General features: G+C 39.3%; 3 protein-coding genes across 3 annotated transcripts; 1 reads left to right on the forward strand and 2 right to left on the reverse strand.

The window, feature by feature from the left end:
* Window positions 1-18,164: 18,164 nt before the first annotated feature.
* Window positions 18,165-21,213, reverse strand: LOC125179258. The gene is made up of 4 exons (XM_047884787.1): window positions 21,023-21,213; window positions 20,526-20,659; window positions 19,744-19,807; window positions 18,165-19,239 (listed from the first exon to the last, which is right to left on the reverse strand). The coding sequence occupies exons 1-4, from the start codon at window positions 21,176-21,178 to the stop codon at window positions 18,979-18,981; spliced, it is 615 nt and encodes a 204-aa protein (XP_047740743.1). The 5' UTR covers window positions 21,179-21,213; the 3' UTR covers window positions 18,165-18,978.
* Window positions 21,214-35,566: 14,353 nt separating this feature from the next.
* Window positions 35,567-46,593, reverse strand: LOC108680688. The gene is made up of 6 exons (XM_018169569.2): window positions 46,460-46,593; window positions 40,677-40,770; window positions 39,479-39,692; window positions 38,102-38,235; window positions 36,696-36,759; window positions 35,567-35,935 (listed from the first exon to the last, which is right to left on the reverse strand). Exons 3-6 carry the CDS (start codon window positions 39,635-39,637, stop codon window positions 35,675-35,677), a joined length of 618 nt encoding a protein of 205 aa, XP_018025058.1. The 5' UTR covers window positions 39,638-39,692; window positions 40,677-40,770; window positions 46,460-46,593; the 3' UTR covers window positions 35,567-35,674.
* Window positions 46,594-49,530: 2,937 nt separating this feature from the next.
* Window positions 49,531-60,503, forward strand: LOC108680673 (NACHT, LRR and PYD domains-containing protein 3). The gene is made up of 8 exons (XM_018169555.2): window positions 49,531-49,571; window positions 51,880-53,716; window positions 54,905-55,122; window positions 55,405-55,642; window positions 56,247-56,395; window positions 56,943-57,114; window positions 58,020-58,151; window positions 59,533-60,503. The coding sequence occupies exons 2-8, from the start codon at window positions 51,894-51,896 to the stop codon at window positions 59,627-59,629; spliced, it is 2,829 nt and encodes a 942-aa protein (XP_018025044.1). The 5' UTR covers window positions 49,531-49,571; window positions 51,880-51,893; the 3' UTR covers window positions 59,630-60,503.
* Window positions 60,504-61,839: the final 1,336 nt, after the last annotated feature.

The following is a 61,839-nucleotide window of genomic DNA, read 5'->3' on the forward strand; positions in this document are numbered from 1 at the left end:
ACATCAGGTCTCCTCAAATGTGAGAGAAAAGCGTTGGCATCCTCTGAAATATCTGTTGGAAAGTCATTTAAGAGACAGAATCCGTAAGGATATAGAAATAACACGTGGATTTCTGGGATGCAGGGACAATGTTGTACGAGTGAAAAATGATCAAGTCGCTATAGTGCGAGACATAGTTCTTTCTAACACAACTGTGAAACTGGTAGTTCAAATATTTAAACCTTATAGAGCATTTTTTTGAAAAGCCACTGGACTCTAAAATACTTGGGACGTACGCGGTAAAAAAGTTCCAAGAGTGTCAAGTTTTGTCAGCCACTGAAATAAAATGCAAAATGATGTTGTTACCATATAAGAAATCTTTTGTGGCTATTACTTTAAATCATTCTATGATAGTATAGCGGTAAGTTGGTTCAACACCGCTATAAGCTAAGTCAAACGCGATGAGGGATTTAGAAGAAAACTAATCTAGAGAGACGTGTGTTTGGAGAGTGTATTTAAGTGTATGTATTCGTGAGTTGCACCCCAAACGTTGGAGGACAAGGCAGTAGCGCGGTTACAGTTAACGGAACTTACCAAGAAAGAAAAAGTCAATTTAGAAGTAGTTCGGATGTTTACGAAAGGATTGATTTTATTAGAAAATTTGAAGATTTTACTAAAAACTAAGATTAACATTGGATGTCCCTACAATAGTATAATTTCCTGATTCTTAGGGAACCCAACTTTACGGTCAAGTCAATTCCTGCCTATATTTGCTTAAAATCGCTGGGCCACTGCCTATAATTGCTTAATATCACTCGGCCCTTCTCCGCAACTTTGCAGAAGATTTCATATTAAAATCTAAACTAAAGTCATAATTACCTATTTTTCATACCTTCTGCTAATATCAATGAAAAATGAAGGCTTTCATTGGAGTGATATTTGAAGATAACACTAATGCTGTTATCCCAAAAATTTGGTTAACTCCAGGTAGCTCTTTTTCTGAGAAAAAATCTTGTTTATGGCCAGCAAAGGGTGCTCACCAAAAAGCGAAGGCCGAAATTGAGGCGAACTCATTATGGCCCACATACAACTGCAAAATTTTGACTGAAGCATGTGAGTAATAATACCTATTTGTTAACTGATTAAAAGCTGTTAGATTTTTCAACTTGCTTCTTAAAATTTCTTCTGGCATATGTGGGAATTATAAAAAAAACATATTCCTTCGAGTGATCACGACATATAATTTTTTCATAACCATAGTAGGTTTAAAATGGATAGTAACCAGTGTACACATAAAAGTCAAACCTAGAATTTTCCTAAACTGTGATTTTTTATTACAGCTACTTTTGCAAGATGTGAGAAGAAGATGTATCACGGAGGGTTCAACCTCTGCTGACAACGAAGCTGCTCAGCCAATAATCCCGCCTGTACCTGTCATAACTTTCACCCCTGCATCTGCACCAAGGACGTGCCCTGTTCAATAGTAAGTTAATCTCTAATTTGAAGAAACTTGCAAACAATATCATAATCACGACATTGCTAAAAATCTTTATGACCAATTGAGAGTGTGTTTACCGTTAATTCATGTTGGTAAAAATTTTTTGAAGCTTTTTATTGGTAAAGTCTAATTCTTTCATCGACTTTTAAATTATTGGGGATGTTATTGATGTTTCCCTAGTCCTGGTCACGCCAGGAAACCCGCGTTACGCAGGAAATCATCCAACCGAGCCAGCTCCAGGCACTCAAGCAGAAGATGCTTGACCGTGTGGGGCAGTGAATGACAATGAGGGCATTGATCTGAGTGTATGCGCGCAACCATCGCGCACATTCACGAATGTGCGTCCAGGCAGTGTTTGTAGGAGTAAAGTGAGGGATGGTGACCACAGCAAAGTCTGCTGAGGTGCACCCTGTCTGAGGTGCACCCAAGACAACAATGTAAATGTTGTGACTTGCTTATTGAATTATATTGAATATGAATTTTATAATGTAATTTGTTTACATTTAAAATTAAAAGTATTTATTCTTTCATTTCTCTGTTGGTGTCGTCAAATGTCAATTGTTATCCACTATCCAGTGAAATTTCCACCTGAAATGTGGTAAAACAGGTAGAAATGTAAACTTAGACTAGGAGTTAAGATTTAGGACTTAGGAGTAAGTCTGCCTGTCTGAGTCTCCCAGTACTTTTTTGCTGTGATCTAATATGCTAATGCATATTTATCATATATATAAAGATATAAGTGGAAATTGCAATTTGCAATCATGATTCACATTTCATGAATAGTAATTTGTATAAATAAAATTAAAAACGCTAGGAATTTTTCTGTTAATAACTTTATTATAATACAATAGATTTTCAAAATTGACAAATTTTTGGCACTTTTTCCAGATGTTTTGAAAAAAATATCACTTGTAGGTAACTAGGATCCTGGGTCTAGGTAACTAGCTTTCCTATGACTATGACATAGCCATTATCAATGCTTTTTTTATTAATAGAAATTAGAAAGCTTATGTTGTAGACTATCTATTCCAAATTTCCAATCCAAATAAATAAAAGATTTCGGACTTTTGGTTGATACTTTACAAATGGTTGATAAATAATAAAATGACAATAATTAAAATATTCAAATTATAAATGATAACTAATTTAATATTACGTTTTTCTAAATTGGCTGTTCTTCCCTTATAATATACTAACATTTATGTCAATGTGTGTACTTTTCTTCTATGTCATCTCTGTGACTCTGTTCTTCCAAAGCTGTCCATCCCCATCGTCATCATGTCTTCAACTCATCCTATATGGTAATTAAGTTAGGATTTTCAAATGCTACCAATGTATCTGGAGTAGATGGTTCATTTCAAGCAAAATGCAAATTTTGCACGTTTGGTGGGGAATTGGTCAAATTTGTTAGGACTAGCTATGCAAATTTGTCAAGACACCTCAAACGTCACCACCCAAATGCCTATAGAATATATTGTCAACAGACTGCAACGAGCTCTTCTTTGGATGCTAAAGGTGAAAGGATGATGAAAATTACTTACTTCAGGGGATTAAAAGCCCCTGAAGTAAGAGAAATTAGTTCGAGCGTGAACACATCTGCAGTCCATCAGGAGCTACCTGTTCCCTATCCCAACACCAGTGACTATTTGCCAGAACCTAAATTGAAAGTTGTGCCATTGCAGAGTACCTCTCTTCCATCAAATTCTTTAGATCAAATTTTCAATAGGGAAAATAAAGAACCTGTGCAAGATAAGCAGAACTTTAATATTGCAAAACATGCCACTAAAACTAAAAAGAAGAAAATCTATTGCTTGTGTCACAATAGGAATGATGGAAGAAATAAAGCTAAAACTTTCAAAGATGAAGAGATGTGGATAGGCTGTACTAATTCAGAAAAATGTCTTTCTTACATTGAACGCTTGGCTGAGGAAGGTGTCGAAGGTGGTGACTGGTTCCATCTTGAGTGCCTGAAAATGAAGGAAATTCCACCTGAAGATTGGTTCTGTCAAAAGTGCAGTGACAAAATAAAGTGCAGTGACAAAATAAAGTGCAGTGACAAAATAAAGTGCACCTTGAGCCAAAAATTGGAGAGATTTAAATGTGTATCTACAATGAAACAGGAAAATACCAGACAAGACATTACTCTGCAAAATTTGAAGCAACACATAATGGATGAAAACAGGAAAATAAAAAAAATAACTGGAGATGGGAACTGCCTTTACAGATGCTTTGCTCACTAATTGTTCGGAGAACAAAAACTATTCCTGGATATGAAGAGGCTTCTAGCTGGCAAACTGACTTCTTTGATCGAGGATAATCAATGGAAAGATAAATGGACAATTGACAGTTGGAAAACTCCAGAGAGCCAAGAAATGCTAGTCAACAATAGTGATGCAATGTTGGTCCACTCCCTAGTAAAGTTTTATGGCCCCGAACTCACTGAAACTACCAGTAATATCATTGAGGGCATAAAAATTCGTGCTAACAAAATTAAAGACCCAAACCCAAATAATGTACTGGATAAGTATGCAGGATCTTTGGAACTTCTTATATTTGCCTGCATGTTCCACAAAAATGTCTACACTCTTCAAAAAATAACCTCACCTCCTTCATGCAAGTGGCAATTAATACAAACATACCAACAACCAGCTATTCCATCTGGTCCTAATAATCACATTGCTCTTCTATACCACTCATTCCCCAATAATCCTTCTCTTAACCATTATGATATAATAGTTCCAAACAATAGTAGGACTTGTAGTACTCAGATCACCTACACGACGACGAAGGTCATGTAAAGGCTGAAAATAACAACCAAGTAATTCAAATTGAGTGAAAGTTGTTCCCATCAATCGTCACTCAATTTGAATTTTGGGCTGTGTCTTCGTCGCATTAAAATGTACAACATTTCCACAACATAATCAATTGAGTGACAGTTTATCTCATCACTCTCAATTAACCAAACCCTCATGCTATATTATAATTATGCTAAATGCTTATATTTGGGTATTGCTCTTAGAGTTGATTTTCTTATTTCCCTATCTTGTCTTCTTTAAAGCTTTGTAATAACTGTTTGTATAAATCTTCATTTGCCTAGCTTGCATGAAAATGTGCCATATCACTTGTAAACATGTAGTGCTGTATTTGTTGATTACTTTTGTAATTGTAGGTATTTGAAATAATATCAAACTTTAATATATGTAAAAGTATGAAATTTCATGTATACAATGTTGATGTGATAATTTTGAAATACATAGGTAATATTTGCCAATAAAGTGAAATAAGATATGTATAAAGGAGTATATTTTCATCATGCAAGTTAAAAGAAATTAACAGAGCTCTTTGTTTACAGGTTTGAAGAGGTGAATCATGGCTTATTTAACCCTGGGGTCCGGGGCACGGTCGTTTGAGCTGGTGGGAGATTCGATGCTGAAACGCCTATACAGATTCTACAAAGGAGGTAACATTATGTGCAATTTAAAATGCTAAACTTTTTCCAGAATGTTCTATGTTATGTACCACTAAAACTCTAAGAATTTTTCAGGTATGCAAAAAACTGTTCAGTTAAGAATTGGGTTCCAGATGATAATAACAAGAACATCGGCTTCTGCAGAGGCGGCCAAACAATGTCCCAGCTAGTCAACAGACTGGCTGGGCGCTCTGTGAAACAGGATGTCATCCTGCAGATTGGGACTAATGATCTTCTGCTTGTAAGTTCTTCATGTTGTATCACTTGTCTGGTATAATTTTATTATTTAAAATTTCAGTGATTAAAGTCAAATAATCTATCGTAAAAGACTAACTGAAATTTAAATTAATCGATTATTTGCACCAATACGAGGAGTTGGAGTTAGAGGACCTGAAAACTAAAATGCTGGAAGTGATATCTGCCCTGCAATATTGCGGTGCAGTGCACATCACAATTCTAACCTTGCCCTCTATTCCCACGTTTGGGTACTGTAATGGTGTATTGAAAATGTGGAAGGCATTCAACAAGTGGATCATTGCGGAACTACCTAGTTAGTGTATCTTGGCTTCCGTAATTTATATAAATTTATATATTGCTTAACTTTAATGTTTAAGCAAAATGAAATATCTTGTTTGCAATCTGCAAAATGAAATATCCTGTTAAACATATGTACTTTAAAGACATTTATGGTAATCTATGTACCCATATTTTTCCCTTTCAGCATCAAACATTTCGGTTCTCAACACTGGACGGTTATTCTATGACTTTAAACGAAATAAATTTAGGAAGGAACTATTCCTGGAAGACCTTGTGCACTGGAATGCAGATGGCATGTCCATGGTTATTGGTATGATCGAGGAATCAGTGTAGCAAGAGTAGCACTATAGCTGTATCGTTTTTGTATTCTGATAAAGGTTGTCACAGTATATGCAATAAATCAAATGAAAAATATTTTATTATATTGTATTGAGATTGAGGAAATACATGGATTTTCTATGTCATATTTTTTATTTTTCATTATTGTACTTCTTTATAATTTTATATAATATTATATAATTTTATATTCATTCGTATGAATTTAATTTAATATCTTGCATAGGCTAATGTGAATATAGGCCTGATGACTCTTACTAAGCATTCGGCAACTGGCGCTGAAATGAATCAAATAATCTCAAGTCCACTTTGCAAATAATAAGAGTAATATTAATAATTTTTTAAATAGCGTTGTTATAACGTCATTTGCTTAGTTATTGGTCAGAGGGGAAATCACTAAACGAGGAAGCTTCAGAAGTGGATGTTCAGAAGAGGATGGGTGCCCCGGTCGCCGTTGCCATTTTCTTGTATATCACTTGCTGGATCAACCGGCGATCCACTTAGTCCTGCTTTCCTACAATCCGTCGTTTTAATGTCCGATATTGAGGGCGCTGCCGCTGCAGCCGAAGTCGAACTGCCTAGTCCCTCAGCAAGTGAACTCTACCAGAAAAAGTGTTCATCCATTGTTAATGCAAATGTGGTGTATGACTCCAGTCACAATTAAGAAATGTGTCAGGTTTTTTCGTGTGTAATTATTAAATTATATACTTACCCACGTCATGTGGGCAAGTCTTTCCAGTGTTAGCCACTTACTGGGCGAGAACTTCAACAACTTGTCCCACGCATGTGCTACGCTGAGCTCAGGTCTTCTCATGCTATTATGTATGATAGTGATAGTTTTGCTTGTGGCTCGAGCGGCATTTCTCATTATTTCTAATTCGAAAGGAAAATTTGTTTGAGTTATCTGTTGATGGGCCTTGATTTCATGTTTCATCTTACGGATTTTTTCCATTCAAATGGATTTTATTAGGTTAGATATAGGAAATCTTTTTAAACGAGACTAAATTTAACCTAGGTAGGAATTGAAATGTATTCTCCTTATGGTGTATTACTTGCTCAATTGTCGACTAACCTGTCGAAAATAAAGCAATAGAAAATCCCCGGCGTTGTATTTGTTAATACTCGTTTTTACGGGTGCCTGGGATAGAATCGCACGAAGTGTTGAGAAAATTGATACAAAATATTAATTTAGTATGATTGGGGCCAAGTTTACAATATGTATAATTTTTTCTCATGGAAACACTTATTGTTAACGTTCAAAAATAACTTTTGACTCGTGCAATTGTACAACAAAAATGTCATTTATTTAGGATTCCGCATATATGTATGATAATTCATCATTGATTATACCAGATTCTGCGAAGATTCAGCATCGATCAATGAAAATACGTCATCGATTACTGCACATTAGGTATAGACTACTATAAATTCGACATCGTTCGACGCAAATTATTCGACTCAATCGACTTATTCGATGCGGCAGCGTTCTTCATAGCAGAGAATACACAATACTGATATTGTTTGCTTACACAACGCTGATATTCTTACCATTGGTTGAATATCGATAACGTTTTGCATCATTTCTTCGGATGTGGAAGAAATATGTTATTTTCCACATTATTACCCACGATTCAGAATTTTCTTAGTATGCTCTTTGTATGCAGCGAGTTACAGAAACAGGTATTGATAGTTAATCACGTATAAATTCACTTGCCCCTCCCTTCCTCTCGATCACTGCAGAGGAAGGAGGGCGATTTTTTTACTCACGTAGTCAGACTCGGCCAGAGCTTCCCCGGATACGGGGATGACCCTAATATGAACCGCTCAACGGCCGCCAGAGTAAGGACCAGGCTCTCGTAGCTGTCTGACTTGGGATTGGATTGTAGACCAAAAAGCGGACTTAGAGAAGCTGATTTACTATGCTCCCCGAGTCCTAAGAGTTCCTTAATTCAGAGCCGCCCTCGGCTCTAAATTTTGTTGGGGGAAATGAAAGTTTCTTTTAATAGATCCTAACGTTCAAATATTCACTAGAGTCCGCCCAGCTTGCCGCACGAGACTCTTGTGCCCTATGTATATTTCATCTCTAATAATTCCCTAAAATATTACAGTTCAGAGATTCCCTACGACACTGTTTTGTAAGTTGTATTTTCAAATGCGCTCTCCTCCATCTTTGATGCACAATGGCAAAAACAGAATAAGATTAAATCGGTATATGTTCCAGCTTTAAAAATTTGCTTCATCATCGTAATCTCGACGGAAATTGTGTCCGATTTTAAGTGGAAGGGCTTGGCATGCAACAAGGGCTCAGGCTGTATAACTGTGAGCTTCGTCCCGATGAAGTGAACCAACTGCTGGACTCGCTGCAGGTGAAGAAAGTCAGGACACTCAGTGGGCAATACACGCGCGTCATAGACCTTAAACCGCAAAATATGCCTACACGTCACCGAAACCAGCAGGACAAACAGCAGTTGGATCCGCAAAAGCATATAATTCTATGCAATCAAGTGACACTTATCAGCCTTGACTGCCCAACATTCAACGACAATAGTGCTAACCTCGATTCATCGCTTGATAGTGCCAAGAGATCGACATTAGTGCTAATAGATCCCCCCAAGTGTAGCACTATCTGAGCGACTGAAATTGTGAGCAAGTTTCCACCCTTCATTCCCTCCCACCCCTATCTCTCTCTCTTGCTCAGCTATAGTGCCGGAGTCGGAATTTTCAACGGAACTTTAACTTACTCAACTCAATTCAATGTAAACCTGTGTTTTTCTCCGTGTTTTGAACGATGGTTAGACAAAGGGAATATGTAGTCGAAAGCCCTCGAGTTCCATTAGACAAAAAGCCAAAATAAAATCAGCTCAGTTAGAGATGAAAGTTTGTAAGCACTGCAATGAGATCACAGTGAACGAGGTTGATCAGACGGTCCCTGTGAACGTTGCGAAGTTTTCATTTGTATCAAATGTTTTAATGTTGAGCCCTGCATGAGGAGTACAAATTTCTCCAGAAAACTACATCAATCATTGGTCTACTCACTCAGCCGCCATGCGGATTGTAAGCCTGGCAACTAGACACGAAAATCGTCGAACATTTCTGAAGGCTAATCTGAATCGAAAGTCCATCGCGTCTTAAGGCCCGTTCACACTAGGGGCAACACACGAGAATCAAGTGCCTCAAAGCGCATGCAGAGGTGCTTTGCAGCCTCTGCATGCGCTTCTTGACCGATTGACGAGCTAGCGATTGACAGGGGCCATGCCTCATGCAACACAAGCGCGGCGCTTAGTAGATACGTAGCTATTAAATAAAAGAATTGATATCACTTGTATGCTTAAATCGCAAATTAACTAAGAATTTAAATTAAATTAAATTTTTAATTCAAATTAAAAATCTAAATTGATTAATTAAAGAAATTGAATTCGTTCTATGGTTTCAATGTATTAATTTGTGACTTCTGATTTGTGATTCTAGATTCCACGAACTGACGATGGAGCTGGTCTCCGAAACGTTTTCTATAAAGATATGAATTTTTGTGGACTATTCTTTGCTTTTAAATTCTTAGTTAGTAGATAGCTGTCTGTGGTCTAGTAAGGTTGATTGCGTGCGTTGGTCCGGTACACCAAATGTCGACTATTTAACACCACTCTCGTTTGAAGTCACTCTAGTAGATCGCCTAATTGATCTTTATAGAGAACACGAATGCCTATGGACTGTTCGGTCAAAGGAGTACAAAAATCGAAATGCAAATGATGTAAGTTATTTTTACATGACGTGTTTAGTTTATGTGATTTAAGCAACTCCTGACAATTTATGCATTACCGTTTAGCGATTTTAAAGGATGATATAATATCGGTACGAATATTGGAACTTTTTATTTAAGAATAGACTATATTTTTATAAACTGTATCTTTTTGAATGTGCTAGTTCTCTAATTATGATGCCTATGCTAAATTCTCGTTTACAACTGACATAGTGCGAAGAATGGCGGACCGCAGCACACCCGATAACAATGGCCCACACCCCACAGCTCAAATTCGGTTACATCCATCCTCATTGACGTCTAGGTGGCAACTAGTGTTCAAAGCGCGCGGTCTCGAGCTATCGCTTACAAACGTAGTGTGAACGGTTGTGCGCGGTGAGGCACTGCAGCAAACGACTCAAAGCGCATGTCGTTGCCACTAGTGTAAACGGGCCTTTATGTGGCTGCCATTCAGGGGTGATTCTTGATTAGTGTTGGCAGGGATAATGGTCGCCAGTTGTCAGCGGTTCGATTATTATTGTATCGGTGACACCAACAGAAGGGTAGCTAGAAGATTCTATTTGGCTACTCACTGTAAAAAAGGCTGACTGAGACCGTGATACCACGGTCATCAATGGACAGTTGTTCTACGATTCGTTGTAAAACAATCCCTGTGGCCTGCCCGTCTGCTTGCTGTTTCCTGGACTTCGGTCTGCATTGCATCGGCTCGGGTGAGCTAGCAACGTGCATGAATATAAATCAGTAGCTTCAGAGCTAAACAAAGCGCCAAAGCGTATTTGCTGAATAAAATTTGAATGAATTTTGAGTGTATAGTTTGCTATATCGATTAACTTGACTCCCTTATCTTACTGCTGAATCAATAGTTTCATTCGACTACGAGATCTCAGCAGCAAGAAGTACGCCTTAGTACGGCAGTATATCCCCCTGCAGCAGCAGGCGAGACAGCTGAATGCTGCCGTCTGTGGGCGGGCGGCATAGCGCTGAAACGACTGCTGGATACAGCGCCACGGGCACGGCTGTTCCTCGCGTTAAGGCCGGCTAGCGCTATAAGAAGGTAATAATCAATGTAAAGCCGGCTTATAAATGCTACACTTAATTCAGCAACAAAGATATAGATTGTAGGTGTTGCAACATCTCGAGCTTTGAATGTGGCAGGCTAGAAATTATTTTATCAAATAGCTCGGTGCAAATTCCACTTTGTGTTCAATGATGAATGCACCGATATTTCCATTTTTTATTTTGTAACTACATGTTCGTAATTCCATGACATCAGGGCTACTCACGGGGTTAAATTCATACTATGCTAGATTGGATGATCAGAACACCAAAATACCTGAAACAATGGAGCCCTCGGTGCCTAGGAATGCACTGGGAGGTCCCAGGCAGCCACCTTTTCGTTGAATACTCTAAGGAAATTTGCATGAAAAACAGCAGGCTCCGCTCATGCTCTCGGATAAAAGTTTCATCCGTATACGAGCACCTAAAATATTAGTCTCCACCGATACTCCAATGCACGTTTATGCCGGAGCAAAAAGGGTTCTAGAAACGTAACTGTTTCCATCTTTTTCCAGGCTCCTTTTCCATTGTGGTCTTATGGACAAATCTCCAACATATATGGACGAGTCCTCAACGCAAAGATTTGTCTCAAGCTAGTGAAATAAATTCAAATCTTTGTATCCTGTCACTGTGTCCAGACAGGCGTAAGTCTCGAATAAAAGCTCAGGAAAGCGTGATTAAGAGTGGATAAATGAATAGTGAGATGCGTTGATTAGTTAGTGTCCGAGTTCCAAAAGACTGCTTGCATCACATAAGATCAGAAAGGTGAATAGGTTTTCGATATTTATAGGCAGAGTAGGCTTTGACGACTGTGGTAAAAAAAGTGCACGCACAAATTCTGATAAATAACAACTTGTTATTGCAGCTCTTCCAAATTTGATGGAAGTTGGTGAAGTTCCACACCTTCCTACCGTACTTGGGCTGGACTGTCCAAGTAAAACCGATACAGTAATGCTAAGGTAACTAAGTCATTGCAGCAATAATGATGTTTCGCGGAGCATTCCGTCACAAAAACGCTCGGACAGGGTTTCAAATTCATCAAGAGATTTGCAATCACACCTGAGGACGCTACTGATTTTCAAGAGCTTGTCGGAGCATCAAAAGGTTTCACTTATGCGGGTAGACATTCATCCCGTTATTTTTATTAGACGAAGCAATGGTGAGTCAAACTCGGAAAATCAACAAATAACTTTGAAGTTCGTAACTCATTCAGCCATTCGCTAGCGGCTTTTCAAAATAAAGTCACGAAAAATGGACGCTACGCGTACTTGAGCAAGCATTAATTGATAGTACGACCAACTGTGACCGTTCATACATTCACATACACACAATTTCCTTATGAGAAAATTTGATTTTTTCTTGATCTTTGTCCGGTTCGATTAGCCGATTAAAAACTATTACGGCTAAACATTTCTGCTTTGTATACAACTCTCACGTAAAGTGTTATTGGAACTATTCTGAATTTCAGATGTGTCTGGTTAGCAAATTGTTATTCAAATTGTAATGCCGAATAAAATTTGCTAACTCCGCATTCCTTCAGCTTTAAATTACCGTAATATACCAATTGGGTAACCGTGCATGAATGCCGATTTCATGTAATCGGGCAATTCACAAACGCCGCGGAGAACGCTTGCTCTGAGGCTAGTATAATGGTCAGTATATTCATATCGTTGGTAAGCTTGTATTCCATTCTAATTTCACACTCAAACTTATCGTTAATTTTTCACAATCAAACTTATCGTCAGTCTTGCATGTCATGCAAAAAAAAAAAATTGAGAGACAACACGGAAGACTGACGAGCGTTCACACTATTCAAACTTTCCCTCAGTTTGGTGCGCTCTCTGCAGTGGAGCTAGTGCTGCTCGCTGCAGTAATCGCAGTTTGTGCCACCAAAATTAGGTTGAAGCGATGCAAGCGTACGTGGTGGTCAAGAAAATGGCTGAAAAATACCACAATGAGGGTTGATAGCATCCTGGTTACCAGCACCAGACCGCATTGACGACTTCATTTTGGCACATTCTTTGTGCCAGTCTCGATACAATTTATTTTGTGAGTTTACCGAATTATATCGTAGTCTCCCGTCTTCAAAATAAAAAGCTACAGTGACAAGAACAAGAGAGCACTGACCTGTGTGGCATTGATTGCGAAGTGCAAATAAGTTGATCTTACAGCACACAAAGTCCACCACGACTTTGTGCGCTGTAAGATCAACTTATTTGCACTTCGCAATCAATGCCACACAGGTCAGTGCTCTCTTGTTCTTGTCACTGTAGCTTTTTATTTTGAAGACGGGAGACTACGATATAATTCGGTAAACTCACAAAATAAATCGTATCGAGACCAGTGTCGGATATCTTGAGATATGAAAAACTAGAGCTAGCAAAGAACAATGGCACAGCTCTCAACATCAATACAGACTGAGATAGAGTAACTTTTTGGTCAATAAGTCGGTTGCGCGTCCACACACGGAAACTTATCGTCAGTCTTGCATGAAACCACGGGTCTCGCCCGTCCGTCTTCTCCACGTTTGTTAAACCTCAAACTCCGCCCACCCGTCATGCAAGACGTCAAACTTTGAGCGTCCACTCGGTCAAACCTGGCATGACATGCAAGGCTGACGATAAGCTTCAGTGTGTGAACGGGGCTTAACGTTTGTTGGAATTCTAGCAACTCTTCCGCGAGATTTAGCCTACAGAGCACCAGGCTTCACGTCCCGAATGGTCTCCAGAAGAGACTAGAAGTGAAGCCGAAATAATTCCACTGTAGTTCAGCCGCTCCGAACCACATCCGGCTTTCGTTTTGAACTGGTGTAGGAAATTTCTAGACAATCGTCCGATCTGAAGCAGATTTAGTTGTTGCGATCAAAATCGATATGTGATGCGAGCTCCTGGTAGGATTTGGACCGAAAGATTAATTATTTCCTATAGACTTTGCAGCATATGATGCATGACGCCCACCTCAACTTCAGAATCTCGGTCCCTTGATGGAATGAATCGTGCTTTGTGGCTAAAATCCTGTTTAGTTTCGATAGGTCGTAGTTTATTGAATCCTAGGTATACATTCATATGAAAAATTTGGATACTTCAAATATTTGCATTGGCTGTATTAGCTTCGAAACTAACTTGTCTGTTTCAGTTCCTGCTTTCATGTCATCTGAAGCTAGCTCTTCGTAGTGTTGCGGGAGAGGGGGCAACACATATGGGCTACCCCAACGGGATAGTTAGAAAGAATGAACAAACTATATAAATGAAAGCATGAACTATATATTTAGTGAATAATGTATAAAAATGAACAAGCGAATCCATGAGAAGTACATCAGTAATAATCTTAGGTAGCTATCAGACGGTAAACCAATAGTTAAACATTGAAGAACACTAAATCTGGCTGGGTCCATCCGCAAGGTCATCTGTGCTGTCGCCGAGAGGAAGTCAGTTCAGCGAAAATAGACAAGTCAAATCCAATCAAAGTGTGGGAATCTAGCGGAGGAGCGCAGTGCTTGCCGAGATTACAACGGGGCTCTTGTCCAACGTTGCCAACAAGTTGCAGCTTCCTGCTACGCTGTTCGACGAGTGGGAGAGAAATGTTCAAATCACCGACCAAGTCCTGGCGACGTACAGTGCCGGAAGCGTTAGTCTTGAGACTGGCACTTTAGCTCCGATTGCTTGCAGCCGCACCCGTCCATGGCCGACGAATGAAGTAACCAAAATATAAGAACTGCTCCCGTCCAGGCAGGCGGCTCCATCGCGAGTGAGCCAACCCCGGCTCAGGTCCAATTTCAGCTCTGAGTAATGCGTCGGAAAGAAAGAAAGAAGAGCGCGAACGACAAAGTCGGACCGCTACATTCCTCCCCCCCAAGACGACGCACTTACTCGGCACATAAAGAAAATCGCATGTGAAAAATTCAATGTCAGTGAAGGTTGTAGGCCCCCAGCTGACAAAAACTATACAATCAAAATTGAACATTATGACCGGGCAGTACCGGTACTAAATCTAAATACAAGATTCGAAAGATTCACAGGAGACTAATCGCTCTCGTTACAAGAAAATCGATAACACGTCAACAAAACATGGACATAAGTAAGTCGCAACTTCCAATTTTACACAAGTCAGATTATACAGTTTCAAGAAATGTTACAGGTCACGTTAAATCGAGCTGTCACCAGAACAATGCAATTAGGAATGGCATATGCCAGGATCAGAATCATTGAACTACTCATAAAGTTACTTTTACAGCTTGCTTCGGAAAATGACGGGAATCGCATCTGTCAACAACCCCGGCAGAATAGCGTGGATCTAGCAATTCGCAAGTCACACGAGCTATAACGGTGGAAAATTTAACAGAGATTTACGAGCAATACACGCAATATTACAAATTCACACAAACCATAGTAGTCCGCTCCAAACGAGACTAAGGCATAATGCCTACGACAAATCATCAAGGGTTCACAGAGGCAAAAATTTCGTTAAATTACATTAAACCTCAGGTCAAGGAATTCACAGTAAATAAGGTTATCACATCATGACATTCTTCAGAATAGAGGCTCATTTACAAATTAATCATCGTAGATATTGAACATTAGGCATGGCCATAAAAGTGGCCTGGAAGATCAGAGGTCGTCTCCCGGGACCGAACACCAAACATGTTGCGGGAGAATTAACCACACGTTAACTGGATAGCTTAATCTTTCCAAGCCGTACAACCAATCTAACTGACTTTCAACGGAACACAAACTATCCGAAATAAGATTTTACCACTAACAGAAATCTATCTGCCAACTAGCTATACCATAATTAATATGAATCTCTCCCTAGTTCCCCATACTGGCCACCAAAAATATATGTTGCGGGATAGGGGGCAACACATATGGGCTACCCCAACGGGATAGTTAGATAGAATGAACAGACTATAAATGCAAGCATGAACTATATATTTAACGATCAATATGTATAAATAAACAGGCAATTTCATGAGAATTACACCAATAATCATATGTAGCCATCAGACCGGAAATGTCAAATTGAACTAAGGTAAAATTGAACATTTAATTTGGCTGGGCCTATCCATAGTCACCGGTGTTGTAGCAGAAAGGAAGTCACAGTTCAGCGAAATTAGCTTCAGTCAAATCTATTCAAGGTGTTGGATTCTAGCGGAGGAGCGCTGCGCTTGCCGAGATTACAACTTGACTTCTGTCCAACGTTGCCAACAAGTTGCAGCTTCCTTCTACGCTGTTCGACGAGTGTGAGAAATGTTCAAACCATCGACCAAGTCCTGGCGACGACCAGTGCCGGAAGCGTTACCGTCTTGAGACTGGCACTTAAGCTCCGATTGCCTGCAGCCGCACCCGTCCATGGCCGACGGTTGAAGTAACCAAAATACAATAACTTGGTTTTGAATGAATGGTTGACCATATACTGGATCCTGCCACGCCCGTCCAGGCAGGCGGCTCCATCGAGAGTGAGCCGACCCCGGCTCATGCCCAATTTCAGCTCCGAGTAATGCGTCGGAAAGAGAGAAAGAAGAAGAGCGCAAACGACAGAAAGTCGGACCGCTACATTAGTTCGGTTCAAGTTCATGGGTGCCCTAATCGCGACATATAGTCAAACGTACGATCATGGCACGATGAAACCGCTGCTGTCGCTCTGTCATAGTGAAGCTAACTCAAGTCCCTGGCCTCATTCCATTGACAGGATGACATCTGATGTCACGTCACCTCTATATAACGGCAGAGAGTAAATAAAAGAAGAAGGTGATGGGATTGTGGTGGGTAATGCTGCTCAAGATCGTCATTACTAAGTTCGCTGGAAACCGACTTTGCTATTGAATATCAAAATCTTACTGCATGAACGGCATTGCTCTCTAATACACCTACGTATCTTGAATAATCAAATCAAACCTACACATTTTAATTATTGAATCAAACTAATAATAATCAAAGAGTCTTAATTATAGATCTGCACGATCTGCTGAAGAACGAGACGCTCCTAGAGACTTGACGCGTGCATCCGATCACAGGTGGAACAATACTGAGTGCCAACCGCTGAGCTACTGGAGCTCAGCTACCGCGTTGTCGTCGATTTGGTTAGCAGTACAGCCGGCAACAAAAATGCGGGAATAACTAGGGGAAAAAAATAACTCCCGATCTAGGAGTAAGCGACTTTGACGCTCGTGATGTCGATTGCAATGCACAGCAGAGATCAACCCTTTTGTACAGTAACCATAATTCCCAACTACCTTACTCTTAGTGACCATTAGCATTGATGAGGATTAACCTATCTGATCGCAGAGGGTTAGACATGAGTCGGCATCTACGTGACGTATGACTACGCATTACGAAAAAGAATGCGTGGACGAATTTTCTGCAGTCCTTGCTATCAATATTTCACTTAATTGAAAATTTCATTAGTATTTCCATTCGGCGGCAAACGGCTGCTTGTTGGGCATGTGTCGGCACTGCACTGTAAGCTAAGAAATAGCTCTCTTCCGATTAGAAATACTTGTATAACGTTGAACGTGGTTCTTGAGGTATTCCCGCGAAGGTCTACAAATCTCATTCTGTAGCCAATCAAGTTGGAGCCCAACCGACTGAGCTTACTTTATGCACAGCTTGTGGCTATATGCGACTTGACTTCTATTTAGATTATAGTTTAGCTCTACTGATAGGAGGCATATGGCGTTTGATCATTGGTATTCAAGTTAAACATTAATGAGAATGTAAATTCGTACTAAATGAGCTTAGAAGTTAGAAGAATATACAGATACTCATTTGGATACTTCACACCCGTTTATGAAATCATCACATCTAGAACCTGGTAACGATATATACGTTGTGCAGACGATGTGTTAAGATCTCAATCGAGAAAGTACATTACAAGTGGATTATACGTGATTGATATTTCAAGGTCAATTAAAATTCGTGAGTGGCACAAGTGAAACATTGAAACATCACATTATTTAGAATTGATAACCTCTAATTAACTTGTATTATTTAGAATATTAAAAATTTTATGAAAAATGTCTTTAATGGATTCGATATCAAAGCACAACGATGCGTAGAAAAGATTCTTCAGATACTGTCAAGCATTAAACCAATAAAACACAAATAAAGTTCGTGCAAACTGTTATTCACCATCTATATTCGATTCTGAGCCGTCTTCATTCATAGTCAAAATCAGCCGGCCGTTAGCTGATCACGTGACCATCTACCGGTTGCCACAAGCCAATAACCCCTAAATTACCAGTGCACCTCTTCACGAGGCTACTACCCCGATAATTAGTGGCGGTTAGTACTAGTCAGGTTAAGTGGCTGCACAACTGGCAGGTGCCAAGCAACTGCTTGCTTGGCACTTAATAACTTATCAAGCATTTTGCCGCAGCAGTTACTCTGAGCTGAGGCGTCATTCGTTCTGGATATACTTGTGTCATTTGATGAAATTAGAACTTACAATCTTTCAATTATGTCTTCTGAAATGCCTTGTGCTATAACACTTCAAACGGATTATACAAATATAGAATAATATCTTATATATAGTATATATAATAACATAATAGAAATAATATATGGAATAACGATAATCGAAGTAATGGTCCTGCTGGCTCTTGCTTGGGCGCTCAGCCTTCGGGAGCGCCGGCCTCTTCTTCGGCCCTTATGCGTCGGCCTCGTCGGAGAATGTAGACGGGCTTTCTCCTTTCAGATATGCCTATACATTCGCATATGCATGATGGACATTAGGGATATCATTTTACGTAGTGAAGTACTTGAAATATTGAAGACTGACGAAATGACAAAATGTCTGGCAAAATTCAGTAACTAAACATCAAAATTAAATGGTAATTCTCGTTTTGTGCCTATAGTTCTCGTTCAAAATGATGTTCATTCCGAGAAAGTTTATTATTTTTTTCCGAGACGCCCCGTCAGGATTTTCCAGTATTATACTAGAATTTGAAAATTGTGCCGATTTTTTCCGCTAATCAGGAAAAACTTTTCGTCTAGTAACTTTTCGGATAGAAAGAAGTACCAAACGCATTTATTAACAGTAATCACTTAGAAATATCTGGAAAAGAACCTAGGTGCGAAGTTTAGAACTAAAAATTGAATAAAAAATACAGTCCACATACAAATCTACAAGCGCGGTCATTGCAAAACAAAAGCTGAATCGTGTAACAACGATCAATCGTTCGAAAATGAGCGAACAATCGACTGAAGCGAAATACAGAGAAAAGTCCATGTAAAAATTTCACGCAAATATAACTTTTTAATTTATATAGTCAATCTAATGATGTCATAAATTCTAGCAAACCTTAAGCAAAGACAGCTTTGCCCGACTTATTCAAACAAAATGCGTGTTTTAATGCAATGCACTGTAGACGCAAATGACCCCTGCGTAGATATCTTTATAACTGCAGAGACAGTCGAAGTACAAGGAAAGATAGCCGCCAATTGCCATGCATTGCTGGCCGGCGCCATTAGGTTCGCCAGCCAGCCAGCCGAAGATGGCCGTGTCAGGCACCACAACTCCGGAGCTCCGAGTCACGTACGAGCCGTTGCTGGCACGTATCATGTCTACGTAGAAGCCTGCCGTCAGGCGGATGGACAAACTCGCCCTGTCCTGAAATTGGCAAAAATTTAATCAGGTTTACGACATTTGTACTGTGATTGGTACCGCATGAAGTCGACCTTAACGTATTTGGCTTACTAAATCAACAAGGAAATTAAAGGTCTTTTCTTCATTAACGAAACATATGAGAAATTTCTTCTCAATTTTGAATTATTAAATCAACGAGGAAGTTCTAAGTCTTTTCTTCATTAACGAAAAACCTGAGAAATTTCTTTTCAATTTGATGAGTTGAAAACTTCATCAAATGCCTCCTCAAACTTGTCACTACCGCTACGTTCCATATTCCACCATATACGTATTCCACCACTCCTTCGACAGCTTCCTGCGACGCACTGGCCCTTGCGGACTGTTTTCCAAATACTCTCCTCGTGTATAGGTTTTCGGCCTGCTAAAGTGGGAGTGTGAAAACTCGCAGCTTATAATAGCCCCGTGTACAAGCACCTATACCCACGACACCAAAATTGTTTTGACACAGGGATTGACTTAGTGACTCACTTTTGGGGTGACGGGGTTTGGTACCAGATCCATGCTGTTGTTCCGACAGGTTTCAAACGCGACCCTAGAAAAGAAGTTAATCAATAATGAATTCTGCAAATTAAAACTTAAACCTTTGGCTCGTGTGTACGGTCTTTAACATTATCACGGAAATAATTTCCTCAGGATGACCGTCTCTTTTTCTTTTGTCGATGCTTCTCAGAGCTCGAAGATCAGCCGTATCGCCTCATGGCAAAATTAAGAGGTAGTTCAACTGGGCAGAATGGCGGACGAAAATCTCGGTGTTACGCCAAAGAGATCGCCTCCAAAGAAGTAGCAGTACAACTTTGTTAAGTGAACAGTGAAATTTCCGGATGACCGGAAGTGGAGCCTAAAATGACATGTGCTACATGTTTGCATTACCATTTGAAATTTCGAACGAGAATGAGCTCTCGCGGATGCAATGAATTTCCATCCCCTAAATATAAGGTCAAGAAGATTTATCGTGAAATTCTGCAAATTTAATCAAGATTTGATTTTCGGGTCCGTTTCTCCTTCAATCTTAATAAGGGATACAGGTTTTTTCGAGACTCTAATAAGAAGTATAGGCAATCGAGCATCAGAAGGATAAATCTTCATAGGAAATTACAAATAAACCTCGATAGCTTGGTATGGATGAGGAGGATCAATGAAAGGGTCAAGATAGGCAGTAGCAACTGCTCAGGTATAACGCAAATTCAGGCAAAATTTTTTTCGTAGCTTATAATAAAAAAGTATACCATATTAATATCAGGTACACTCACGTTGGACTGATGCCACCTGGCGGAGGAGGTAATTCGTACAGGATGTAGTTCGTCTTGTACGAGTTGAGTCTGAACACGTTCGTCATCGGGCCCTTCACGGCGCCAGGCACCGAAGAGTCCACCACCAGGAAACACTGCGGTAAGAATGGGGAAGAAATTGGTGAGCGCCATTCTGATTTATGGTTCGTGATCAATACAAAGGATTCGTGTTAACTCGGAATTATTTGTTTTGAGCCTGATAAACTTACGATCTCAACGATTGAAATGTGCGATTTCATCACGTATACCACATCTGAACCGACTTGATTACCAAGAAAGTGGTTTCGAAGGGGTTTTCTAGAAAAATAAACGATAAGCTAAATGAAATACTGTCGTCCAGCAATCATAACTTGCGCCACGGCGACTCAGCATCACTCGGGAAACGGCCACAAATATTGACCAAACAGCATACGTGATTAACTCATGCTGTCAACAGCAAGAAATATCTTATGTCTCACTGAAGAAGAGTTCCACTGGAATCCTCCACAGGCATCGTGTTGACTGCAACGAGCCGCACACGCCACCTGCGACGCCACACCCGCCTCTTGCACACTCCAGACGTCATAAAATGCTTTGACCACCAGACCGAAGACGACAAGTCCACCGGTAGACATCCTGATCTCTTCCGTGTAATGGGGTATCCTCTGAGTTCTTCTCACGGAGTATCTGGGGGTATCACGATTTTTTTCATGTTTATGGGCAGACTTTCAATTGCTTGTTCAAAGTATTAGTCTAAAATCTAAATGATTTGAAACTTATTCCACTCCTCTGGAGGCGTTTACTCATTTTACAAGGAAAATTTTTAAACTATAATTATAATTGAAAATTTAACTATAATTGGGCCCTTATTGAAAGCAGTGCAGAGCGACGTTTTCGCGACCATCGTGTAAAATCCTTGATCTGCCCGAAGCTCGGCCATGTCGCTACCCTCGAGCTTGTACTCTTTGTACGTAATATGATATCCTAGCCAGCCCCTTTCTCGCGGAAACTGGTCGCTTTCAGATGGCCGAGGAATGGCCAACGGTCGGTTATAACTTATAACTAATTGGACTAGACCGACAACTGGCCATGTACTATTCTTTGTCCCTCATTGAGTTCGCTATCACCATGCCGCCCGTCGTGAACTGACAGTTGAGTAACTTACGACGTCTCTTTCTCCTCAAACTTTCCATAACGCCTCCATTTGAGCAGCTAGTATGCGGGATATTCCCTCCGCGTATCAACAGGCTCGATCATAACTATTTTTTGAGAAAGAATATTTACAACAAGGAGGCTGATCAAGGAATGTCGAGTATACCATTCAATGTAAAATAAGAATTACAACCCTTTTACATCTCGAAAAAGGTAATAAAGTCGCAGACTTGATGAAAAATAATATTCAAAGTTTCTTGAAATTTCCTCTCATTAAAACTTTTAATACAAAGTTTACATATTTTTTTGTTACTGGTCGCCGCTTATAAATAAATAGCTGGGTAAGCATGGAAAATGGAAAAATCCATATCGCCATCTCATTTACGAGTGGAGTAAAGTCTATTCTAATTTGTGAAGAAACGCTTAGGGAAGAGCCAAGCCTGTTAGAAGCATCGCGACCTTCAACCAGGGCCTTAAGACGCAATTGTAGCCTTTAAAACTAGCTTCTACATCTTGACAAGATGCCGTCATGAGACGAGGGCTTTAGTTTATTGATCAGATTCCTAGGGTCGTCAGTTAGTGAAATGGCATGACCACCTAAACATGTTTCAACAATCAACATTTAAAATAAACGGAGAGCCATTAGCAAAAGCGTCTTGAAAATCATGTTGAAGTTGCGTTTACACGAGGCAAATTGAAGCAGCTTGTTATTACCGGCTGCAACTAGCCGCTTACAATTTTACAGGCAAGTAAGCCCTTATTCACGAGGCAAGTATTGACTGCCAGTATTTTCTCATTCGTAGCTGCCAATTTATTTCTGGAGGCCACAAAAAGACTAGTTAGAGGACAATTTCAATCTGTCACTACTGGTTGGGCGATTATGATTCATTACTATAATAATAATTATTAAATAATGATTATTATTATAATTATTATTAATCTTTTTAATTATATATTCTATGAAAGTACTCGCTCAAGCCCTAAGTTTTCGGTTAAAGAGTGTATGGTCGACCGTGGGTAAACGATCGTTTACAAAATTTGGATGGACAAGAATCGGGGAAAAATTGAAAGGAAATTATCGGGTTTCTGATCGGAAGGCAGTTCTCATATTTTTTATTGCCAAGATTCGAAATAAAATTGTAGGTAAATGACCAGGTTTTATTCGGGTAAATTGGTCAATTTTGATGGTCAAGATTCGATGCAAGATTTTAAGTGAATGATCGGGTAACCCATGATTTAAGCTGTTTATGCAGATTGTGACCATCCGCTCACTTTCTATACTGCTATAATTTCACTAAATCGAAATTTGGAATTTCCAAAGAAAAGTAAAATCTTAAAACTTAATAATTTTCCGATCCTAATATTAGCTGAATCCACTAGCCCAGTGATTCCCAAAGTGGGCGATATCGCTCCCTTGAGGGCGGTAGGCAGATCTGGGGGCAGTAGAAAAGGGGAAGAAAGGGGCAGTACTCGCGGGCGGCAGTCCGCGAAGTCGAAGTCAGAAGTTCGTATACGTTTGTTTGACGACTTGTACACAACACATGCAGAACATGACTCCAACTAGAATAAATTTTCACGAGCTAAAAATCACCGTTTGGTAGTTAGGAATTTATAACAAAAATTTCGTTCGAATCTGTTCAGCAGTTTGGAAGAAATTCTTTGAGCACTGCAGATTTCGGCCCGTATCGCCATATAAGAGTATCGCCATATATATATCGCCGTATCGCATACCCAAGATTACGCTTGGAGGAGTCAAAAAGTCCCAGTGGATGACCAGTGCAGTTAAGACTCAGCTAAAGACCAAGAAAGAAGCCTACAAGCGTTATTTACGAACTCGCAGTGCTGTCTCTTATACACATCTAGATGTGTATAAGAGACAGTTCAAGAACAGACTAGATAAAGCTATGGAAAAATATATGTTCAGATTTGAAATGCCTAGCTCCTTATCGAACCCGGTGGAAGTCTAGTAGCTTCTTCAAACTATCGCCAGTCATGAAAAGATCCGGTCAAATGACACGAGTTTAGATCTATGAACAAGGCACGAAATGGAAAAGAATCGGCGACAGGCCACATCAGGCCTACACTTCAGAGCCGACATCACTATGTTATGTTATGTTATAACTCCCGAATGAAGGTGAAATTTAAAACTTTCATGATCTAAACATCGTCGTTATGTCCTAATTATTACGTGTTCCAAGTTTTATCGAGCTGCGTTGATTAGTTTGGGAGATATTCCTTGGTCACTGAATTTGGAGATTGGCCGTAAGACCGGATGCGAGACCGGCCACGAGTCCGGCCGTAAATTTGTCCGAGCCGTTTTGAATTTCTAGTGCTGAAACAGTTAAAACCGTAGAAAATATATTGGTTTACTTAAAAGGGGTTCTATTTGTGAAATACACATTTATTTTTAACCTTTCTCTTTTAAAATTGCAGCATACTAAATATTCAAAAAAGGCGTTTGTTTTTATATGTGTCTGTCGGGGGGAGGCGCTAGAGATTCATTGGGAGCCAAAGGGGGCGCCAGACTGAAAAAGTTATAGAGAACCAGTGCACTAGCCGATCTAATCCATAGCTTGCTCCGTGTGCAGGTACCATTAATCTCGTTACTGACAGCGGCCGTCAGTATTGCTATGACGGTCGTTAATGTATCTATTGATTCAGTAGTTTGGTAGTCTTAATAATTTTGTGGTTTCCAATTATTTTGCAATTGCCAGATTGGTTTTTTACATCTTGTGTTGTGTAGCTGCTGTCTCGTGTGTTGTGTTCACCAAAACTTCAGTACTGAAGGCCATTTAAAAACGTACTAATATCTCTGCGCATTACTATCGAAAATAGTTAACAATTCGTAATGAACTTTAAGTGAGAAAAACCGAACATCACATTTCTGATCGCGTCACATACTTTATAGACAGTGAGGTCCTTCTGGACGTAAATCCCGATAAATGTACCACCTTGGAAACACGAAAGTTATACACTTGTTAGCGTCTGTACGCGAATCGCTGTTTTTTTTATCTGTCGAATGTTGTTTTATACTTAAATTTGTTCGTAATTTCCTCAAGCATTTATAAACTGATCGAGATGTGTCAATTGATCTCTATAGTTGAATATAGAAATCACAAAACTGTGCACAAAAAACCTCCAGTACATGTTATGATTTTTTTCTCAGCCTTCGTTAACGAATAGCTCCTGTATCCTGCTCACCTGAGCCTATACTTTCAAAAAAAGTTAAGAGATCGTAAGTTCATCGCCAATCAATGCAATACAAAGCTCTCCGTCCAATAATGGCATGCACTTAGTCTACTAAAATCAAGAATTTTTCAATTTATGAGCACTAAACCTCCGGCCCAGGTTGGAGTGTTATTCATCTCTATATATTGGTCAACCTCGATGTAGCTAAAAATCAGCATATATTGGAAACGAAATAAAATATAATTACTCTGCCTGCATTCCTTCGTTTCAATTATTGTCGGCCTGCAATTTCAAAATAGGCTCCGAAAATTGTTTGTTCTTCGTAGTACCGAAACCGTTCTATCATGGTCACGTACTTACATATATAAAAAAACATGCGTGCGTATATCACCGAGAGGAATAAATCTTCTGTGTGCTGAACGTTCTGTGAGATTTCGTTAGGTTACTTTTTGGAGTTGCAAGATTGGTTTTTGAGTTAGATATTTCAGTCGTTTTATTATCTATTACAAAACTGCAAATTTGGTTGTCCCATGCGTTGTCATGGAAAGTATACAGCCAGAGAGCGCTTCTTAGGAGTAATAATAAATTTTCGCGATGGCAAAATTTACATATATGATAATGATAATAAATTTAATGGTCAACTATTGGGGTGCTTGAGAAACTGAATTGAATAATATATACGGTTAAAAATTACTTCTTAAAGACAACACTTCTAAAGAATCCAGTGTCTCCGATGTTACAAATGTGCTATGAATTCCTAATTTTATTTTCCAACGTTAAAAAAATTCAATTCAAAGTTTTTGTTAATATATAAGAAAATTTAATTTTCAAAATTATTTATTCTGTCGATTGATTCATGCATTGTCAAAATTTCAGATCGATTGGACAGGTAGAAGTGTGTTAAATTTCGATTACAAGATTTGTAGCAGACAGACAGACAGACAAACAAACAGACAATTAAGAAGTGAAGTTAAAGAGAAGTGTTGTAAAAAGGAAATAAGTTATGCAAATCAGTCGTGTATCCTTGACGACTGGCAAATTATTATATTGAGATCTTTTGGAGTCAGATCACACAAAAAAATTTAATTCTAATTTGCGAACACCGGGATTGAGAACTGAGATCCGGTAGACCCTGCATAACAGCCCAAAATTTAGCATATCCCTTAATACTCATTATATTGTTTATTACGCAGACCAAGAAGAGCTACGCTTGAAATGCAAGCTCAGAAAGCAAAGCAAATCGCAGTAAAGTAGCCATGCGTGCAGTACTGGAGACTTAGTTCTAACATGACCAATGTTCTGTTGTGATGTGATCGTGAAGTTATAGAAAAGTGAAGAGAAACTTATAATTATATTATTATAACCTATAGATTATTTTCAGGCACTACGTACAAAGAAAACGAGTCCATGTAAGTCAGGCTCAAACGTGGTGCTCATGAATACTTATTATAAATGATTACTCAGGAATCAGAAGCAGTGATGGGTAAGCTATGTAATTCCTGGCATTTCATCTATGTACCCTCATTAAAATAAATGCAGTGCTGCTACAAAGATAAACATCAACCTTCACACATCGAGATTCATGACCAAACAGAGATTATAGCTAACAGAAATTTTTCTAATGTTTATGTATAAAAAACAAATTCGCTAATTTGTTATTCTCATTTCTTGACGAAAGCGCATGTTTAGCATCTTCAAAAATCTAGTAGGGCACAACATTGGTTTGGCTTTAGTTTTTGTTTATATGAGAAATATCAATAATAATGTGAAATTTTAGAACCAGTGCACTAGCCGATCTAATCCATAGCTTGCTCCGTGTGCAGGTACCATATATCTCGTTATGGCAGCGGCCGTCAGTTTGCTATGACGGTCGTTAATGTATCTATTGATTCAGTATGTTGTTAGTCCTAATAATTTTGTTGTCTCCAATTATTTTGCAATTGCTAGATTGGTTTTTTACTTCTTGTGTTGTGTAGCTGCTGTCTCGTGTGTTGTGTTCACCAAAACTTCAGTACTGAAGGCCATTTAAAAACGTACTTATATCTCTGCGCATTACTATCGGAAATAGTTAACAATTCGTAATGAACTTTAAGTGAGAAAAATCGAATATCACATTTCTGATCGCGTCACATATTTTATAGACTGTGAGCTCCTTTTGGACGTGAATCCCGATAAATGTACCACTTTTCAAAAGCGAAAGTTATACACTTGATAGCGTCTGCAAGCGAATCGGTGTTTTTTCATCTATCGGATGTTGTTTTATACTTAAAATTTTTCGCAATTTCCTTAAGCATTTATAAACTGATCGGGATGTCTCAATTGATCTCTATAGTTAGATATAGAAATCGCTAAACTGTGCACAGTAAACCTCCGGTATACATGGTTATGAATTTCTTTCTCAGCCTTCGTCAACGAATAGCTCCTGTATCCTACTCACCTGTAGGGCCTATACTTAAAAAAAATGTTGAGAGATCGTAAGTTCATCAGCCAATCATTGACGGCCTTTCAAGCGAAATCCACCAATCATAAACAAAAAAAATAGAGCGTAAGTACTTACATACGTTCACTAAGCGATTTTTGAAAGTATGGCCTCTGACCCCTGCCACGGCCCACAAGTACGAACTGCTTGTCGACGATCTGGCCAAGCTACTGACTGAAGCGTGCCTCACCAGCCGCCAGAAGCTGACGTGCGCCCCACTAGTTGTCACAACAAAAGACGGGGCTCGTTGCCGTTGTCATAGCTAGGGATCATCGAAACTCGTGCGTTGAAACCTCCATGGAGGTAGCGCCGTCCAGGGTCTATCATTAATAAAGTAGTTTTTATCGCATTTTCTAATTTATGGAAAAAAAGGCTCTATTGTGCTCGCCATGTCCGTCCGTCTGTCTGTCCGTGACTTCACGTTTTTGTCGACGAGAAAATGCGCTCTCTGTCACTCACTGCAGTGAGTACTGAGTTATATTTTTTTTATTTCAGAAATTATTCATTCTGAATTCATACTTAAATAAAAGCAAATTTGATGTTATCACATGTATGAATAAGGGAACGAAATAGCCGACCTCAACGCGGAATTATTTTCAATTAATAATTTCAAAAACGTCATAAAACAAGATTAGATAGCTAAAAAATTGGATGGTCTAATTGGGGTTGAATGGTCTAATGCCCATCCAACCCCAAACTCTGATTAAACATTTTAATAAAAATATGATGAAGATATTAATAATATATAAAGAAAAATTAATTATGATAAATAAGAAACAATAAATTGTAAGGATTTACGCAGTCGAATTTTAATTTACCAGTTTATTTTTTTAACGAACTCGGAACAAGAAAAATTAACAGGAAGCAGCAACTGCGCGTCCAAAAATATCTTGTATGCTTCGTAAGGTTCCATTTATTGAGAAATTCCGTTGAAAACGCTGTAAACTGCCCTCTTCTGGTGGCAGTAGCGCTGAAGTAAAATTTGTTCACAATAAGGTTGGCTTGTTCCGAACGAGGCTGAATTTAAGGTCTCCAGATCTGGCTGAATTAAGACCTTAATTTAAGAATTCAGCCAGGTCTGGCTGAACGAGGCTGAATTAAGGTCTGGTCTCTTTAGCTTTGTGTCGCAGTCTTGAAGCAAGTATAACTTCCATCTGGCTCTTGAAATCGTTCTCTTGATTAAATCGATAACTAATTCACAGCTTGACCTAAGTTCAGGACAACTTTGCCACTACTTCCAATAAGGCTTGGTTCAAGATACCCATAATTATAGACACTATAATTGGGTATCTAATCCATGGAGGGACTGAACTTCTAACCAAGTACATATTTCAGTTGCGTGACTGAACTTAGAACCTTGAAACAATCCGAGAAATCAGAACTTGATTTTTACGCTTCAGAACTTCATATGCAGTCACGTCAGGGAATAATTTTCAAAGTCGTGGCTCAGAACTTCATGAGCAGAGTCGTAGCTCAGAACTTCATGAGCAGAGTCGTGGCTCAGAACTTCATGAGTAGAGTCGCGACTCAGAACTTCACGAGCAGAGTCGTGGCTCAGAATTTCATGAACAGAGTCGTGGCTCAGAACTTCATGAGCAGAGATTTCGGCTCAGAACTTCACGAGCAGAGCCGCGGCTCAGAACTTCACAATCAGTGTCGCTGCTCAAAACTTCTTACGGCCACCTAAGCCCTGTCTCTTATACACATCTAGATGTGTATAAGAGACAGGTACAAGGAGACACCGAAAAAGTTCCAGCGCAGACGCCTGCTGAGGCAAGAATAAACATCGCCGGGACGCTGGCTTGCTAAGAGATTTAAGTTGGGGAGTCAACAAGCCTTCCTCTGTGGCCTAGCCGCGCATAGAAACGATCCTAGCGCCAGCGGCAGCTCGTGGAACTTATTTTACGGACACGCCTCGTACATGGTAAACCCATGTTTTTGACGCGTGGGCCCTCGATAGAAACCAGCTGGGACCAGCATGCAGCTGTCATGTGGAAGCAACCCAAAATGGAGATGGTTATGACGTAAGATGGATATATAGGCCCATGAATAAAACCATGTTGGGCCAATTAAAGACAACCATGTAGCCAATATGTGGCTGGCACATGGTTTTGTCATGTGGGAGCTATGTTGGCTCCTGTCTCTTATACACATCTAGATGTGTATAAGAGACAGGATCTCTATAGTTGAATATAGAAATCACAAAACTGTGCACAAAAAACCTCCAGTACATGTTATGATTTTTTTCTCAGCCTTCGTTAACGAATAGCTCCTGTATCCTGCTCACCTGAGCCTATACTTTCAAAAAAAGTTAAGAGATCGTAAGTTCACAGCCAATCATTGACGGCCTTTCAAGCAAAATCCACCAATCATAGACAAGAAAATATAACGTAAGTACTTACATACGTTCACTTAGCGAGTTTTGAAATTATGGCCTCTGACCCCTGCAACGGCCCAAAAGTACGAACTGCTTGTCGACGATCTGGACAAGCTACTGACTGAAGCGTGCGATCCAGTCAAGCTGCTATAACTACGATCTGGTCAAGCTGCTAACGACGATCTGGTCAAGCTGCTAACTACCATCTGGTCAAGCTGCTAACTACGCCACCTACTCAACTGACCCCTGCCACGGCCCACGAGTACGAACTGCTTGTCGACAGCAAAAAATGGAAAAGTGAAACACTACTCAACATTTTTCGAATAACAATGAATATTGATGAGGATTTAATATCAAGGATGTAATTTTTGATAATTTGATTAGAATTAAGAGTTAAAAATGCCTTCACTGACCGTAAGCAATTCTCATCATCTCGATTATTTGAAAAGTTTAAAGTACATTCTGACCCCAACGTTCATGGACGACCAGAGCGAGATACAGCTAGGCACTTCCTAGCTGTATTGTATAGCTAGCTTCCTTTTAAGCTATCCTGACTAGAAACAAATTGACTTGCAAAATATTCAAATATTTCGAATTTCCTCTAATTTACATTATATATTAATATTGCAACTAAATATTGTCAGATTCCAACATTATATATTAATATTACAATTAAATAATGGTCACACACTTTTGTTTCTGCTGAACCAGATTCTAAGCCTACAGTTCAAGCGGTGACGGCAGTGGATCATCTACGGAAAAAAGGAGAACATTAGATCGTCACGTCTCATCACAAATTCACAAAGTAATGAAAAAAACAATAAAGAAGGAACATGAGTATCATCGCCTCTCGCATGCATGCATTATTGCATTATACCCAGCTAGAGACCATAAATGACCACATGGATGAAAACGTGATTGGTTCCGGCTACGACACTTTTCTCAGTCAGCTAATTAACAGGAACGACAATTTTGGCAGGATAAGTGAGAACCCTCTTCAAAATTAGAAGGATTCTTCGTAAGTTATCCTTCCTCTTGACGCAGAACGAGACGCTTACGGCTGTGTTAACTGGAAACCTAAGTTAACCAATGAAGAAAGGCTGGCTGCAGCTGCAACGAGAGACGCATTCATCGACGGTTCAAATCTGGCCGAGTTTATGTCGACAATTTTGTAGCTCCAAAGAGACTATTTTAGCTCCGAAACAGCTCCAGCTGTTCTGAGTGATTGGCCGATGCTGAAAAATGGTTCGGAAAATTTGTTTCACTTTGAAAAATTAACCAGGGTTTCCCTTAATGCGACTATCAAAGCCAAAATCATAGCGTTCAGTGGCCGCCTTATAAATTTTGCTACGAGCGAAGATTCCCAAAAAAGTCTTGCCATTTATAAAGAAATGCTAGGCACCAAGAACATTACAAGATGTTACGATGGATCATACCTTGGAGGTATTAAGGGGACCCGCTACCCTAAAATTTTCAGTTATGGCGTTTTCCGGTTTTTGTGCTCATCTTAAAGCTTACTTTTTGACGCATCCAACGGTACCAGAATCATCCCTCTACGTCGAAAAATGATTTACATATATAACTCTCACTTCTTCATTTACCCGCATGAATATTTAAGGATCACTAAGGTTTTGTAACTTATATTTAGAGAGCTGACAAATACATTTTTTTCTGCCATAACCAACGAATTCCTCTCTGCAGGAGCTGATTCTTCCATGAGGGTCATTGCAAGAGACCACACGACCTATGCTCTATGTTTTTGGTGAGATGTCTTACTTTGAATAGTTCAAATAATTTTTCTATTTTTATACATGGTTAATTGCAAGATATTCCGCAAAATTGTCGTATTTGTTCCCTCAAAATAAGTCGACCTATGAGAGAAATTAAGATTTGATAATTTCTGTAGTATTCCGTACTTTGAATTGAATTATTTACGATGATCTCATTTTCCTTCATCAAGGCCATCACCAGTGCAAGCTCGCAGAGCCGTGCTTGCTTTCAATCAGCAAGTCGTGTGCAAAGTGCCGTCCCTCCTTGACAGTCTGACGACGCTCTTCGCGTCCTACTACGTTTTCAACTATGCATACCCGCGTGCAGCCTGCGCTACTCGGGAATTCCTGCAGAGGTTCGTGATTCCTCTACATACCTTGACAGTTTATCACTTTACATTTACAGCTTCGCCTAAAAATGCAGGTCGAATATTTTCTTGACCCAATTTATGGTATGACCCAATATTATCATTTAGATTTTAAAGTAAATTTTACGATTTCTGATTTTTACCAAAATTTAATAAAATATTTAAAAACCCATCAAGCGTTTGGTTTCATCGCGCAGAAGTACTTCTCATGCATAGGTATGCTCATTAACTCTATTCGAACGTCGGTGCAGTGCCATGCCCGCACTTACCCTTTATGATGGGAGAGTTGTTGAAAGGGGCTGATGATTTACATTGAGGCTTCAGCTATTCCTTACATTGAGGCCTCAGCTATTCCTTACATTGAGGCCTCAGCTATTCCTTACATTGAGCCCTCAGCTATTCCTTACATTGAGGCCTCAGCTATTCATGCCCTAAAGTTGATTATTAGCCTTTATTTGCGACTGAGGTATCTATCAGCTATTATCACTATGGTGATTGTGGACTCATGTAAGTACTTTTTGCAGGTACTTTGCGGGCTTGAATCCGAAGCCCACTGCGCAAAGACGTCATAGCGCCGTGTATCCGAAGGTGCTGAAGTTTACAGCGGCTGTTTCCGACCACGAGTGGAGAGCTGGGATTGAAGACTGAAGATCCGTGTTCCACAGCTAATTTCACGCGCTGTATTCTTCTTGTATAATTCTATTCTTCTTGTAGAATTCGGCTTTACATAACCGCTTTCGAGGGATAATAAATGCACGCGATGTCAATTTTGTCTCTAAAACTTATATTTCGAGATATCTAACCTCTAATGTAGAATTTGGGTTGGGATTATCAGTGCAATGAAAATAAAGTTCAACAAAGTACGTGCATGCACCTTTATTCAGAGTTATGACAAAATTACTAGGATTCTGTTGCATGACAAATGAGTATCACACATCTGATTTAGCTTAAACTTGAGAAAAAGGGTGGTTGAGTGATTCTCAGCCGATTTATTTTAGGCATTCCACCATTTTCTTATCGGATTCTTCACCCTCGCTCGTCGAAAGACACGTTCTTATATAACGGAATTTTTCATGTGCGTCCAATCCAAAGCTGCCTATACATGACTGTGGTTCTCAGATGCGGCCAGGGCTAAGGTTTTATTTAGGGAGAACTACTTGCGTTCTATTTCTTGTTTCCTTTCATGATGGACGTTGGTCCTAAAACGACAACGCATTAGCTACTTGATTTCTTTTTGTCATATCGGTAATTTTTCTTTCCATGAAATACGCTTGTGATGATTGACCTTTATAATTTTGTTGTGATGTATTATACGACTCTAATTGCTGCTTAGCTAAGCAACCTGGAAGGCAACCTTCCAATATTCGCTAAGCAACCTTCCAATATTCTGGATTAAACTGTAGGAAACCGTATAAGTACAAGAACAAGCGTACCGTTTTCGTGCGGAAAACATTCCATCGTTTGATTTTACGGTAAGTAACTGGTTACTGTAACGCCACTGGGAACGTTTTTTACGGGTATTTTTCGAACAGTTTATATTAATACATGAACAGGCAAACCGTTTTCTCCCTGGAAACGTTCCCAGCGTTTAATTTAACGGTAAGTTACTGGCCACTGTAACGCCGGTGGGAACGTTTTTTCGGTGGTTTTTCTAACAGTGCAGTGTGTACGGAGAAACGATTCTTGAACCCGATTACTACCAGGTTCAAAAACATCCTCCGTCTTCCTTGCCCCGTCTTCCAGGGGGGTTATAAAAACTTGAGTTTACTTGCGGTTCAATTAAACTCAAATACGTTGCCACAATTCTGTGGCTTGGAACTCTTTTCCTTCCCCACTTCGAACTAAAGGAATTTTTCACTCTCCTCCTGTCACTAAGGCGCCGTCAGTAATATTGATCAATAATATTTCAATATAATTGTACTCACATCGATTTCCTGGATGTGTTCACATGTTTTTAAAACCAAAAGTTGCACATGGTTCGAAAAGCGTAAATAAAAATTCTAGTGAGTCTTCCTCTCACTTAAGTAGACAATATTTCGGTTTACTTCGACATCTTTCAGGAGAATAAAACCAATGTATTGCACACTGATTTAATGACTGCTTGTTGTTGAACCCGAAATTTAATGAATGACCTGCCACAAAGTAAAGCTGCAACAAAGTAGAGCTGCCACAATTTAAAGCTGCCACAAAATAAAGCTGCCACAAAGTGCCACAAAGTAGAGCTGCCAAAAAGTGCCATAAAGTAGAGCTGCCACAATGTATACCTGATTGCGAACACCGGGATTGAGAACTGAGATCCGGTAGACCCTGCATAACAGCCCAAAATTTAGCATATCCCTTAATACTCATTATATTGTTTATTACGCAGACCAAGAAGAGCTACGCTTGAAATGCAAGCTCAGAAAGCAAAGCAAATCGCAGTAAAGTAGCCATGCGTGCAGTACTGGAGACTTAGTTCTAACATGACCAATGTTCTGTTGTGATGTGATCGTGAAGTTATAGAAAAGTGAAGAGAAACTTATAATTATATTATTATAACCTATAGATTATTTTCAGGCACTACGTACAAAGAAAACGAGTCCATGTAAGTCAGGCTCAAACGTGGTGCTCATGAATACTTATTATAAATGATTACTCAGGAATCAGAAGCAGTGATGGGTAAGCTATGTAATTCCTGGCATTTCATCTATGTACCCTCATTAAAATAAATGCAGTGCTGCTACAAAGATAAACATCAACCTTCACACATCGAGATTCATGACCAAACAGAGATTATAGCTAACAGAAATTTTTCTAATGTTTATGTATAAAAAACAAATTCGCTAATTTGTTATTCTCATTTCTTGACGAAAGCGCATGTTTAGCATCTTCAAAAATCTAGTAGGGAACAACATAGGTTTGGCTTTAGTTTTTGTTTATCATGAGAAATGTCAATAATAATGTGAAGTTTTCTCACCGAAAATGATGTGTGTGCACATAAAAAGGGTCGACGTAAATACGAATTAATGTAAAATTAATAATAATGTAATATCACTCAAAATAGTCGCCGACTTTTGTTTTGGATGAAACACGGAACCATATTACAGAGATTTTTAGCTGGAAAAGTTACCGGAGCAAAGTAATAAACTAAAAAAATATTAAAAACACATGTCCAATACACACACATAATATGTAAAAGCATATTCACTGCTGACACAAACTCTGAATTTAGTGCCAATAGAGGCTAATAACGATTGGCGTATAATATGAAGAAAAATAAATGCAAATAGTCCACACAAAGAACACTATTTCCAGTCAATATTGTGACGTAATAGTTCTGACGAAATTTAATCACAGACAACTTTCCTCGAGTCAGTTCAGCCATGGTTGAGTAGTACTGTATTATAATGGCTAAAGTAGTTTGGCTGAAGTAGGATTAATTGCAGGATTATTGTTGTGTAATTAATTGTATTGATTGTGCTGATCATCCGCTGTTTTTTTACTGACTGACACTGACTGGCTGACACCGACTGATACTGAATTATGGTTAAACTAGTATAAGGTTGACCCATGAGAAGCTCATTTTTGCGGATATAATTAGTTGTTCGCTCCTGTGACGTCACTGACCTCAGTGACGTCACAGGCATTAACCAATCACCGAAATGCAATCAAACCAGTCAACCAATCGGTCATGGGAATAACGAGATTGTTTATGTTTCTTGATCTCAGTGACGTAACAAGAAAGCTGAACTCAGAGACGGAATTTCTCGTGGGTTAACCTTACATAATTCAACCATCAGTTCAACATAGTACGCTGATTACTGTAATGCACGGTACACGCACATGACTCCAGTGATGGGAGAGGTGTTACTGCAGTCGAAGTCGAAGTACACGAATTCAGGGCGGCCAAGTCCAATGCACAGATTGCTGCCGTAGGCAGGATTGTTAGGCCCCCACTCGAAGATGGCCGAGTTGGGCACCGGATCTCCGGAGCTCAAGGTTACGTACTTGCCGCTTGGGGCTCGTTTCATGTCTACGTAGAAGCGCTCCGTCTGCCGGATGGACAAACTTGCCCTGTCCTGAAATTGGTAAGAATTTAATTAGATTTACGTCATTTTTACTGTGAATGGGACCGCTCTAAATCGACGTCCATTCGTTCTAGAAAGCGAGTTGACTACTAAAACGGTTGACTCCCAAATATATCGCTTAAAGGTGCACAAAGTCGTGTAAGATACGCAAAGAAGCAGCTGTTACTGAAACCATGTGTCGTCTAACTGAATAACTGAATGTCGCTCATTCACGACGGTGAATGAGCGGGACGGAGTGGCGCTATTCAACAAAAAGGTGCATTTATCAGGTTGGTTTATGAGTTACGATTTCGCCGAAAAATTTTAAAGGACTCGACGTTTTGCACCGTCGAGTTGCAAAACGTCGACTTCCTTGGTTCTAATGAGCCAGAATTTATATTTATGTCTGCATATGGTTATACAGTTCGTTGGGATATATTACGGCATATTTTTATAGGCATTGAGGGTAAAATATCAGTTCATGAATTTCTTTATCCCAAATACAACCCGTTATTAAAAAAATTTCGTTAATCGTGTGAATCCATGGAATGGATATCCTCCGAGAAGACCCAGTTGAAGCCAGGCAGCCCTTTTACTATGCGCAGGTTTCTATACTTCGGAAACAGTTGTTGATTGATCCTTGATATTATTGTGAATAATGTCCATTTCCCGCGCATTTTTCAATTCTGGTTATTAGGTAGAGCATCCATGACTTCAAACACCCGAGACATCAGATTATTATTGGTACACAAAGCCTGACTTAGGGACTCACTTTCAAGGTGGCGGGGTATGGCAACAGATCCATGCCTTTGTTCTGACATTTGTTCAGTGCATCTCTGCAAATTAAATTTATTGTTAATAAATGGTACAAATTATTATTCTTAACCTTGAATAATGATTAATGGTCTTTGACCACCATCACGAGAAAAATTTCAAGATCCTTCCTAGCAATTGATTGACTCCTACCTGAGTAGAAGTTTATAATAAACTTCTATAGTTTATTATTATGTATAGAAGAAGTAGAAGTCTTATCTGAGTAGAAGCTGACGTCAAGTCAACCTTGACGTCAGCTTACGTGATAACATCGAACAAACAAGTATGCGTAGATAACTTTTTGCTTAAATTTTGTTTAGTGTCCTTCCTGAAATACCACAACGAAGCATCGCCAGACAGACAAGAAATTTTTTAAGTTAAAGGTCTTCGAGATTGAATCGTTTTAGTTAAATTTCGAGAAATTTTTAATTTATCACTTACCGTAATTGTTGAAGGTCTATGAAATGTATCCGCTTAAGTTATTTTGAAAGCCTATTTGAAATGTATCCACTTACCTTAGGTAATAAAGGTCTTTGAAATGTATCCTCTAACGTTTGATCTTGGTCTTTGAAATGTATCCACTTACCATAGATGTTGAAGGCCTTTGAAATGTATCCACTTACTATAGGTAATAAAGGTCTTTTAAATATATCCACATACCTTAGATGACGAAGGTCTTTGAAATGTATGCACTTAGATTTGATGTTGAAGGTCTTTGAAATTTATGCACTTACGTTTGATGTTGAAGGTCTGAAATGTATGCACTTACGTTTGGTGTTGAAAGTCCTAAAATGTATGCGCTTACGTTTGATGTTGAAGGTCTTTACAATGCATTTCTCTTCAGTTTGCCCATTTCTTCCTCGCTGAATCGTGTCAATTTGTTGATAAAATTAGTACGCAAGGACACAGGGCATCGTAATAATTTGTTCAAGAAATCAATGACTTTGTCAATGAGCCCAAGAAAGAGTCGCCGTTTAAGTGAAGACATGGCTACCATCATGTTGGGGATTCTGGCCCATTACGCATCCACGTAACTATATACCGGCGCCCCGCTCTCGATTGTTTGGTTGGGCATTCGATTACTCGATTTTTCGATTCGCTTTTTATGCAAACTGAACATACAGTGCATGTCTTTTGCTGCAAGGGGGGTTGAAGAATTACATTCTTAAGTATAAATGTGTAAAATGAAAGCTCTTGCGGAATAAAAAATGAACAAAAGACTCTATTTGCGTATTAATAGCCTTGTGTTATTAATTCACTCGATTAGTGGTAGCTAAAAAATCGTCCAAATATACTTACATTTTGCTCATATGTACAATTCTGTTGTAGCTTATATTAAAAAAGTCTACAATCAGCTGAACTCACGGGGGACCGACGGCCCCTGACGGAGGAGGTAATTCGTTCAGGATGTAGTTCGTCCTGTACGAGTTGAGTCTGAACACGCTCGGCAACGTGCGCTGCACGGCACCAGGCACTGAAAGGTGCACCACCAGGCGGCACTGCGGTAGCAATGGGGAAGCATTTGACGAGCACCATTTTGATTCGTGGTCGCAAAGATTCGTAATAAATGCAAAGAAGATTCGTGATAGTACTCTCGCTTTAAGCCTACAGAAAAAGTAACCTCTCAGAAGCCAGAGAATTTTACCAGGAAGGTATAACTTATCCTTGTCTGTGCCTCTGCTTCCGACATTCGTTTGTATATACGACTGCACTACAACCAGATTATCTGTGTTTTCTCTTCCTCTCCTCCATCTGTCCCCATGCCCTTCCCTCTCACGCCCGAAACCTACGGGCATATTCCCACAGGGCTAAGGAACTAACCCTTCTTCACGACCTCGTCTACCTTCATCCTCACAGTCATCTCCAGCCAGCATCAGCCCTCAAACCACCCCAACTAAGACAACCTGACCGCTCAAGACCTCAGACGCATAGAGTTTAACCACAGAAAATCGACCCAATACGATCCGCAATATTTCTAAACGTGACCCCAGTGCTCCATTTATTAGACTTGCCAACAAGTATGTTTTTTACAATTGGTATGTTGATGACACTTGCCCAATCTTCATGCATTCCTATCATGCAGGTTCAATTATCTCGGATCTTGTTAAGAATAAGCACCCAGTATGACCTTGTTAAGAAAACGTACCCTAGTATATCCTTGTTATTAAAACGTACCCCAGTATAAAACCTTTGAAGAATAACATTGTCAATCCTCCCTTCCAAGAATGGCTCATAACGTAATTCAAGAAGTTATTCTTCCCCTTCTGAACAAGAATTCAGCTAGAGTAATACCTAATTACCTAATTAGGTAGTATTTTAGGTTATTAGGTAATTACACAATTAATACCTACCTAATTTGTTTGTATCATTCATTCCATTAAGCTTGTTACGAATACGCACCCCAGTAACATCTGGGGTGCTTATTCTTAACAAGATCCATTATCTCAAATTGAGACACTCATCGACGAAATTTACTGTGGTGAAATCGATGACATTTACTATGATTGAAACCAACAATAGTTTGTCATTTCCCGATTGTAAAGTAACTAAATCTGACGGTCGCTTTCTGACTTCTGTGGATCACAAATCGATTTTTACCTGATTGTGCTCGAGCTTCATGAAGAAAATTACTCACTGTCGTCCAGCAGTTCCAATTTGCGCCTCTAAATGGCCGCAAGTTTAGAGCGTACGTTGATAAACTTATTCTGTCAACAGCTAGAAAAATTATCTCAAATTACTCACTGAAGTAGAGTTCCATTTGAATCCTCCACAGGCATAGTGTTGATGGCAACGAGCCGCACACGCCACCTGCGACGCCACACCCGCCCCATCTTGCACAATCCAGATTGGAAAAGTCAAGTTGGTTACCAGTCCGTAGAGGATCAGTTCGCCGACGGCCATCCTGAACTTCTCCGTACACTGGACCCAGCTGTTCGTCTCAAGATGTATCTGGAACCTATATTAAAACACAACAAATTTTTGGTTCATTTACACCGATATAAATTTAATTACTTGATATTAGTACCTGGCATAAAGTTGAATGAAATGGAACTAATTACACACGTCTTGGTTTGAAGAAATATTCTCAATATAAGGTTAGTACATCGTTTCATCAGGTTAGTACATCAATTTACATCAAGGTTAGTGCGAAAGTACATCGTTTTGCCTCGAACGCGAAGCAAAATTGGGTCGGTAGTAATTTCCGGGCTACTTGCCTCGTGTAGTGGGACACTCATCGCTTCATCAGCGAGTAGCGAACAGCGGCAAATAAGGACAAACATTTCTGTTTTCACAACAGAAACGCATATAAACATATATCTTTGTTTCATGGCGCCGGTGAGGGGCGAGTAGCTGCATGGGCACGTGAACAACGGTGGGCTTACTTAGCCGAGAATGAAGGTCACTAAAAAATATTATTAAGTAACAGTTTGCACATAACCAAGTTTGTGTTAATTTTTATGACTGACCAATTAAGTATTTGATAAGTTTTGAATTTTGGTGAATCTTTTTTTGCCTCGACGTTCTTTGGGAAAACATTCATCATAGACGGTTGTACAAGTTTTTACTTCTTTCTAAATATTACTTACTACATATTGTGATGGAAAATTCTATTGTGAATGTGGCTACATATTTGTGATTGAAAATTCAATTGTGAACGTGAAAGACTTCACATTCAGCAGAATTTATTAGTAATGAGTTTCTAACTTCTACTGTCATCTGACTATAATACTGTCAACTGATAACACTCGTTTTGAAGCTAGTTTTTTCGATCCAGTAGTGATCTTCGGTAATGAAATTAGGGTGTATGCTATGCGAAATAATATTGACGGAGCCTAAAATTACCCGTAAACTTATTTTTGCAATCTCTAAAGACACTCGATCAGGCAGCGGCAGATGAGAAAATAGCGACAGCTAATACCTGCCTCGTTCCTAAACTTACTTGCCTTTTAAACGATGAGTGGCTGGTTGTGTCCGTTAATACTAGCTGCCACAACCTGACCAGATGCTGTCAGTAGATGTAGGATTCAGATTATCTGTAAATAAATGCAAATAAAACATTTACGTTGATAATATTTCTAAGATTGACAGTTGATAAAATGGGAATAAAACCTAAGTATGCTTGAGAAGAAAGGTTGAGCCATAATTTCAAAAATCAAAAATAAAGGTAGAGCCATAGGCTCTACCTTAGTACCATAGAAAGGTAGAGCCAACATTTATGGTGGTAGCATTGGGGTTATCTCATAATAACCAGCACGTTTTTTATTCTTTCCGATCGTAATTTCATACGAAAATGAAGAATTTTTTCAATGATATATATCGCTTGGGTCATATACAGAAGCAATATTCTCGAAATATTCAATTGCTCTGTTTTCTTTTTCGTATTATAGGATAATTTTCAATATAATTATCACCATTACTAATAGTTTTCGTAAGAAAACCATTGATTTTAAATTTCTTATTTCCTCTAACGAATTCGTTCTTCGACAACTTATGTATTAAAGTTGATGGGTTGACATGGTATAAAGAAAATATATGGTAAAATCAAAAAGGTCTCCGCAAACAACTTCAGTAGTAACGATGTTTTTTCACAGTTCGATTTCCTAATTACGAGATACCTCAAATTTGCAGATGGAAATGCAAAATGATTCCTCTGTTTGTTTTCTTTATCGTCCCTCGCCTTTAGCAGCATTTAAAAAGAAATTTATTCTGCAATTACTTTCCAATGTTTCGTTTTAAAATATTTACTTGAATTATTAGCTGATTCATTTCAATGGAGAGATGGTGAATATCATGATAGATTTTATTAAGAATTATTATTTCATGAATATAATAAGGTTGCCCATCTGTTATTAGGTCTTCATTGTTGTAAGAAATTTTATCACGCATGTATTTTCTTCACAAGACGCCTCGATACAAGAATTAATAATTGATACAAATTTTTGCATTGTGCATTAATCAGTTGTCACACATATTTAGCATTCAACAACTGCAATAATTACGTCACTAATATATGACTTTTATCATCGTCGCCAAACAGTGTAATCTTACTTATCTCTTTTGTATACAATTCATGGCTATTACTTTGGATATTATACATTGTTTTATATATAGTCCCCTTATTCAATGCTCTTTCAAAATTCAATATTCGGCCATGGCTGTTTTCCTTTCAATGACATTTCTCTTTATATTCTCATGATATTGGCAAACCGGTAGTTTAATCTTTCATTTTACTTTTTTGGTTTTCAGCTGAATATAGGAAATGATCTTTTGATAATTCAATGTGTCAAACAAGTCTCGATTATTTCTAGTATCTTGAAAGTAATTAGATACGAAAAAATTATTTTAATTATATGTGGCTTGCAAGTATCTCCTTACCAATTGAGAAAAATGATGCTGCAAATAAAAATTATGTGGACGAAAAAGTTGTATTTGTTTCAGGTTTTAATGGATATAGAGCTTTTAGAGAGCATGATATTTTCCGTAGTACTGTCCCTATCAAAATTTGGATGCCTGTCAGCCGCTGGCTCAGGGTCGCCCCAAATTCTTTTTGCGGTGTAAATTAGAAGCTCTATGTCCGCTTTAGGTTCCGGTTGCCGGAGCGAAATTAGCGCCGAAAGAGAATCTTACTTATCTCTTTTGTATACAATTCATGGCTATTACTTTAGATATTATACATTGTTTTATATATAGTCTCCTTATTCAATGCTCTTTCAAAATTCAATATTCGGCCATGGCTGTTTTCCTTTCAATGACATTTCTCCTTTTCTTTTCATGACATTGGCAAACCTCTAGTTTCATCTTTCATTTTACTTTTTTAGTTTTCAGCTGAATATAGGAAATGATCTTTTGATAATTCAGTGTGTCAAACAAGTCTCGGTTATTTCTTATATCATTAAAAAAATTATTTGAATAATTTATGACCTGCAAATATCTCCTACCCAATCGAGAAAAATTATGCTGCAGTTAAAAATTATGTGAATTAAAAAGTTGTATTTGTTTCAGGTGTTAAGGGATAGAGCTTGTAGAGAGCATGATATTTTCCGTAGTACTGTATAGTAGTATTTTGTATAGTAGCATAGACAAAAGCCAAAGAAAGAAACAAGTCTGACGATGTACTGAGGAAAAAAGCAGCTGAAAAGGCGTTAGATCCTACCCAGTCAGAAATCGCCGCAGTCTGGAAGCCAGCCGCGGGTGAACTTTCCTGTGCCAACGCTCGCCCCAGCGCAACGCCAGGGTGGTCAACAGCGCAGGAATGTCCACAGCAGCGCAATATTGTGGCAGCGCTTCTCGGCCTGGCTAGGGCCNCAAGAAGAGTGAAAGTAAGTAAGATCGATGATGGCACACAAATTTAGTTGATATGTAGAAGTATTCAGATCAAGTTATAAAACAACATTCTAACTGTGATTGAAATCTTCAGTAAACATGCATGGGCAGTTCCTAAACTTGAAAAGCCTAGATTACATATTAAAAATTCCTTCCAGTAGTTTTTTACTGAACGAATACCCTATAAAATTCAAACAGATAAAACATTTGAAATGGATTGCTCAACCAACGCAAGAGTTGTTCAAAAAGTTGTAAGTTAAATGATCTGCTTTTGAAAATCAAACTAAAGCTGAAATTGTTGAGAGATTTAAGTGAACACTTCTAATCCAGTTTACTTCATGGCGAAAAAGTGTGTAGATATTTTACAAGATTTAGTTGAAAATTTTAATAATAGTTATCATTGATCAATAAAAAGTAACTCTTCGTGAAGCTTACTTAGAGCAGAACAGAAAAATAGCCTGTGTGAATTTATTCCTCGATATACAAAAGGTTGTAAGAAAGCCGAAGTTCGAGATAAGAAATCGTGTCATAATTAGTAAAAACGTATAGGAATTTAGTAAAAGATATGATCCTAATTTCTCCCGCGATTTATTTGTCATTTCTAAACTATTAGATAAGAAGCCAGTAACACATAAATTAAATAAAATACATGAATGGTGAAGAAGTAATATGTAGTTTTTACGAATAAGAATTATCCGAAAATATGACAGTAATGTTAATAAAATTTATACTTTTAAAAAGAATAAAGGCAAATTGTTAATCAAATGGAACATATTTGATGATCTATCTTAGATCCTGGAAGTTGAACAAACATTAAGTTGATTAAAAAGTTTTCTCCGCATATATATTATTTTTGCTATATAAAATGAGAGTTTATCAATCATCTAATATTGATAATGCGAAAAAAACACTAAATGTGAAATCCCTTTGAACAAATTTTTACATTTACTGAAAATCGTCAAGGACAAATGGCTTTGATACTTTAAACGTTGAAAAAATTTTAATAACCGGAGACTTGAAAATATCTCCTATCCAATTAAGATAAAATGATGTTACATTTAAAAAAATGCGGACGAAAAATTTGTATACGTTTCAGGTGTTCAATTAAAGGATTCGGAAATGATCGATAAAGTGTTGTCTCACATTGTAAGCAACGGTGTTATAGTGCGTATAAACTTCCGAGAGAAATAAATGCCTGATGGAAAATCAAAAGTGGAAAATGTAGATAAATAATATACGTTTAAAAATTACTTTTTAAAGACAACACTTCTAACGAATCCAGTGTTTCCAATGTTACAGATGTACAATGAAATTCTAATTTTATTTTCGAATATTAAAAAAAATTATTTTTCAATTTTTTTAATACATAAAATTATTTTCAAAATTATTTATTCTGTCACTTGATTCATGCATTGTCTCCGACTTTACGCAAGTCTACAAAATTTCAGATAGATTGGACAGCTAGAATAAAGTGTGTTAAATATCGATTATAAGATTTGTAGCAGACAAAATTATTTTTTCAAATTATTTTAATATTGAAAAAAAATTGTTTTTATTCTTAAAATTATTCATTTTCTCATTTGATTCATGCATTGTCTCCAACTTTATGCAAGTGTGCGAAATTTGAGATCGATAGGATAAGTAGAAGTGTGTTAAATTTCGATTACAAGATTTGTAGCAGACAGACAGACAGACAAACAAACAGACAAACAAGAAGTGAAGTTAGAGAAAAGTTTTGTAAAAAGTAACTCTGAAAATGCCAGAAGTAAAAAATGAATTGCAGAATCTAGATAAAAATTAACTCAAAAAATGACTGAAGTAAGATGAAAATTGCGAAAACATATGAATAATTTTAAATCTCTTGACCAAAAAGTATCATCATCATCATAAGAACAGATTCAAATTGACTTAGAGGCATTTATTGATGTAGTTGAAATAAGGCTTGATGTCAACATGAATGGAGTAGCAAAAGTGTCATGAATGCAAAACGAGTTCTCTGAACGACTCAAAACAATTGAGATCATAATGAAAATTAAACCATTTACTGATTTTCAGCAAAATAAGAAAAATGAATCTAAGATTAGAAATTAATCCAGCTTATGCATTTAAAAGATTTTATATAAAAAATATAGTTGCAAGATATATAGAGCAACGGGTTAACATTCGCTTATGTTTCTGCCCCGGAAACTATTTTAAAAATATAAATTAATTAGAGAAGGATAAGTAGTATCTTAGGTGAACTATACTCGGGCTAATTTAAGCTGCTATCGATTCAATTAAGGTTATGAGATCGGGGTTTTGACTATGGGTATCGGTATAGACATGGGTTTGGGTATGACGTCTGTCAGGGGCCATATTATCGAAAATAGTTATTGTACATAACTTTGTCAGCCAATCGCTGACGGCGCTTCACGCTAAAACCACAAATAACAGACTAGAAATCGACCGCTACGTGTACTTAAGCCGCTATGTGTACTAAGGCCGTAACGTGTACTTGAGCGAGTTTTGATAGCACGTCCTCTGGTCCCGTAGGTCAGGATTGAGATGGGATCTAAGCTCAATTTCACAATTTTGCAACATAATTTATTGACTTCAAACTCATTCTGGATATAAATCCCAATATATGTAACCTCTCGAAACCTTGAAGTAATTACCGTTCCCTAGCGTCAACGCGGAAATCAAAATATTCATTTCATTTATCAAATGAATATTTCATATTTAACTTCACATATCTCTCACAGCATTTATCAGCTCATTATTACAACATTTTTACGACACTTCTCTTTAACTTCACTTCTTGTTGTTCCTGTCTATATGCTACAAATCTTATAATCGAAGTTTGACACACTTCTACTTATGAAATTTTACTACTGAAATTTTGCACACTTGCGTAAAGTTGGAGACAATGCATGAATCAAATAACAAAATAAATGATTTTAAAAACTTTTTTTTTCAATGTTAAAAAATTTGAAAAAAAAAATACTTTGTCAGCTACAAATCGTATAACTGATATTTGACACACTTTTACCAGTCCAATTGATCTGAAATTTTGCACACGTGTGTGAAGTCGGAAGCAATGCATGAATCAATTAACAGAATAAATAAATTTGAAAAAAAATTATATACTGAAAAAATCTAAAAATTAATTTTTTCATTATTCGAAAATAAGATTAGAAATTCATTGTACATCTGTAACATTGGATACACTGGATTCTTTAGAAGTGTTGTCTTTAAAAATTAACTTTTAAACGTATATTATTTTGAAAATTCAGTCAAATTGAATAATTAGGCTAAAAATGGTTAAACAGCGCATCGTTGCAACTCTGCCTAGTTATTACGGCTTGCTTCCTCAGACAACGTAAGAAATTGAGTCAGGCCACGAATGACCATCGCACTCACCAGGCCCTCTCAGCGAGCACGAACTGCCTGTGGACGACCTGACCAGCTGCTGCTTGACGTGTGCCTCACCAACGCCTCAACCCGGCCTCGACGACTGCTGACTGACGTGTGCCTCACCAGCGCCTCAACCCGGCCTCGACGACTGCCGAAGTTGCATTGCTGTTGCATTGTGCATTGTATTGTGTGTGTTGCATTGTATTGTTGAATTCAGACGTTTTCATGGGTTTCTTTGTGTTGCATTGCCGTGGCATTGTTCAGGGTCAATGAACTACGGCACTATTTTCTGTTATTTCTGATATATTAACAATATTACGAAAAATTATTTATGCAAAGCTGGATATCGACAAAAATTACATGTCACATTAAATATGCTCGTTGATTTTGTGAATTTAATTACATATATAGTTTTGGTGTGAAATTTAGGGTCATTATGAAGCGTTTCGTGTGAGCCCGCGTGTTTTTTGGAATCTTGACAATGTTAAAGCATGCATGAATGATAAAATTAAATCGAATGGGTGAATGAGAGAACTAAATTACAATTATGAATGAGGAAACGGCGTCGCATGCATAGATGAAAGTATAAATCGCTTGTGTGAATGAGAGAACGAAGTCTCGTAAATAAAAGTCAGGTAATCTGGTATGTATGATGTAGAGAACAACATCGTATGTATATATGTTAAAGACTTCAAATTCCCGACTTAGAATAAATATCGTTAATGTAAACTAATTATATTAACAATTATAATAAATGATTAAAATTATTTATAATATATATGAATCGACACCAAAGTTAGATATATAGAGAAGCGTTTTCGATAACGAAAAATTAATCATTGAAACAATATATTGAACATTCATCATTGTAAAATAAAACAGGTTGCTTAGGATTAAAGAATTGAAGAAATGAAAAAATCGAGTTTTACAAATAACTTGCAACTTTGACCTGGGCGAGGGCATCTTTTATTCACTAGTAAGAAGTGAACAAGTTCTCGAACACGCTGCTAAATGGCAATTACAGCTGGCGAGTGTTGAGATAATGTGCACATCGCGTGTCATGACACTGCGACGTCGTAAGACATAAGACCGTAAGACGTTAACCTTCTACCGTCGTATTTTACTCTCCGGAAACATAACTTTAAAGTTAATCCTCTACCGCCGTATGTTACTTTCCGGGAACATAACTTTAAAGTTAACTTTCTACCGCCATATGTTACTCTCCGGGAACATAACTTTAAAGGTAACACTCTACCGCCGTATTTTACTCTCCGGGAATATAACTTTCATTTTAAATTATACGTAAGCTATTGAGTGTAGCAACCTGAGAACGTTTTTACGCAACAGAGAAGAGAGAACATTTCAAAATTGTCGTACGCGGCGGCAACCATCAGTGCAAGTCATTTTGCGCTCACTATAGGCAACGTATCCTTTTTGGGGAGTGGGCTTGTCACAATTTTGCTCCGGTTACTTCTGTCATGCGGTAGAGGGTTAAGACCGTAAGACATTTAGCCATATGGCATTGAGCCGTTAGACATTAGCCCGTGAGACGTTAAGTCATAAGACATTTAGCCATATGACATTTAACCGTACGACATTGAACCGTAAGACATTAGCCCAAAAGACGTTAAGCCGTAAGACATTTAGTCGTGAAATATTAAACAGTAAGTCAACAAGCTGTAAGTCATTAGCGTTGTGCAGCGATAAAGTTTCCCAACTGTATTGCTGCACTAGCTCCAGATGATTGCTACTTCTTTAATCTTAACTTTATACCATGGGAGTTTAAAAACTAACGAGGGCTGCCTTGCTGAAGTGGCGTGTTCTAGGTAGGAGGAATAATTAATGAGCTGAAATTATATGAGGTCAATGTGCCTCAGTGGGTTGATAATATATGATCAAGATGCCTTAGTGGGTTGATAATATATGCTCAAGGTGACTTAGTGGGTTGATACTATATGATCAAGGTGCCTTAGTGGGTTGATAATATATGCTCAAGGTGACTTAGTGGGTTGTTAATATATGCTCAAGGTGCCTTAGTGGGTTGATAATATATGCTCAAGGTGACTTAGTGGGTTGATAATATATGATCAAGGTGCCTTAGTGGGTTGATAATATATGCTATTGTAACAGTCAGGAGTAGACCCAGCAGCCAGAGCCAGGTAGATGTGTGCATGTGGAAGAGTTCAACGTCCGAGAAATGCTGACGCTTCATTAATCGGGAGGAAAAATAAGCTCGTTCTTTTTTCAAGACGATAACGTCGTTGAGAACGATGGTTGCAACGATGCCAATACCTTGCATTGAGTCGCTTATTTACTTAGGTAAATGTACTGTGTATACCGTTACATTGCAACTTTTTGTTGCGGTAATTGCATTACTATTAAGTGTGCTTTTCTTTGCTAGATAAAACTATGTGCAAGATTTACTTGAAAATTAAAGATATCGATTAAATCACCAAGGCTGTAAGCAGTTATTCACACAAATTCACGTTCGTGAAGCAGAAGTTCTAGTGTGAAGGTGTCAAGTCGTCTTATATACAGTGAATGTAATGTACGAGTCACGCATTTGGCTGTGTTCACGTCATGCTACTGATTATTTGCATGTTTGTATACAGCTTATACGCAATAACATAACATAACATAGTGATCTCGGCGCTGAAGTGAAGGCCTGATGTGGCCTGTCGCCGATTCTTTTACTTTTCGTGCCTTGTTCATAGAAGATCTAAAATCGTGTCATTTGATCGGATCTTTTCATGACTGACGATAGTTTTAAGTAGCTATACTAGACTTCCACCGAGTTCGAACAATATAGTTAGAAACACGCAAGTATGTATACTTATAGTTTGTATACGCAATTTGCTTACTTAACTTCTAGCTTCCCGCTTCGTTCGATCTTTCCACGGATTTCACACTTGATTGCCTCCCGCGGAGTTCGGCGATACTTCAGTTATTACATCACTTCTCTTTAACTTCACTTCTTGTTTGTCTGTCTGTCTGCTACAAATCTTATAATAAATATTTAACACACTTCTACCTGTCCAATCGATCTGAACGTGGCACTGGCACGGTTCAGTGAGCCGCAAGACGTGACCGAGGACGGTTGTATGTCACGCGCTGCCGTGTGAGTGTTACTTTGTGCTACAACTTCGCGTATCTTGTTCTCCTGAGCTATAATGCCCATTAGTGTTCATATAGGGAGCCGTAATGGCTGTTTCTTTGTTTTATTTGTTTCAATCTGGTGTCACGTTTCGCTCAGTTATAGAAACAAACAAATCAGTGCCACGTTTCGTTTCGAAGTTTACACAGACGAAGCAATGACCTTGGCGATAGTGCTTCCTCTGATGGCAGTACATCTGAGGCTGCTGCTGTAGTTGCTGGTGTTACATCTGCAGTCTTTCATGCACTTTTTGGTCATTTGTTGAGTGGCAATTCCTGTATGTACACTTCATGAATCACGGCTCATTTTTAGCGCAGGCTATGTCACTTGCAGGTATCGTCAAACGTGACTTTTAAACAGGCAGAGAATTTTCTCAATCAGGCAGTGAAAATTTCACCCGCATACGAGCTGTGAAAAGTTCTTTTTCAATCATGAAGTGAAAACTTCACCCGAAATTAGGCAGTAAAAATTTCCACATCCATCAGACTGTTAAAAATTTAATAGCTATCTGAAAGTGAAAAATTCTCTGGCGGTCGGATAAAGAAAAATTATCAATCAGACAGCAAAAATTCCACCTGAAGAATATAGGCAGTGAAAATTTAATCGACGTCACAGTTGAAAATGCTCGCGACTAGGCTGTGAAACTTTCACTCACGCTCACCGATGCGGTGAAAATTTCACTCTCAGTCATGCAGTGAAAATTTAATTTTTTTTCAATGCGGCAGGGCATTGAAATTCTACTCCCTATCGGGCAATCTAATTCTACACTCAACTTGCCGAGAATTTCTAACTTTCACAAAATTGCCGCGTATCGTTGCGACCTTGAGTTTCAAAACTATATACTTTTTACGGTTAAATTAAAAGAAAGTAAAGATAAATTAACTTCATTGCATTGCATGCATTTTCACTCAGCCTTGACAAACAACGACGTCAGTAACTCTGGAGTGAACTTCATGCTAAAGATAAAATATTGAAACTTTTAAATAGATCGTCATTTTCTGGAATGTCTCCAAGTATTTTTGAAACTTTTAAATAGATCGTCATTTTCTGGAATGTCTCCAAGTATTTATTGTTAAATTAATGGATTGTTTGGATGTACCTCTTAGCATAGATGCAGCGAAAACATTTCAGGACTGTGAGAAAAANCGGATGCGCAGTGGTTAAACAGGCTGCTGTTGAAGAATGGCTGACGGATGCGCAGTGGTTAAGCAGGCTCCTGTTGAAGAATGGCTGACGGATGCGCAGTGGTTAAACAGACTCCTGTTGAAGAATGGCTGACCGATTTGAACGTGGTTTTATAAGCTCCTTTTGGGGAAAGCTGGATGGTTTGCACATGGTTTTTTTAAACACCTTTGGCATAATTGTTTAATGATTGCCACTAATTTAAATAGCTTTAAATAACTGGTCTTAACGTCACTGATAGTTTTCGAAGAGGTATAGAAATAACTGGATATTTTTGTCCCCTAGGAATTACGAGGGCTCATTTATGGCAGATTTTCTTAATTGCGAGAAAAGTAAAGTATTATAGTTGGAACCTTATTTTAGAAATTTCATGCTCTGAAGTAGCCACAGGAGCCTTTCACATTTTTATACGAGAAAGTTAGACCACTAAAATGAAGGTATTTGTTTATTGAAGAACCGAAGGACTATTTAGGGTTCATACATTAAGCCAGGGCCGCATTGAACCAGTCTTCAGAGGCTCCCATAAATTCCAATTAAAGAAAATACATTAAGCCTGACATGGGAGCCCAAATTTCAAAAATCTTTTATAAGAAAAGATTGGAGGCAAAACTAAGATCGATTCCTGATGGTAAATTAATTATATTTTTTCTTCGTTGATTTCCATTAATTTATCCTTGGATGCTTAAACTTTTGTTCTTCTCCCAGTGGTGGTCAAGGTTATTTGTTTTTAGGAGACCTAGCCTGAGATCCTCAGAAATATAGGCTTATTTACCGAATTTGTTTCAGTCTCACGCTCCGACGACATTGATCAAATATTAAACTTGGCGGGAGATTTCATGCGTTTAACCTTAAGGCCGAGTTCACACCATACTGCACTTGTAAGGCATCTGGCAGTCACGGTCCATGGCCAATATTATTTAATTTATCTCCATTGAAGCATTCACAGACAAGGGAATGGAAGGTGCCTTGTCCGGCTGGTGTGAATGCTTTTATGGAAATGCATTAAAGAATATTGGACTTGACCGTGACTGGCACGTGGACGGCAATAAGGTGTGAACCAAACCTAACCTGACTCATCTTCCATACACAGAGATCATTCGTAAGATGTCTTCCTCGGCGGCTTCCTCTGCTGTGACCCATGCGCAATACTACGAGGAAATGAAGACAGTCACAGACAATGTCAATGGGTTTTTTAAGCTCATCCCCAAATACCTCCAAAAACTTTTGAACTTTGAATGCGAAGATAAAGTTGCTACCCAGACGTACAGAGCATACATGGAAAAATACCGTGACGAGCCCTTCAAAGGTGTTGAATGGAAGAGATGTCGTGGAAAATCTAAAAAAATCGATACAGCCACGTCCCCTGATGGCTTGGACATAATAGCGCTGTACGCACTCTTTGAGGGCATATATGCTGCTAAAAATGACGTGAGGGACAAGACAAAAATGCTCGAAAAATTGCGAGCGGTCAAGGAGCCGCGGAATAATGCCTGTCATGAGGAGCCAGATATGTACAATTCAAATACGTTTGAAGAAATGAAACAAGAAATGTTCGCTCTGCTAGATGAAGCCAAGCAGTTTTATGACAAATACAAGAGTGACATCGACTCCATGAAACTTGAATTGGATCGCGATATAAAAACCGGCTTTTCCCCTGGCGCGACAGTTCAGAGTTTCAACTGCCACCGCATTCTCACTAAAGGAAAAGACATCGCAATTGCACGCTTCCAAAAGTACAAAGAAGAAGCTCTTCATTTTGAGGATGGTACCGTAACTACCGTTAAAAGGCCGGAAGTATTTCATCCAATTAAGGTGATGTTGCAAGACAGGAGACTTCCATTCCAAGACTTGTTCCAGTCTTCATCTTCAACCGAACAAATCGTGCTCATTTCAGGTGAAGCGGGGGCTGGAAAAACGACTCTCCTCATGAATATAATCCTTCATTTCACTGGAGACGAAGACTATCTAAAGAGCTTTGAAATCCTCGTCTACATTGACAGCGACACCAAAAGTTTGCATCAAGTGGCCAACGGACACTTTGGTGACGTCTGCACAGAACTAGGCTCAGATGAAGCAGTTTTAGAGGCTCTCTCTCAGCTCCATGTTCTGTTTCTGGTCGATGGATTTGATGAACTGAACATAAAATCGACGACAGTTTTATATGAACTGTTGCAGAAGAACTGGCACCCGAACTCCCGCATCCTGATTACGACTCGTCCCCAGGATAGCGGAGAACTGAAGAAGTTCCTCAGCAAACCTCACGTCCACAAGTTCTCGGCTTACAAGATGGCGCCCTTCTCCGAGCTGTCAGAGCAGCTGAAATTTATAGAGCGGTATGCACAAAGTCTTGCCGATGACCCTGCGTCTCCACTAGCGATGCGGAAACGATTTGAAGAATTTGACGCGAAATTACAAAAATCCTTTACAGAGCCAATATCTTTGGTTCACTTCTGCATCATTTTTAAAAAAAGCCCAGAAAAGATTAACCAATGGGGAAGTATCATCGACGTTTCCAGGGACAGACTGGAATTAATAAAGACCTACATCGAAGACAAGCTTATTAAAGTCACTCCCAACAACAATGCTGATCTTATGAAAGGACTCTTCTTGATTTTTTGTCAGTGGGCGCTGAAATTTCTCGTCCAAAACAAGATCACTTTCACTGCCGACGATCGCAATGAGTTACGGGAAACTTGCTGCAGGAAGATCGAACAATACGGCGCCCTACATGTAGTCGATGCAAAGACGATCCTCAACGTCATGCTGAAAGTGAGGCCATCGATGTCTGGGCACGCCAACGAAACCTACTCCTTCTCCCATAAATCTCTCCAGGAGATATTAGCAGCGCACTTTATCTTCCATAAAATGAAGAAAAGTGCCGAACCTGTTCTCGAAAGCGTTGGAGTAACGGCGGAGACATGCAAAAGGTGAGCCTGCTACTTGAGCTATCAGCTCTATCGGGAAAATAAGCATGATAATGTCGTTCAGTGTTACTTTATAACAGGAAAACACCATGAACATTTTCTGTGTTACTGTATATCCTTTACAATGAAACATGAAAATAGATAAGATGAAATCCTCCGAGTATACATGCGTACAGTAATCTGGCTTAGACCATGATAACCTGACGATAAATTGAGCAAATAAAGAACTGCTTTCAATATTAGATTGTAGTTTAATATTAGATTGTAGTTCTCTCAACCCATTAAGCATAAATAGTTTGGCTGCTCAACTATTGCTTCTCTCGATAAACGACTTACATTGCCAAGGAAATTCGAAAAAAGGTTAATGACAGTTGATGTTACATCTGAATTTTGATTTGCTTTGTGACTTTCACAGCAGAAAACAGAAGAATTCACAGCAGAAAAACAGAAGTTGACACAGTTAGGATCGTACATCCCCAGCGAAAACTTTTCTCTTACGCATGCCGCTGACACGTGGCGGTTCTGTCATCGGGTGTCGCTATTGCGTCAGCTCATTTGTCAGCCTCTTGCCACGCTACCCCACTGCGTTGGCAGTAGCTTGCCAGTCACCTTAACATTAAGGTCACCCTAAAATCCTGGTCACACCCTAGCATCCAGGTCCCCTAACTTCTCAGTCAACCTAATAGCCAGGTCATCCTAACACCCCCTGTAGTGGTTGCCGCTTACTCCAGACCTCATCATTACACGACACACGAATAACATTGCGTGCTGCGTAACGGGCACAATTCAGACGTTTTTGACATGATATCGCCAGTGATGTTTATTCAAGGTCGCTTGATGGCTATGAGTTAACGAAATTTATTACTGTATTCTACAAAATGATTAATTTACACATGATTTGAACTTATAACCTCGTGCTCATTTAAACCATATTATTCCCATGTAGCACGAGTGCACTGCTGCTTGTACGACGCACTGACCTGAGAACAGACAAGCTGCAAACCAAGATTTGTCGTCGCAAAGGTCGCATGAAGGATACAGACTACGACGTGAGGCTGTAGACAGGCGCGATACAGACTAATTAGTAGTTCAACAGTCAAGCAGAAAGCTTGCGCAATTTATTCTTCTTACTGGCAATTGATGTTCCCATTCAGCCTAATCAGTAACCCTCGTTATGTCCACTTCCCCCAGCTTGCGTGTGGTCCTACTGTTCGTGGTGCAGGTGCTGAGAGATGAAGAACCTGAAATATTCAAAATCCACTGGCCGAAGCTGAAGGAGGCACTGTGTCACTCCGGTGTTGACTTCTTCGGCGCTGCGATGAACTGCGTCGCACGCTGCCCTGGCGTTCCGGAGATGGCCGAGCTCGTAGACCTGACACCGCCCGTTTACAGGTGGCGGGTTTGGAAAGGTGGGTGCCGCTCGTTCCTGTTGGACGTGGTGGGTGCCGCTCACACCTGTTGGACGTGATGGGTACCGCTCACTCCTGTTGGACGTGGTGAGTGCCGTTCACTCCTGTTGGACTAATACGGCAATAAACGAATTTACAACGGTTAAAATAATTCATTACACGCAAATAAGGTAGAAAATACACACGTGCTTTTCCCTACATCATGGCCTTGAGCTCACTTGAAGTTTCTCGTCATCACAGATCTCAAAATTATTCTATTTCACCACATGTTCACCGCCGCAGGCAGCGATGTAGCGGCGGTGGCATCAATTTTGCTCCATGCGCAAGCGCGGCCACAGCGTCTGCAAGTGTGGATGGAGGCCAGCATTCTGAGGAAGGAAGCGGGGTCGTGGACGAAGCTATTGGCAGCGACGTCTGGTGTGGAGGAATTGGAACTTTGTCTCCGACCTCATAACTCCGATCAGCCATACGATGCCTACCAGTCCGACGACGACCTCATCGAGCCGCTCCTCAACAGCGGGTAAGAATTTTGCAGCTGCAAGTAAGCGACATCGATGCAAGCGGCCCCTGAACTCGGAGTTGTTTCGACACAAACACCGCGGCTTAGTGTTTCTCATTGCAAGCGTCGGAAGTCGCATCATATGTCACCTGTAGTAACGCCTGTAAACTACACAGACGTCTGTTGCTTTGCGGGATCTGTAACTGCTCTATCATAACAATACTCATCCAACAGAGTTGGCATTAACTGTTTCAAGATGCCCGATCCCATCAAGGTTGCCCAGTGGTTACAGTTCAGAGTACCAAGATTGGCGCAGAGAGGCGCGGGTTCGATCCCAGCTCTGTGCGCCAGTTTCTGGTCAGAATCGGAAAGGAGGCCGGGCGGTTAAGCAAAGAAAATTTGAAGCAGTGAGTTGCGAGATCACGCCCGCAACAAGCTGTAAATGTTCTGCAATGTTAAGAATTGGCGACAGGCCGAAGGCCTAATAAACGATGAAACCACTATATTATATTATTATATATGTCTCATGTAACCCTCACCTGCCTGCTCACACTATATCTATATATCTCCCATAACTGAGTACATTATATTCACTTCGTCTCACCATTACCAAACTTGTGGGCAGGGTGAGACTGGTTAAGTTCGATGGCTGCGTAGGCACCGCCGCTGGTGTGGCAGCCCTCGCCAAAGTGGGTCGTGACGCTTTTTTCAACATCCACTTGGCGACGCCCGTAGCCCTTAGCGCCTTGAAGCCAAGAAGTCACGACTTCTTCAGTGAGCTTTGTCCAGTATTCCTGGGCTGATATTTTTTAAATCTTTGGGCGTCAAGCGCCTAACGCATGTTGCCATGTCTGCTGTCCACACCACACACATATATACATGTTGCCATGTCTGCTGTACCACACCACACACCAGCACACATTTTGCTGCCGTGTGCGCAGATCTCGTCGCATTGTCTTCGATAATATAGGAATATATTTGAGTGATGTCGCCTCACTCAAATTCCCACACCTAGAGGAACCAATTTAACACGCTCATAATCATCACCTTCATAATCACCACGCGCATAATCACCGCCTTCATGATTAATGTGTCTAAAGCAATCAAAAGAATACAAGATAATCATGTAAACTGTTATCTGAGGTCATCCATTTCATCTGTTATTTAAGGTCCTCTCTGTTTTCTGAGGTCATCACTGTTATCTGTTATGTGAGGTCATCCCTGTTATATGTTATATAAGGTCCTCCTTTCATCTGGGGTCATCCCTGTTATCTGTTATTCGATTTCCATGTATTAATCAGTTATTTCACTCACCATTAAGCTGTGTGGACGCGCCCCCTTTCGCCCCTCTCTCCTATCGACCCCAAGTGGTTGCTGCCCGCCTCTGCCCTGACATCGCTCTTCGTGGATGGTGCGGATGAGGGGGCCTGGGAGGCTGCGGCCCACACCATCTCCGCGTTCGCCTTCATTAGGCGAAAGCATACGATAACCTGGTTTGTGGGCTAACGAAGTTTTGTGATTTGGGCAACTTAAGCTGTATTCACCACAAGGCCATCATGTTATCGTATAAAAATCGTGAAAATGGGAGAAGGTTCCTTGATAAATCAAGACTCTCTAAGACAAATACTGTAAACGACGATCTGAATCTTTTAGTAAAATTTCTTTAACCTGAAAAGCATAACAAGCAACTTCATCAGGATCTAAAGAGAGAATCGGAAGGACGTCATAAATCTAGAAAGAAAAATAATATATTATAAAAAAAATCAAATTTTTTGAAGTTTATGTGTCTCGAGGTATAACACTGAAGTTTGTGTGTCTCGAGATATAACGCTAAAATTTGTGTATCTCGAGGTATAACGCTAAAATTTGTGTGTCTCGAAATATAACACTGAAGTTTGTGTGTCTCGAGGTATAACACTGAAGTTTGTGTGTCTCGAGGTATAACACTGAAGTTTGTGTGTCTCGAGGTATAACGCTGAAGTTTGAGTGTCTCGAGGTATAACACTGAAGTTTGTGTGTCTCGAGGTATAACGCTGAAGTTTGAGTGTCTCGAGGTATAACACTGAAGTTTGAGTGTCTCGAGGTATAACGCTCAAGTTTGTGTGTCTCGAGGTATAACAGTAAAGTTTATGTGTCTCGAGGTATAACGCTGAAGTTTGAGTGTCTCGAGGTATAACAGTGAAGTTTGTGTGTCTCGAGGTATAACACTGAAGTTTGTGTGTCTCGAGGTATAACGCTGAAGTTTGAGTGTCTCGACGTATAACGCTCAAGTTTGTGTGTCTCGAGGTATAACAGTGAAGTTTGTGTGTCTCGAGGTATAACGCTGAAGTTTGAGTGTCTCGAGGTATAACAGTGAAGTTTGTGTGTCTCGTGATGACACTAAAGTTTGAGTTCGCAGGTTCCGGACGCTGGTACTGAAGAACAGCAGACTGTGTAAAGCGGACCTCAGCCTCCTGGTGAAGGAACTACACCATCGCGGCATTAGGACGAACCACGCAAAGGAGGAGGGCACGTTCGCAGCGATTGACAAGTAAGTGGACGGAGGCCAGTGACCGTGCCTCTAGAGCACGAATGTAAATAGCGACCAGTGATTTTCCGTAAATCAGTAGATGAAATGTAGATCATAGTGACTGTCGCGTTTTGAATGGTAATGTCGATAGTGAAATTTATCTTACGCTAAATTTGAACTTCTCAATCCAGTCCCTCTTTTGTCATGCATCATCCGCAGCTGAATTAAAATTCTAAGTCCATGCTATACCCCTCACAGTTTTGTAGAAACGCACAGAAATAGCTCCTGTATATTGGGTCCGCTTTACAAAAGCACCAACAAAAGAACAAGTAAATACATGGACACGCAAAACACACAAATACAAAGAAACGAAACACAAATGGGAACACACAAAAAACTCACGAATACACAAAGTTTTCATCAAATGTACAATGGATATTGGATAATGTCTTCCGATAAATGTTCGCGAGTCTAATCAATTCACGTGGGCATCAAACTAGCAGTTAGGTTGATGACTTCAGAGTACCATGAGTGGAGTAGAGAGGCGTGGGTTCGATCCCAGCTCTGGGCGCCAGTTTCTGGTCAGAATCGGCAAGAAGGCCGGGCGGGCACAGCAGAATAGTAGCAGTGAGTTGCGAGTTCGAGACTGCAACAAGCTGTGAATGTTCTGCGATATTAAGAATTGGCGACAGGCCTACGGCCTACTGACAGCTGAAACCGCTATTTTTATTATTATTATAACATAGTTGTGCTGCTGGTAATAACCCGTCTGCGATAGCAATAACGTCGTTAGGCTTGCAATAACATTGTTGGGCTAGTAATAACCCGTCTGGTATAGCAATAACGTCGTTGGGCTTGCAATAACGCTGTTGGGCTGGTAATAACACGTCTGGGATGGCAATAACGTCGTTGGGCTTGCAATAACGCTGTTGGGCTGGTAATAACACATCTGGGATGGCAATAACGTCTTTGGGCTTGCAATAACGCTGTTGAGCTTGTAATAACACGTCTGGGATGGCAATAACGTCGTTGGGCTTGCAATAACATTGTTGGGCTGGTAATAACACGTCTGGAATGGCAATAACGTCTTTGGGCTTGCAATAACGCTGTTGAGCTGGTAATAACACATCTGGGATGGCAATAACGTCTTTGGGCTTGCAATAACGCTGTTGGGCTGGTAATAACACGTCTGGGATGGCAATTACGTCGTTGGGCTTGCAATAACGCTGTTGGGCTGGTAATAACACGTCTGGGATAGCAATAATGTCGTTGGGCCTGCAATAACGCTGTTGGGCTGGTAATAACACGTCTGGGATAGCAATAATGTCGTTGGGCTTGCAATAACGCTGTTGGGCTGGTAATATTACAGCTGACTGGTCATAACGCTGAATCATCTCCACAGGGACTGTGTTCACCTGATTATCACTGACAGTCTACCACGTGCGGGACCAGCGGGGCCGAGTGAGGTCAGAATAGTGAAACCTTCGAGTTGGTGGTAGTGGTGGTAGACGCCTCGTCTGATGCCTCGTCCGACGCCTCGTCTGATGCTTCGTCCGATGCTTCGTCTGATGCCTCGTCCGACGCCTATTCTGATGCTTCGTCTGATGCCTCGTCCGACGCCTCGTCTGATGCTTCGTCAGACACCTCGTCTGATGCCTCGTCCGATGCCTCGTCCGACGCCTCGTCCCATGCATGCTTCGTCTGATGCCTCGTCGAAAAAACTGTCATGAACTTTTCATGCAGTCAGGCTACAGGATGCCAGACTGCAAATGTTAATATGTTGATTAAATTCAATTACTTATATGCCAATCATAGATCGGTGTTCTGGAGTTCCTTACCGAACAGAAAACGAACGACTCTGTAACTTTTTTTCTTGATGTGATCCCTGCAAAGTAAGGTACATAATTTGTCCATGGTAATCATTCAATGTAAGCAAAGACCGAATATCATCCGGCGCGAATACCTAACCAGTACAACGGACATATGCGATGTAGGTACACTCCCACCCAGTGAAAATTTACAGGCGCGTCAGCTTCTGATTCTGAGTACCAGAAGCTGGGGCGACTCTAAATTTTGTTAGGGCAGGACCAGCAGTCGGAACGCGGTTCTTGGCTAAACGTTGGAGTAGAACTTTAAACTAATCTAACTGTAATGGCATGAATTATTAACATTTTATTATGGATAAGGATATTTATATCTAATTATAAACATTGTTCGATAGTAATGATAATTTCTTATCGATTCACTTGACGACTTTTATCAACATTCTGTAATGTGATGACGAGGAAAATGCGGAAAAAAGCGTGGATTTCAGAATTTATTAAAAAATGCCAAATTCAACTAGGGGAATTCAGGCATTTTAGTTCATTAATTTTTAACATTTTCTTGTTTTAACACATAAGATATTGAAAGAAATATAACTCTGAATAATTGTTCATTAATTCATAACAATGCATTTGAGATAAAAATTACTAAAATACGTGTGTTTGCCTAAAAATATTTTTCAGAAGTAGCTAATAAACATCTTTTTCTTTCTTGTCAATGGGATATGTTTGAATTACTGAGTGAGTCCCCGAAATTTATTGAATTCTTTTAACCTTAATTCATTCATAGCTCATCTATTATTTTTTTATGTGATGTGGAGCCTTTCCTCGGGCAATCGAGGTAACCACTTTTCTTCAACAATTTCTCCTTTCAAAAAATCTAAATAAAACCTTGCTGCTCAAGATTAGTAGGTTTAGCTCAGCGGAAATGCATTAATGCACATTATACAGCTTCAGCGGGCTGGAAAATTGAGACGTTCCGCCCCTTGTGGGTGATGATTATTTGATATTTCGAATATTTGAGACCTTCACCCTTGCTTGCGTTGTTAATTAACTTTTGACCCCCGGTGCGAAATAGCTTGATAGCTGAGGCGCTAGCAAACTATTACATTACTTATTACTACTACTACTACTACTAATACTACATATTCAATGGAAAAGTGAAAGACTTAAAGACAAACGCATCAGTATGTCGCCATTTATGTCGCACTAACTATAGCACTTCTTCGTGAGCGACGAGGACTGAGCTGTCGGATCAGTAGGCCCCTATATAACACCCTAACAAAATTTATCTTCTGGTAATCGAAATCAGAAGCTGTCGCGTCTGTAAATTTTCACTGGGTAAAACGCAGCTCAATTCATGAAATTCATATTGCATTCGTCGAATGGGATGTGCAAGCCCGTTGATCAACCGTTTCTTTTCTGCTTCCTAGCTCAATTCAGCGTCCAAGTCATTGCTTTAAGTTAGGGTAAGCAACATTGTCGTTGACGTACACTAGGACGATGCAGGTATTGAATTGTATCTTTAATAATACGAGATCAATAGGAGCAACTTGAGTCTTTGGCGAATAGTTCCTAAATCAGATACGTGGATAATTCCAATAAAATATCGAGATAATTTAAATTTGTAGTCTAAAATTTATTAATAATTCCACATCTCATTAATTTCAATTTGTTTAAGTCACGGTGATGGCATTTCGTTCGCAATGAGTCTCACGCATTCTTGTTTCTCATGCCGTGTCGGTGAGTCCTTTTTTATACTTCTGAGTTTGAAGCTCTAGTTCGCTGATGTAAGAATAAATCGTAAAGTGCAGAGTTGCTGTGTTATTCTTACCTGGGCAGTGCCTCATTTTGCCAAGGACGACGTATTTCCATGTTATTGTTAC

Source organism: Hyalella azteca, unplaced genomic scaffold, assembly GCF_000764305.2.
Source record: "Hyalella azteca isolate HAZT.00-mixed unplaced genomic scaffold, Hazt_2.0.2 contig16202, whole genome shotgun sequence".
Lineage (NCBI taxonomy): Eukaryota > Metazoa > Arthropoda > Malacostraca > Amphipoda > Hyalellidae > Hyalella > Hyalella azteca.

Bases quoted from the DNA above. Each gene is read 5' to 3' on its own strand.
- LOC125179258 (XM_047884787.1), bottom strand. From the start codon at position 21,178: ATGTCTACCGGTGGACTTGTCGTCTTCGGTCTGGTGGTCAAAGCATTT. The intron at 20,660-21,022 runs GTGAGACATAAG...TTCTTACCGCAG, and splicing joins TCCAGTGGAACTCTTCTTCA to TGTTTCCTGGTGGTGGACTC. The intron at 19,240-19,743 runs GTGAGTCACTAA...TGCCAATTTCAG, and splicing joins CAAACCCCGTCACCCCAAAA to GACAGGGCGAGTTTGTCCAT.
- LOC108680673 (XM_018169555.2), top strand. From the start codon at position 51,894: ATGTCTTCCTCGGCGGCTTCCTCTGCTGTGACCCATGCGCAATACTAC. The intron at 53,717-54,904 runs GTGAGCCTGCTA...CACTTCCCCCAG, and splicing joins ACGGCGGAGACATGCAAAAG to CTTGCGTGTGGTCCTACTGT. The intron at 57,115-58,019 runs GTTTGTGGGCTA...TTGAGTTCGCAG, and splicing joins CGAAAGCATACGATAACCTG to GTTCCGGACGCTGGTACTGA.
- LOC108680688 (XM_018169569.2), bottom strand. From the start codon at position 39,637: ATGGCCGTCGGCGAACTGATCCTCTACGGACTGGTAACCAACTTGACT. The intron at 36,760-38,101 runs GTGAGTTCAGCT...TTTAATTTGCAG, and splicing joins TCAGGGGCCGTCGGTCCCCC to AGATGCACTGAACAAATGTC. The intron at 35,936-36,695 runs GTGAGTCCCTAA...TACCAATTTCAG, and splicing joins CATACCCCGCCACCTTGAAA to GACAGGGCAAGTTTGTCCAT.